The following is a 72089-nucleotide window of genomic DNA, read 5'->3' on the forward strand; positions in this document are numbered from 1 at the left end:
CCATTAAGTGAAGACATCCGATGATCCTCCCGGCAAGGGCCTTAAGTAAATGAAGTAAGAACTCTATAGTCCGCGGTGTGTTTATGAATTTGTGTAATTTTAGAAAGTAATGAAATAAACTTCATTAAATTTGGAACTGAAATTAATGTTGCGATTATTACCACTTAAAAAAAGGATTGATTAAATTTGCTCCCTCAATACTCCATCCCCCTACCACGTACGTATCAATAGGTACTAAAGAATCCTATAAACTTCTCAAACAAAGTCACGAACTTTTACATAGATAGTCTTAATACTTCTCGGTGCTCACTAAAAAAGTTTTCCTCATGTTTTCTGACCAATGAACCACATTAGTAATCAAATAAATAGCGCCAATACTATAACTGTTAAACACTACTAAAAATAGTATTTAAAGTCTATGCTCCACTACATGTTATGGTCAAAAATTTCAAAAGAATTTTCTGTTGTAAGAAAATTATGAGTAAATTATTTATTGATAGTAATTTACCTTTCAGATGTAGTCTATGCTCGTTTATCCTGGAAATATTAGAGTTATGAATTGGATAGTCTTGACATTTCTATTGAGTTTATGTGTTGGATTATTTACTTTTTTCACTCTATACAACATTATTCCGTCTTCATATCGTTGAAAATTAAATTAAGATGTTTATATTTATTTTGAGATGACGAGTTGAATTATTTACATTTTTTTGTCAATCTGTGTTCCGACTTTGCCAATACAACGTATCGCAGGTTTTGTCAGACTGACATCGTCATTAGATGCTGTACAAGATTATTCCGTCTTCATATCGTTGAAAATTAAATTAAGATGTTTATATTTATTTTGAGATGACGAGTTGAATTATTTACATTTTTTGTCAATCTGTGTTCCGACTTTGCCAATACAACGTATCGCAGGTTTTGTCAGACTGACATCGTCATTAGATGCTGTACAAGATTATTCCGTCAATTATTATGTTGTTGTCAAATTAAATAAAATTTTGATTCTGTATTCCAAATAGGAGAAACAATATTAATTTCAAGTGATTACATCAACTAGAATTATAATATACTGCAGTACAACTTTACAGCATGTTTCCAAACGTAAGTCAGTATATCAAGTTATAATTTTAGTACGAAAAATTATATATATATATATATATATATATATATATATATATATATATATATACTCGTATATATGTAGTGGAAAAGATTGTCCCGTCTCTTCACAACCTGCCATTATTCTGATTGTTTACTTTTGAGCAATAAATACAGAATTTATTTTTTTTATACATGTTAAATGCACACCACAACAACTGCGTATTCCATACTCTTAATTACCATTGTTAAATTTACCTAATTAAAGAATAAATTGAAACTTTGAAATAAAAAATTTAATAAAAAACAAATACTCAATACTACTACAGCAAACTGACGAAAAAAACAAACAAAACACATGGTAGCCTACTAAGCAGATCTTAGAGCCTTAGTCTAATCCCGCCTCAGCTCCGGCACCTCGTGTGTCCACGGATGCGCACTTGCCAACAATCCCTGTACGTCCGCATTATCCTCCTAGCATTTCGCTGCGAGCTGAGCCTAGCTATATCGGCTGCATACTGTTTCCAGCCCACAGTACTCCACCGACATGTCCCTGTAGCTGTTATCATGCTTAGAACAACTACGCTGTCAGTGAGAAATGTTCCCTTAATACTTCAAATCCCTCAGTAAGTTTACTATTTTTCTTAGACATATAACTCAACATACTTAAAAGTAAACTAATGAGAGGAACAAATCTTGATAATGCATTATTTCCAAATGTGGCCGTGGAAACATTTAATTCATTAAAGAAGTTGGATGCAATATCTACAAATTCTTGTTCAAAATCAAACAAGCCATCAACAACATTCAACATTTCGCTTAACCTAGTAATAGGAGGAATTTTAGTGCCAATATGTTACAATCTCTAACCTAAGAGTAATTAGTAAGAAACATAAATAAAACATTTATTAAAATAGTAAACAATTAGTTTAAAACCGTTTTAAACCATTGTTAGAAATACTTAACAACAATTAGTTTAAAACCGAGCAAACGTGAGTACCACTTAAAATAAATAAAGCAAATTAAATACAAGATAAGAATAAAATATAAAGATTTAAACTTTCCTATTTTATGATATTAAAATAAAGCTTCGTTATTTAGTCGAATTAGTATTAGCTTCACACCTTTTATTAGACGCCTTGTAGTCCAATAAACAGCAGACCAGGAATGTAACAATGTTGTATGGATTTATTGAAGGCTCCACAAAAACTCACTTAACGGAGTGTACTGGTAGTCGGCCCTTGGGATAAGTATTAGATAATGCCTACAAAACCACTACACGATGCTTCCTCTTGAAAACAAGTATATCTACAGAATTTTTATTGGAAGTTGAATCATTATAACAAAAACCACAAACTACGCTTAAATGAATTAAATGTATTCACGTTTAAAAAATCATGCTTACTAGTCTATCTGGTAAATGTTAATTATATATGTATTATAGAATAGAAATATTTACATTAATCAAGTTTGTGTAAATGGCAATAGCCTAATTTAATTTGTTCAATGAACATTGAATCACAAAAAGTACTTGCTCCGCCGGGTCTCGAACCCGGATATTTCACTTTCCGGCTGAATGTTTATTTTTGTGATTCAATGTTTATAGAAAAAATTAAATTAGGCTATTGCCATTTATAAAAAAAACTTGATTAATGTAAATAAAAGTCGTTTGACAGGTAATTTGGTCTTCCGATCATATGTTAGTTTGGTTATTTAAACGCATATGTAACAGATACGGCCAAATACATAATAATTGAATCGTAAAACGTTAGGGCTCTGTAGTGTAATGGTAGCACATTCACCCTGCAAGTGAGAGATCCGGGTTCGAGTCCCGGTGGAGCAAGTACTTTTTGTGATTCAATGTTTATTGAAAAAATAAAATAGAAATAGGTTTAAATAGTGTCTAAGACGATATCTATCAAATGTGATTTAGTTAACTGTCGGTGCTCTACAAGAGGTTTACGATGTTGTATGAAATAAATCTTGAACATTTATCGGGTTTATTAAATATTCCATATAGAAATACCGTATACTACACCGTTATAACGTTTAAATTTACGAATAATTATTTATGAAATTTAATAGTTTGCATGATTGGTTCTCCATTTATAAGACAAGCTCTGAACAACCAAAAACTAGGACATATGAACAAAAAATTCCTTACCTTCAAGCAATAGATAGAACATAGCCCATCTTTGTCCGAGCACCTCTTCTTCACCATCATTCGGCCACTTCGGCTATCCAAGTCATCTTACTAATCAAAACGTTAGCATTTACACAGTGCTAAGACAGTGGCATATCACTAGTTGACTGCATTTACACAGTGTTAAGCCAGTCACATATCACTAGTTGACTGCATTTACACAGTGCTAAGCCAGTGGCATATCACTAGTTGACTGCATTTACACAGTGCTAAGCCAGTCACATATCACTAGTGGACTGCATTTACACAGTGTTAAGCCAGTGGCATATCACTAGTTGACTGCATTTACACAGTGCTAAGCCAGTGGCATATCACTAGTTGACTGCATTTACACAGTGCTAAGCCAGTCACATATCACTAGTGGACTGCATTTACACAGTGTTAAGCCAGTGGCATATCACTAGTTGACTGCATTTACACAGTGTTAAGCCAGTGGCATCTCACTAGTTGACTGCATTTACACAGTGCTAAGCCAGTGGCATATCACTAGTTGACTGCATTTACACAGTGCTAAGCCAGTCACATATCACTAGTTGACTGCATTTACACAGTGTTAAGCCAGTGGCATATCACTAGTTGACTGCATTTACACAGTGCTAAGCCAGTGGCATATCACTAGTTGACTGCATTTACACAGTGCTAAGCCAGTGGCATATCACTAGTTGACTGCATTTACACAGTGCTAAGCCAGTGGCATATCACTAGTTGACTGCATTTACACAGTGCTAAGCCAGTCGCATATCACTAGTTGACTGCATTTACACAGTGCTAAGCCAGTGGCATATCACTAGTTGACTGCATTTACACAGTGCTATGCCAGTGGCATATCACTAGTTGACTGCATTTACACAGTGCTAAGCCAGTCGCATATCACTAGTGGTCTGAACGACCGATCACAGTCGGTCTTGATGTGTAAATTATCGGTTCAATTCATTGTATTTCTAAAATCCACGTGAGTGAATAGTTTTTTTCTAAATTTCTAGTTATAACTGGGTAAAGTAAAACATATTGTATATGTTAAAACTGTGTTTTAATTGAACACTTTTGAAATTTGAAATATGTGAATTATTTAAATATTAACTTATAAATATTTGTACGTGTTTATATCTTATTACTTACATAATATGGGATTGAGAAATCTTTCAGCATCTAGCTGGAAGTTTTTATACTAATACTGATGTTATCTTAATATATAATAACTAAAATGTCAGAACTCTTAACATTTTATATTATTAATGAAATACTTTTTTTATTATTCTACTCTAAAATACTCTAAGTATGTATACACATTTTCAGTGTTGTGTCTTTATAATCTTATTAAAATAAATGTTATTTTCAATAACACACTTTCAATTAAGCAGAGAGAACTCCATTTTTTGAAATGTTTGATTTTATTGATCAGTCCTGAACCAATTTTAAAAATATTTATCTACCGTTATTGGACACACTGGATAATTAATTATGTTTTTACCATTAAACATTTTTACTTATGGTTTTAGTTGACGTTAAGCTTTTTTCTTTTTCATTTTACATATACTCCCTAGTCTGTGCGGATTACCTTATAACTAAGGCACATTAAAAAGTCTATTTTAATTTACTATTTAATCAGATTTCTTTAATGGTTACCACTTCTTTAATGCCATTGTGTTGTAATGATATCTGAAGGAAGAAAACAATTATATAACCAAACATTTGAGTGAATACAAAAGATTAGATTCCTTTATATCATTCCCGACTCGCAATCATAACTTCTCCTGAAAAATATTGAATGACGGCATTGTTCGTCTTTTGTAAGTAGAACCCGAGAAAGGCTTCCAAAGTTTACATACCGTTAGTTTTACATACTGTTAGCAATCCACTGCCTACTAACATATTATGCGATAAAAGGCAATACCAATAACCTTTTTCAACAAGTATTGGGAATCGGCTTGATGAGAAAACAAGTCAAAGAAAAATTAAAGAAGTAAATTTCCATTGCCTATAAGAGGAATTACATCTACAATCGACAGTTTTATCTAATACAAATTGTTGAGTAGCGCGATTTCTATCCTATGTGTGTGTCGTTCTTAAGCGAGTCACAACATAATCAAAGGCTCCAGCGGTGTCCAACTGCTTCAGAACTCTCGGTAAGTGTTTTTCACAATAATCTTCATCGTAATACTGATCAAAAGCGTGGGTGATCACACTGTCGTCGACTTCACCGAACATAATTGCACTCGTATCCACGTCTGTTGTATTCCTTATTAAAGGATAGGACATGGCCGCAACTAGCAGTGCTTTGGAACTTAAACGTGTTATATTCTCCAACAGCTGTTCAAACGTCAGTCTCTCTGAGCATTCATACTCTTCAAGTTTAGCGTTAATCGTATCACAATACACCCTGTATAAGTCATGCAACCTATTTTCTCGAACATCATAATTAGCACTTGTGTAGATGAAGAAAATCATATCACCGAGAAGACAAGAATATCGCACCCCTTGGAAGTCCAGAAGTTTGATGTCACATACTTTATCGGATTCATCATACTTGAACATCATATTCCCCGTCCAAGCGTCTCCTTGGGAAAGTGTGTTGAATGGTGATGAAGGTTTCAGAGCGTCAACCGCCATGTTCCAGATCGTAGTAGAGGAACTGCGAAGATCATCAGCATATTGTTTGTAGTCATCAAAAAATCTCATTTTTTCAGCCATGTAATTCAGTCCACCGATGAAAAAATTTTTGAGCCCCGCCATATACTTTTGGTTCGTGAAAAACTTGTCCGGACCAAAAGATTCCACCAGTTTGGGTTGCTTTTTGTGGACAGCCACTGAAACTGCATGGAACGTGGCTGAAGCTATCGCGTACAACCTGCAGTGGTCAAAGTCCAGGAGTTCGCGTCTGTCAGCCAGTTTATATCCCTCCTGGCATAAATCCTCCATGACTATAACATCCGGAATTTTCGAAAAATGAGTTTTTGGTGCAAATGTAATACTTGAAGATATTTCAAACGCAGCTGGTAGAAATTCGTTGTAAAACCTTGGTTCTGTTTGAACATAATCGGCCGAAGAATTTTCAAAAGGTCCTTTCACAATCAAAGATGAACAATTAGCATTCTTTTCGTCCTTCTCTTTGTACTCTGTCCTCACTCTGAAGAGTAAACTACAATAGCTGATTCCATTTGGGACTGCTGATGACACATTAAAACTTTGCACTCTTTTTTCTTCACAATCTTTTCCTTTATTTAGACAGTAACTTAAAAATTTTTCATCAAGCCATTTTGGTACATTCGGCGCCATTCCTGGAACAGACAAATATTAAAAACATCTTTTGTAAATTGTTTGGAAATATTTACTTGCATACTTTATTTTTGCTTTATGTTATAATTTTTTATTTCTGATCTAACAGCAACACTTTTTTCTTTGGGTATCAGAAAGAATCCAAACACTAACCAAATATATTTAGCAAAAAACACACTTACAAAACTTGGCTGAATAATTCCCTTAAATTTGTCACTGCAAAGCTACCAATATACTTAATTTAAACATGAAGTAGTGAGTATTGTACATAAGGTTAGTCAATGATATATTCAATATAGTCACCATGAGCTCGTCTATTAACAGTTTTACGAAGAAAACACTATTCTAATATGACAGCTGGAGCAAAAGGAGCTCATTCATTAGTTCAAATTTTGCATACTTGGTTAATAATTATATCTAAAGATGCGTGTCGTGAATCTCAAACCAGTACGGAAAGTGTATAGCCAAAACCCTTTTTATTTAGTATACTATTGAGCAACATTCTACATTAGTAGATTTTCGAGACAAATCAGTTGTCCACTCGTAACATACGGAAGACAATGTAAGAGAATCCATAACAGCTTTCGCTGAAGCTGTAGCTAAATGCATTCTTGAGATATCCGGCGATGACATGCAGACAAGCAGGCAATAGGAATTTTCCAGTTTCATGAATGATACCTAAATGTGGAAGTATTTCATTTAATTCGTTCTAAAGATATTCTATGCACAGTTAGGCTCCATTTACTCTCAACCCTTGGTGGCGTCATCATCGAGTTCCTTGCTCGAATGAAGCGTCGCACCGAATTGCAAGTCTACAGCTCAAGACATTGTGCTAGATCTTACATCGGCGACCACCTCCCTCCTTCCCACAACCTGGCTCATATTTGTATTACTTCAATACACTATTACTTTGTTACGGTTACTATTAATAAACACTCTGTAACAACCACACCTCCAAACTTTGTAACATCTATACATAGGTTTAGTATATACATACATGACCATATCCCTTTGAAAAGTTCTCCCCTAAGTAACTCTTGTGTTATCAATGATTGCACAGCAGGCCGATATAAGAAGTATTTTTCTATCAAGCCCACTCTATGTCGAACTATGACGGAACTATAAAAAGATTTATAGAAAAGTTATTCAAGCTGCAAAATCATATGATACATTAAATTCCATAAAGTCTTCCAACAACATTTCAAAAACTATTTGGGGCATTATTAACAATAAAGTCAAAGATTCGAAAGAAGTCCAAATTAAAATTGGGAATCGAATTGTGGATGATGAGATTGGGGTGGCAAATGAATTTAACAAGTTGTTTGCAAATGTAGCCTGTGAGCAGGGCCCTCGTCCGTCATCACATCAAGTAAAACCCATTCAAAGACAAAAAGTCCAGTAACCTCAATGGTCTTGACACCTGTCGTTGAGGAAGATGTGGATAGAATCATTCAGCAGCTTCCATCGAAAAAGTTCAATGATACTAATTTAATGTCAATGTGGCTCATCAAGCAGTGCTCTAAGCATATTGTGAGGCCTTTGACTGTATTAGTTAATCTGTCATTTCGCACAGGAGTTTTCCCCTCGCTCCTAAAAATCTCAAAAGTAATCCCTATTTTCAAAAAAGACGATCCCACACTCATCAATAGTTATCGGCCTGTCTCGATTTTGCCTGTAAATAAGCAAAATATTCGAAAAGCTTTTTTTATTACGAATGCTTCAGTTTCTTAACCAATACAATCAGCTCTCACATGAACAATTTGGATTCAGAAAGGGCAAATCAACGATAGACGCAATTGTGAGTCTTGTTGAGACAATTGTAGAGGGGCTAGAGAGTCGAAATCACACGTTAAGTGTGTTTCTCGATCTATCTAAAGCATTCGATTGTGTTGACCATTTTACGCTGCTTGACAAATTGGGGTCCCATGGCATCCGAGGCGTGCCTCTATTGTGGCTTAGTTCATTTTTAAGCCACAGATCTCAATTTGTCGAAATTTCAAACCGTGTTTCTAATTCAATGAAAATTATTTATGCAGTCCCTCAAGGATCAATTCTCAGCCCTATTCTGTTCCTGCTCTATGTCAATGACAGAATCATCACTACCACACGGAAGAATCGTGCAGTATGCGGATTATACGAGTCTCTGTTTTAAACAACAGAATCAGTTTTAGAACAAAACACCTTTGTTGCAGTAAACAGTTGTGTGGAACATTTTCACAGCCTCAATCTAAAAACAAATTCTTCAAAATCCAATGTTATAAATTTTTCTTTGCGCTCGACAGACTGCGAATATGGCCATCGTGTTGGACGAGGCCATATTAGAAGAGGTCTGTTCCTCGAAATTCCTTGGAATTTACCTTGATCTAGGTTTGACATGGAATTTTCATATCGATTACGTTTGCTCCAAATTAGCCTCAGACATTTACGTGCTGAGGTCTCTAGCTAAATACTGCCCTATTCAGGTTATGATGACGGCTTATAATGGCTTGATCTATCCACATCTCACCTATGGACTAGTGCTGTGGGGTGCATGTGCAAGTAACCAATTTTTAAGAGCGTTCAAGCTTCAAAAACGAGCGATACGCATCATTGCAAAATTAAAATTAAGAGAGTCGTGCAGGCCAGTTTTCAAAAGATTGAAACTGTTGACTCTGCCAAGTCTCTACATTTTAGTCATATTGGATGCTTAAATGCACCTTGACCAACGGACGGGATGTTCAATCGTACGAGACAAGAGGCAGAGAAAACTACCGAACCAGAAGACACAGGACGGTAGTTCATGAACGTTGCGCTCACAGGCAGGAGTTCATCTCATCAACAGCTTGCCAGATGAAATTAAAAATTCACCTACGCATAAAACATTTAAAACTCGTTTGAAACTTTTTATAGCGTGAACGAGTTTATGGCATATAACTGGGAGACCGCACAATCAGAAGACTTGCTCTCGAATTGAGGTGGGTAAAAAATTGGCGATGAATGGAGCAGAGCGAGTGTCAAAATGTGTGGCAATGTATGTATGAATGAGAGTTCGATGTAGCATGTGTGTCAAAATTATTAGATACTTGACGTTTGTTATACAATTATTGTACTATTTGTCTACGCAATAAATACTTGACTATTGACTACGTTATTAAGAATTAAAATGTAAAAATATTACTTAAGCTTATGGTTGTGCTGTAATTTTACAATGTTTACTCGTCTAAAAAGGGATATAAAGCCAAAAAGGGATTTTTAAGACCAGTGGAGCGTAGCCCGGAGGAATTTTCGAAACAGAAATAAGCATATATAATTAATTAATTGATATTTATTAAGGGACATCATTTACATGAATAGTAACAATCAATTTCAAAGGTTCAGAGCTATAATTTGGTAAATTCTCTCCACATCAGGATGACACTATACTTTCATGCAACCTTCACCTATTTGGCAATCTCCTAAATGGGTGATTTTTTAGTCGAATTTTTCATTTTCACTCGGTAACATTGTAAATGCTTGTGACGCTTAAATGCATTTCAAACGAGTTTTCAGCCCCGGGGATTTTGCGACATTCTGTATCCAATTGTGCAGCTTGTTGATGAAGTGAAGACCTGCCTGTTCAGATGTTCATAAACTGCCGTGTCTACCAGTTCGGTAGTTTCTCTTACATCTGGTCTCGTACGAATAAATGTCTTAGCCAGTTGTCATGTCAGAGTTAGACATACAGAACAAAGTTTCAATTCTCTCTATTATAAGATTTATTCTTTCTCTCTTTTAAGCTTTACTCTGCCCATCCTCATGGGCCACTGGCCTGTGCAATAATCTTATCAAACAGAATGAGGGTAAGAGTTGATACAGTACAAAGACTTATTGATAAAGGGTACTACGGTTACTACCAGGATTTGCACCTGCAGTATTTCTAACTCAGATCAATATTCAGACGTCTTGGACCTCTCATCCATCAATCGGCAGTCCCAATGTTTGTACTATCTGCATACAAATACTGATAATCTTTGTCACCATAAACGTGTTTAATCCAATTAAGCGTTTTTTGCAAAATAAGCTTAACTTTCCCGATGAATAATTCCTGTTTTCTACGAAATCTAAGTTTTATTTTTACTTTCATGTCAATAATTTGAAATTAATATGTTTTTAATCAGATGCACAGGAACCTTTTTTAAATTACTTTGAAAACATGTAGCATTATTTTGGGAAACTTTTGAACTATTCTGGTAGTGACTGTGAATCAGTCGTCAAGATTGTGAAAGGTATAACCATCACTGATGGAGTAACAGAAGCTTCACTTAATCAATTCCTGAAACATGTAACGGATGTGCCTAAGAAATAATTCCGCGCAATATATGCGTCCTTTATATTTTTGTTTTCTCCATCACCAGTATAACCGGTTATGGTGAAGATCGAGCTGTAACAGTGGTTTTAATTGAAACAGGTTGATTTCACCACGATAGCAATAACTGTGCGACATTTCTGATGTGCACCGTAAACCCAATATGGATTGTAAAGTGATGACGAACTTTATTTCACGAACACTAAGCTGGTAAGTGGAGACCTTTTAATTATGTTATTCTCATGAAATAGGCAACAATTGGAGATAAATAGTCATAGAGGCAGTGGTACACTATGTTAGACCAGTGGCATTCATCATCTCATCATGCATAATCACTTCACATGGAACCCGGCCGTTTTTAAGCGTTATTTCTAACTCTTTAGGCTTTATTTCACTGAGTAACATACAACATATCCTACTGTTGTAACAAAGGTTTTATTACCTCGTTTTAAAATGGAAGAAACTATCGAAGAGAATTTTATCACTGCTGGAGTTTAACATTCTATTCCATAGCTATTATCAGTGTTGCTCTGGGATACATTTCTAACCTATGTATGTGTTAGATATAATTTTATCAAATGAAAAAGCCTATCTTTGAAGAAAAACATATAATAAATAATTAGGATTACTTTAAGGTTACTTTTTGAAATCATTAGTATTTCTGGTGATCAAGGAAACCCAGTTCGTAGATTAGTTCGTAGAAATAATCTCTAATTGAATAAATTTAGATAATAATGCCAGAAATAGAACAAGTTTAAGTAACGATTTTATCAAACACGTGACAACCTAATACTTATACTTATATAAGTTTTAATTCCACAGTGACACTGAAACACGAAGAAAGAAAAAAATAAAGTACCTATAACAAACACACCTTATGTTAGGTTTTATGTTAAAATTACAAACATGCTACATAGATAAATCACATTTTTATAGTAAGCTAGACGCAATGTTATATACTGCAAAGGGTGATTATATATCAAGAATGTTTCTGAACTGTTTAATGGTGGTACGTGCTGTGGTCTTTGTCAACATCGCAGATAATACTTGAAGGTGTTGGCCATCAACAAAGCCCTATTACGAAAATTGTTTGTCTAATTTAATAAATATATCTTGTATTCAATTTGCAATACATTATGGTCAGCTGGATATAATAATAGGTCTACTATTAATACTAATTTAAAGTGCAGTCATAGTAGATATAAATTTCACTTAATAAATGTAATTTCTACTCATTCTGTCATTATAATTATGCACATTGTGCTGACTGTCAGTCAGTATAAACAATGTACAGCCTATACTCAAACATTTTCATGAACGAAACATGAAATAACATATCATAGATAGATAGAGTAAGTAGTTGGTTCTCCTCTACCTAAGCAAAGAAACCGAAAATCTTAAGCAAATTCGAGCTTAAAAGAAGCTGGAGGTGGATAAAATTTAGAAGGGGATCTAACTCTTTTTTTATATTTATTAATCTCAACAGTGTTTCCATTGAATTTTCCATTTCATACCGTTATCTTGCTTATACTTACAGTATGCAAGACCCATCATGTAATGTTTCAAGCACATTGACAAATAGGCACAGGCCACAGGTAAATATAAGATATTGATTGCCCTTGGCATTTTCCCTTATCGTTTACGACGACACCGAATTAACTCAAAATATTTATAAGATTACTACACATACATACTAGCGTATCTAATGGGTAACAATGGTCATAAACACGAAGATAAGATTATCATAACATTGCTGCTCACCAAAATAGTTTTTTGTCAATTCAGCAACAGGTTGCTAAATCTTTGTTTCACTTAGTGAGTGGAATTTTACGCAGATTGTGATTATAAATAACGAAAACAGATCAAATTTTTGAAACAAAACACTTATACACATAGTCACTACGTTTTTGAATATTAATTTTATAAGTTATTACAACAAGCTTCAAATTAAATTACTTTGCACACGTCTAACGATTTGACCCAATCAGTTAGCCTTCTTTGAGGTTTTCGTATAGAAATATCTACTGAGGCCACTTTACAAAAAATTATAACGAAAGTCTCAACTACTTCATAGAATTCTTTTCCAGATATTAAAATACTCTTAGATACGAATAAAACAATTTATAAATTATTTCTAAAATTACATCTTGAAGAAAAATAAACTCGGGGAACTATATTTTTTAAGACCATTATAATTTTACTCTTTGTTTGTAATTCCCACCTTGTTTTATATAAATACACAGGAAATCTGCTGTTTAGTTCAGGAAACGAAATCAAAATATCAGGAGAAATGTTTTAAAGTTCATTTGACCTTCATTTGTTATTAATCTTTTATAAAGGGGTGCAATATCTAAAATATCCTCATAGTTCCCCTGGTGCTTATCTCGTTAGATAAATCTAAATCTCCATTTTCAGGAGTTTATTATGTTTTGGTTTTGGATATTTTAATCGCACACTATAACATTTTCCCGTTAAATTTTCTGTAAGATTAATCATCACTTATTGATCCTTATCCTCCATTTAAAACATACCACACTCAACGGTCGGTTGTAATTACACTCAACGACCGACGACCTGAGAAAATTAAAAATCGGACTGGAAAAAACGACATGCACGGGTCTGAGTAGCCTACATGAAACTAGCAAAACCTGTAAGCTCTAAACATTTAACATCCATTTTAACCACAAATCCTCTGCTAGTTTTAGATATCCTAATTTGAACTGAACTGTCATAAGGCATCTGTAATTTAAGTTTTTAAAAGGTTGAAGATTTATTCCTTTGAAAAATTAAAGTCCTACACCCTACACCCTAGCTGCTGCTATTGTTTTATTCTCGAGGCAGATAATAGGTTTTATAACATAAATAGATAAGAAAATTAAATATAAGGGCAAAGTATACAGAGACATTTGTTGAAGTAAAGTTACGTACCGAGCTGAACCAGGCTGGCCAAAAAACATGAACTAAACTGTTGACCTCAACTTGTTATCATCCGAGTTGACTGATTAGTAGCAGACTGTGATAACACTAAGTGCAAATAATACGTTCAGTATTAATAGTAGGTTTTCAGCTAGGATATTATACAAATTGTGTTTTACAACTCATTATTAACATTTAGGACATTGCTCTTTAGGCAAAGCAAACAACATACTCCAAAAATAAATTTGGTCAAAAATAAATATTTTGTTTTTATTAAGCATTGGAGCTATATTGCATATTTAAATTTCATTTGGAAAAGAACACCATGTTACAGCTCTGTCTTTTACAAAGCTAAATTACGTTAATTGACCACGAGCTCACTACATAGAGGATCATACAATATGAAATTGAACAATCATGTTTCCCGCCGATGCAACCAGCTCGGAAGCGATAGATTATCTTTTTAGGTTATCCAATTTAATTTTTACTTATTGCCAACATTAAAACATTACATGAAACGATAATATCCTATATAAGTTCTTCACTAAGAAAGACTACAATAATACAAATGTTTACGATTATTTAGGTATATTATAAACAGCATATGGTGAATCCGTAATTAAGTAGGATATAGTACAAAATATTATCTGACATCAAAAATAAATTACTAGCCTAACATGCTGTTAGAATTAAAAAAGACTTGTTATTGAACTAGTTTATGACATTTGTTTTTATTTTTTACATAAGTTAGCCATTTTGAAAGCACTAAAGATAACATTTAGCGCGTGTTTCATACATTCTGTTATTAATAAATTAGCATGCACACGTTTAACGTATACACATTACTATAACTCTTTACTTATATAATTTATATACGCTAATAAAGATCAAAAATGTTAACCACGACTTTTCGTTAAAATATTCAGAACAATCATAATTTATACTCGAGTTGGTTAAAGACGTTCAATGGCAACTAATTTATTTAACTCACCGAAAAGAGACTGAACAGCGATAAATCGGTTGATTTGAGTCTCTTGCCACGAGGTGGAACTATAGTAACAACTCAGTCCACGTGAAGTTGAAGTGATATTACACAACTACAGGCTTGGTGTCAGGGAGGAGGAGGGGATAATGAGCTAGGTCGTTTGTGAGTCACTAAGAGGATGAAGTGAAACTACCTTGAAATTTAATTTTTGAAGGAAGACTCAAGGTTAGTGTCAGACTTTTTACTCTTTAACGCCGTTACTTTTGTTGCAGAATTATGGGATATGTTTAATTAATTTTAAATAAGCAAACATTATATTTCGCTTTTTACAAATTATATTCTTTTACAATAAACAAAAAATGAAATGCAAAATATGTTGAAACATAAAGGTTTCTGGTTGCGTATTAATCACATTTTAAAAATTGCTCATCTTCCATTATTTTATTACTAAAAGTAATTGTGCATTTATTATGAAATGTGTGTCATGTCTGACCAAGGACAATTCACACCAAGACGTTTGTGTTAGGCGGTATTAATAAAATAAAAACTGTCGGTATTAAGTCAGAACTAGACTTTTGATACAAATCGTTTTTTGTTCTCAGATAACCAGAAATTACGTTCTAACGCTTGCTTCTATAATCCTGACGGTACTAGTAGAACTGCTATTTATACTCCACTAGATTTAGAACTAAGTTCATAGAGGAATAATAGACCCCCTTCTTCAACGTATATTTAGTGGAGATTTCAGTATTAGATTTATAAATCGTGGATATTTCCTTTCAATAAATATATATTTCATGTATATTTATGGAAACTCTAATGAATTTACAGAAAATATCTAATAGATATAAAAGGACGTATACATATGCATTGAATGGGTTTCTGGCGGATATTCTAAATATTCATACAGGATTCAGTGGATATACATTGTACATACACTGGTGGACATTTCAAATACCCATGAATGATCTAATTTATATACAGTGTACATTGGTGGATTTATCAAATGTACATAGAATTTCCACAGAAAATCCACTGGATATACGGGTGGATATACAATGGGTATACAGAATTGGGACATGTGGATGTCCCTTGTATATCCTGTGGATACCACTATATGACGATATGTATCGTGAATATCCATGGTGGACATACAACGGATAGGTTTTTGATTTATGGGAAGGAACTCAAACCATCATTCAATGACGTCATCTGTTGTATATTTCAATAAACGCTGATACGAATATATGGAATGGGCTAGAGTTATTTTTATCTGTTCTTGAAGTGACTAATTTTTTCTTCTATTAATTGATTTTCCTTCATGAGATTAGATCTGGACGGTGTTGTAGGTAGTGAAGGTGTAGGTGTCGTCGGCGGTGAGGATTTTGGTATTCAGTGAGGCTGTAGAGCAGTGTGAAGGAGTGGTGTCGGGACAGACCCCGGCTAGAAGACGGCAGCTGGTGTGATTGAGTTGGGCGGCAGAACAGTCTGGAGGTGCGAGGTCGGGGAAGGCGCAGGTGTCGACGCAGAAGCCGGTTAGAAGGAGGTGTAGTTGCTATAGTTATTGCAGTAGTGGATTTATGCTTGTGGTTGTGTTCTCCTTTAAAATTACTGAGATACTGCTGCCTGTTCTGACCACACTGTTGTAATCTTCTGCCCAACATCGCCAACTACATCTTTTTTGGCGAGAGTTCTATATTCTCTAAAATGTGTGTAATTGAATATTATACAATATTGATTTCCAACATTTTTTTATTAATTCAAAAGTCAAAAGGTATTTTGCTGGTATGTATAATAATAAATAACAGATTTAACCAAATTAATGAGGACTGTAAATTTATTTCATGCCGATTCCATATCAGTCTTTAAATGTATAGGTAGTAAAGTTAGACTACTTTGTCTACTTTATATCTAATTAGCTTCGCACGCTTTTCATAAGCTCTTTCCGTGTTACAGGGTGACCAGCATGACATGTCCTTCTTTTTAATGTTTATCCTCCTGTCCTCCAGGCTTTTGAACATTATGTAAAATGTCCGGCTTTTTGGGGACATCTTAAATTTTCGAAAAATTGTAACATCAAATTACAAAAATCCCAAAAATAAACCATGAAAAGTTATTGCAGTGCACACATAATGCCATGGCATGTTAGATTCAGTTGTCTGTTGAGTGTTGTCTGTAGTGTCACTGTTGTTTCTATCCGCTCAGATGCACTTGCGCTACTATCTCTCAATTTTCTATTTATGTATTATGAATGATGGGTTAGTTCTGATATAATACGTTACATATTTTTCTGTTATAGTGATCATGTATGATATATGTCAGTCAGTACAGCTTGCTAATAATGTAATGAATCAAGGCAATGAATTAATTCCAATTATTTAAAAAAATGGTTTTCGCGATTACGTTTTCGCAAAGTTTACAACATTATTTAATACTGCCCTTGTTTTTCCTTTAACGTCCTCCTTTTTACCCCCAAAAGTCCTCCTTTTAGGAATTTCCGTTTGGTCACCCTGCCTGTGTGTGAGCACTTCTGGTTCAAGTTAATTATATTTCCAACGCCGATGTAGACTTTGCCTTGTTTATAGCCATTGTACATGTACATGCACTTTATTATAAAGTGGTCTAACACTCAAGCTTTAAGTTCAACCAGAAATGTATTTTAAAGACATAATTATATATACATCATAACTTAGCGCCTTCATATAGATTTTGGCTATTTAATACACGTAACTGTCTCGTAATTGCAGTTTATAATGTGCAGACGCTTTAAAAAATGTTATTTTTTGCAGCGCCGCCTGGTGGCGAGTTACATCAATGGGCATAGAATATAAACCTTCAAATACGGCAGCTATGATGGGAAGGGCTGATTCGATGTGAATGTTGAATTTAGCTCCAGTTCACTTTCCTCTTACGTGCAACATCTGGAATCTGGTGGTGTTGCTGACGTGACTCATGAATCTGGAGTCATGTTCGTATGAAGGGATCGAATAATAGTTGTTGGCGAAGAACGAAGACGCTCAAAACGAACCCCCGCATCTTGTCGACAACAAAGACATCCAGACTACAAAAAGTAGTTCAATCTAGGTGAAGAGGTATTCTCCTGAAGCTAAATGGACTCAGGGATTACGAAATTTGAACCAACAAATGGTACAAATTGTATTTTGTCATTTAGTTCATCAAGTAAAGATGTTTGATAACCCTCCCGACAAGGGCCTTAGGTAAATAAAGTAAAACCCTCGTTATGAAATAATTGTAAAAATCCATTAATTAACTTACAGACTATGGATTAAGGAATTTGTAAAGAAACAAAATCAGTTCCATTAAATTTGGATCTAACATTAATGATAAGTGAAGATTAGCACTTCGAAAAAGAATTTATTACATTTTCTTCCTCAACACTCTCAATAAATTTTTGAAACAATTGTCACAAAAGTTTGTATACATATTCACATTACCTTTAGATGCTCAATAAGAAAGTGTTCCTTATGTTCTCTGACTAATGCCCCACAAAATTAATAATGCTATGGTAAAAACTGTTTCAATGTAAGATATTAATGAGTTAAATATTTGGGGATAACAATAACCTTTCAGGTGTAGTCTACGCTCGTTTATTACGGGAATAATACAGTTATTATTAGGATAGGCTCGAAATTTCTATTAAGTTTATGTGTTGAAATATTTACTGTTTTACTGCATTACTGGTTTGGTTACGCTGTATCGCCAGACACAGATACTATACAAGATTATTCGTCTTCATATCGTTGTCAAATTAAATTGAATTGTTGTTTCATTATTCCCTAAATCCACAATAGGACAAACAATAATAGTTTAAAGTAGAACATCAACTAGAACTATAATATAGAATTACTTTACAGTATATTTACAACAATATATCAAGTTATAATTCCAGTATGAAAATGATGTATACAATAGGCTTATTGTTAAAGGTAATTATTAACTTAAACTAGACATTTAAATAAAAGTACAACAACCTAAATATATAAAATACAAGTGGAAAGTGTGGTCGAGTGGCTAAACTCATATACACCTCACATATAAAGTGATCAGGAATACGGTTTTCTCAAGTTATTAGAGCAATTTTGAAATGAGCAAAATTATATATTTATACAAAACCAAGGTGTGTACAACATATTTTCATACCGAACATTTACATACATATTTATCAGTGAACACACTTTTAAAATTGAATATTTTAACATGTTTATACTAACTAAACAAAAATCAAATTTTCTTATGTGAAAATAACCATGATTTGAGCCCTGTAATAAAGTTTTATAAACAACCAGGTGTAACACTGAGTGTTAAAATTGTTATAAGATTGAAAGAAACAAAGAATAAAAACATCTTCTATGAGCTTCAATATTTGCTTTTAGAAATACAACCCGATTACTTTGCTACTTTAATGTTGCATTTCCCTCTTGTCTGTTTTCCTTTAAAAAAAATTCTCAAAACACTAAACACAAACAAATACCATAACGTCTAAACGTTTAAATCATAGAAAAGTGTGTTCCGTTTCTCCACAGCCTGCCATTATTTAGATTGTTTTCTTTTTAGCAATAAATACAGAATTTATTTGTTTGAGTTTTATAAATACGTTAGATACACACCACCCCAACAGCTTTTTCCATACTATAACTTACTTAAATTTTAAATTTTATAATAATATAAACATTTAAATAATAAATTTAATTAAAACATACATACTCCGTACATGTACGACAAATTCATGGAAAAAAGAAACAAAACACGTGGTGGGCCTACTAAGCAGGTCGCGAGTACGTCTCCATGCTTGACAGACACAGTAGTACTCGTATTATATTTAAAAATTATACGTGGTTGTTTTTTATAACAAACTTAAAAGTTAATAGAGAATGTGTATTCTAATTTTATCTAGCCATTAGCAATCTCAAGAGATTTTCATAAGATCTGCATGATATTATAAAATTGTCAGCCAGCACTAAGATACTGAACATGATGGAATTGTACACCATCGAACACAGAACAACAATAGAATGCACATGACTATTTAGCCTGCATTATCGGAGATATCGCCACCACTACCATCTTTGTTTAGGTAACAAGCTGTAAGTTACTTTTTAAACGAAAACAATTCTTGTGAACACTTTTTAATTACACTTATATTTAATATCATTAGGATAGAGTTAAAACCTTAAAACTGTTCATAATAACAGTAACTGATTATTGTATGCTAAGTTGTTAAAACCTACAACACTTATATTAAATACACATTAATACAGTTAAAACTGTTAAATTCAGTAGGGATCATGGCATGAAGTAGTTTGTCCGCTGCTTTTCTTCTGGTCAGGTACGTGTCGTCAGCAAGAATGTTGTAAATAGTAAATTTTGGTTTTGATTAAAAGCCTTTTTTTCTCACATGTCTAGCTTTCCCAAAACTCACAGGAGATGAGAGTGATAGGACCGTCTGAGATGCTTGTGTACTCGTATGTCGAGCGCCTTCGGTCATCGCAGTATCGACAAAATGTACTTCGTATTTTCTGTTTCTTGATTACTTCATATAATAGTCTATAATGAAAAAAGAAGTAATGGGAAAGTGTGATGAAACTACGCATTAATGTGAATCAACTTATTAAAAACAACTTTATTATTCATTGGTTAAATATATGTACCAGCAAATATAATGTTTAGTTAATGATATTTTATTTTTTAACAGCTGCTAACAAACAATAAAACATATACAATACACAATACAATGCAATATTCACAATAAACAGTACAATACACAATAATGATAATACAATAAAAAACAATAAAAATATAATAATAAGTAAGTATAATAATAATAGTAAGTATTGTATATTACTATTATTGTATAATAATAATAATAATATACAATGTTTTGTATTGGTGCTGTTGTTGCTGCTGTATTTTGTTGTTTTTTGTTTGTTAACAGCTTTGGTAATAAACATGTTTTATTTATTGATATAATGTGTGCTGCACTAGAAATTTTACAAAGGTATATTTCTGGATTTTGTAACATGTTTGTGACGACTGTTATTTTACGTAATTTACATTGCCGACAAACAGATACCACTACTATACAGAATATGCATTGTGCCATTGTCGGTATAGTTGAAAATTCTAAAAACATTCACCAGATATCGCAGTACATCAGTGAGTGGACTATTTCTCAGTAATATCCTATACAAAATATGACTACTTGGATTAAACACTAAGTACAGTATAGTGTTAGTATGGCCTGTGACATTGTTGTTACAGGTATATAACATTTATCTACTATCAACAAATTGTATTTTTAATAAAGACATATTTACAAAAGCTCAATATCAATATAAACCACACAGAGCAAAGCAAAGAATACTATTTCAAACGTGGTCATATTCAGTGTTTAAACAGGTGAATTTGTCTGCTGTTAGAATAATTTATTAACCGAAATGAAGAATTTTTATTTCAGACTGTTTTCAAGAGTCATTTTTGCTGAAGGTTTTCTTTGCACTTTGTAAGTATTCAAACACTCCTGCTAACTCTAGTTGTTGAATTAATTTCGGGAGTCGGTTTAGACGAAATTTCTCATTACTGAAAGCCGTTTTATAAATTTGGTAACACTCTTCTTCCCGACCTTTGTCAAAAAAAGCTTCTACATTTTCCGGAGTCTTCTCACCAATGAATATTTGCATGGTAACCGCCATGAATAAGCCCAAAGGGAGAAGTCTTCTTACCACAACTTTTACTTCTTCATGAGACAAGCTTTCAGAACGATTGATATGCTTTAGGTTCTTGTTGAGTTCTTCAACATAGAGCTCATACAGTTCATTGATTCTGCGAGTTCTAACATCATCATTAGCACTTGTCCAAATGAAGTAAACAATATCAGAGACAGGAGATGCATATCTTGTCAGTTGAAAGTCTAACAGTCTCACTTCACACGGTGATCCTTTATCGCTATATCTAAACATCATGTTATTGGTCCAAGCATCTCCGTGGTTCATAGCGTTAAACTCGTCTCTTCTGGGTTTCACCGCTTCTACTACAGCATCAAGTATGGTGGTACTGCAATCCCTGATAAGGTCGGTATACTTGTTGAATATATCCGAAGTTTCAGTATATTCAGTCAAACATCTGAACGCACATGAAAGCATTGATTGCATCCCTTGTGTTATTGGTTGATTATAAACAAATAATTTCTCTTTCCCAACTATATTAATTAGTTTCGGATCTTCTTCCAGAACGGCGAGTGATGCCGCGTGGAGATTGGCCGCAGCAGCCACATACAGGCGGCAGTGTTCAAAATCCAGACCATTAATTTTGTCTCCCATAATAAACCCCTTTTCTTTTAAATCCTCAAGAACAATTACGGATAGTGTCGGTGAATGAAAACTTTTTGCTGCAAATGGAATATTCGTTAGAGAAATTGTTTTGGGTATAAAGCGTTGATAGAATTTTGACTCTGAGAATTCTAAGGAGTCGATTATTTCCTTCATCGCCCCACCCTGTATTTCAGTCTTTAAAACTAGTGACAAGTAACTAAGATCATCACTTCCTTTTTGTTTCTTGTATTCTATTTTAACTCGAATGGGGTAGCTACCATACTGCTCCCCCACTGATATAGCTGGTGAAGCAGTGAACTTGGTAATCTCTACGTCCTCGTAGCAATGCTCTTGTTGTAAACACTCTTTCAGAAACTCAGAAGAGAGCCAATCAGGAACCGGCATCTCCATTGTTCCTAAAACACAAAAATAACAATACATATTTTAAGATAAGAAAGGAAGTTCTTGTTTCATTATTGAATGTAATTTACAATGTTGCCGCACTGTGCAGTCTGAGTCTGTCACTGCCAGCGTACACACCACGCGTGGTCTGTTCCAACCTTATTTTACCGCCCTCTCCGATTGCTTCCTCGCCACAAGGCTCGTGTCACTTTGAATTCATCTGGGTTATAGCATAGGAAATAAACCATATTGTTTTGGTACTGTTTTGGCAATGTTTAAATTAGTAAAATAATACTTTTACTGCAGAATTTAATACTTGTCAAAAATAATAAATCTCCCATTTTGGGGTACTAAGCTTAATTTTAAGCTAAATAGCATCAATACTTCTGTCCTATATTTATTAGTTCTCTGTTTGTCCGTAAAGATTTTTATTAAAAACTATTAATTGAGCACAACTTATGATGCAATGATGACACTTATTTTAGTATGTGACTTTATAGGTGCACTAAAAGAAAAAACAATATTTAGCATTTAAGTTTGTATGATAGCTTGAATTGTTTAACTTTCAATTACTTTGCCACAGTAGATCTACTTTTGCCTGACATTAATATGTTGTAATAATATAACCCTATATCCAGCTAAACTGTATGGAAAAGATTATCACAACATTTATTTTTATTCTTACCTTACTTTATAAAGACAGTTCACTAGTAGTTACTATAAATATTTAAAAATATCGTTCGAAATGTGTATTTCAATATCAGGACTCATGACTTTAACACAAAGATAGAGAATACAACTGACCACGTTAGTTGGTAACGTATACACACTGACCCAAAATTTTAATTAACTTGGAAATTTAAATAGCAGTAACGTAATTAAAAAGGAATACTGACTGTGTATCACAATAACATAGAAGAAGTATAACCATAATACCAAATATTAGCTCTAAGTATTTTAAAATCAAACACTATATAGTTTTGTTACAAATAAACAAACGTTTTACAATAAAATGAAGCTGTAAGTATTTAAAGACATTAAAATGAGTAAAAAAGTAGCAGTCGTGGGACTGCCGATAGAAGTGAAAACGGAACTATTAAGTTGAGAGTAATTAAAACTATATGCAAAAATTATATGACATTTTTTATGTTTTATTTATTAGTTACATATGATGGGTTAAACAAATCATGAACAAAATATAAATACAAAGTGGTTGAAAAAATAATTAATATACAATTATCTTAACAAGCGAGTAAACACCGAGTGAACAACAGTGAGTTGAACACCGTTGTAAATAATACAGTTATTGCTACGGATAAAGTATATAATTGCAATAACAATTAAACCCACAATATTTTTAAAACTAATAAATTAGTTAAATTAACTTGGTTCTTTCGTAAAGGTAATTTTATTGCACAATAAACTAATTTATTGAGTTAATACGGTATCAGTGAGCCAATGCGCCAACTACAGTTCCGGCAGAAACGTTCACTCATCACTTCATACGCTACTACAGGCTAAACTAAACTTCCAATAAAAAAATGATAAATTAAAAAAAAATATTCATCTATTTTCACACAACTTTCTCGCTGACAAATTTTGTCTGACCAAAAAATAAAAAAAATCCTCGCTTACTACTTTTTTCTTGTCATTGTAAACGCTATGTAAAATGTAAACAATAATCAAAATTACTTCGAAATTTTTTTAATATTTAAAAATGTTACCAATAGATTGCCAATATTAAGAGCTTTAATTTGACGCATCTTACAGAATTGTAGGACATTGGCTTCACTTTTAAATCGCGAGAGGAAGCCGTAAAGGTCACTGATTTTCGCAGTCTGTTTTCATACACCGCCGGGACAGTTTTAACACAGCGAGACTGACTTTTTCATGCAGGTTAGTAGTCCGCGGCCAAGTCTACGGTTAAAAAACACAGCGAGACTGACTTTTTCATGCAGGTTAGTATCATTAGCATGTCGGTGACGCGAACCGAGGATTTTACCCTCTACCAAAACGCTCAACGCGCCTAAAGAAGTTTTCACTTCAAAAATATCGCAATAAGAATTGAATCACTAGATTAAAACAGTAATCCGCTATTACCAAGCTCCATAGTTAATTAAGGCATGATATACTGCTAAGTACGTAGGTAACCATAAATACTAAATCTTTACCTACCTTTAATGTTTGTAAGATATGGCAAAATGTAAATATAGTGCACCTTAATTAATTGCAGAAACAAAATATTTTGTAACCACCTTGGTGGAATAAAATATTATTTTTAATTAAATCTATTTTAAATTTATGAACATTCTAAGTAGGCAATATTTGAGATTCAAATCTTAAGCATTTAAGGCTGTTTATATCATATTAACTCAAATAAAAGGTGTTTCAAAAATAATTATTAAAACGCGTACATCATTTACGTAACACATTTAAATAAAATATTAACTACAACAATTAAAGAAACAAGTTTTTTTATTGAGAAGCCGATAACCTTTTAAGCCTTATTTTGCCCGTCCATGAGGGCTACTGGCCTGTGCGAGGATCGTATCAAACAGAATAAGGGGGAGAGTCGATACAATACAAGGTCGATGGTACTGATAAGAAGTGCAACGGTCACACCCAGGGTTCGAACCTGCGCCATTTCTAACTCGTCCAACGTCTTTTACCGCTCGGCATTCGGCAGTCCCAATATAGTTACAATTGCCTATTCACATTTACACTGTGCTACAATAATTATTTCACAAACCAATTCAAATTTAAGCACATTTAAATAGCTAAAATGAGAGAGCATTTAACTAATACAGTTTTAGTTTGTGTAAAAAATACAGCGTGTACCTACGTATTTCTCTAGATATCAGGAACTTAGTCATACTTGTTCATACTCGATCATTTTTTATTAACTTAAAATAATATTCACTTCATTTGAGATTTACAACAAATAATAATATGTACTTTTAAATGAAGATTGATTTGTAGTTAACTAATTAATGTGAATTATTGATGCGTAATTAACAGTTATTAATTGGTATCAACATTTGTATACTATACAATTATACATCCATTAAGTAGGTATATAAATATAAATTTTAATAAAATGATTAAGTTTAGTTTAACTCAAAAAATTCATTAAATGAATAAATTATAACTTATAACTAATTATAATTATGAATTATACACCCAGTTTTTGCCAAAACTAACACATAGTTTTCAAACCATAAGTAATAAATAAAGGTCCTTATTATGTAATCAGCGGTTATATTGTCCAACTATGAAAACAGTAATATGCCAAATGAATGTTTAAACTAAATTTATTCCAAAATGTCGATTCTGCCTTACCTCTTCTCAGAAATAGCGAAATGCTGAAAATTCTCGGGAAGAAGAAGAGGGTTCCGTCTTAAGAGTTGTCGATACACAGGATCTAGCTCGAGTGACCCTTTCACCACATCCACACAAGAGGCACGTATCCAGTTTATTCAATATCCAGTGTAAACAGCCAACCCTTATCAGCCGATACGGATGAAGGGTCAATTGGTGTATCTTAAGAGTTTGTCAGCCAAACCAATGCCAGATAGAATGTCTGCCGCGACCAAGCAGGTGGGTGGGCAATTCCTAGTCTATTAGTCTACCCAGGCCACGTCAGGGGCTCTTCTCATGTACAAAGTCACATTTTTGGTTGATCAGGCAAGAATCTCGATCAACAGCTAACAAGCGTACGTAAACGTTACAAAGTTCTAGAATTCGAATGTCAATAGCCACATAAGGAGCTGTAGCGACTAAGCGAGTCCATGGAGTGTTTGGAGCATTAGTAGTAATACTTAGTACTGTACTAGTAATCGTGACAGTTGAGATTGTGTTAACAATTATTGACTGTGCGTCAGTGTTAAATAAACTCGTGTAAATAGATGGACGATATAGCTAATAGTGGGATTGTGACAGTATCTCGTACCTACACCTACCCATGAACCACGTGTAACAGAACAATTCAGTTAATTGGTGTTCAATCCAGAAAGTCGATCACAAGCTGAGTCACCTTTACTCTTACAACATTACTTTCATTAGTATAATGTGAATGACCGTTTATGTGTTTTTCTATAATTATCTATACAAAACTTCTAAGAAAAGTTTCACACCCGTCTAAGATAAGATCTGGACAGCCACGTGAAGATAATAGACCACACTCGCCTTGCTCATGACACACAAAGGCTACTTTTAGCATTTATCATGGTGCAACGTCCGGCTCTGATTAAAATTAGTTAACTGTTTGTTGTTTACTCTCTTTCCTTGGAATATCATACACAACCTCAATTGAACCAGAAAATGTTACACGATTAACCTTTAAAGCTAAAGCTAACTGTTGACGTAGAGGCCACCTCTGAAGAGGCTTTGTCGGTTTTATGTGCTCCTAGTGACCTGTGCAGACAGACCCCAACTCAATTTCCGTAAATAACTCAGATTTTATTTTCACTTGCCCTACCGTATTTATTCCCGTTAGTTTAGCATAAGGTAATTTTTCCATACATATTTCAATAATCTCTCCCTGTTTACCATGTTTACTTAAAACCCTTCCGACTTTAGAGCAAAGATTTTATTCTAAACTTTCCTAAAATGTCATGAACATGTAAGTCTTCTCAACTAACAACTTAAATGGTTTGTCTCATATTTTGTTAAGAAAATGTTATACTATCTTCCGCAAACTCATTTTAATCGGATAATGTACTCTTTGTACAACTCTCCTTCTCGATGAAACAATAATTCCTGTTTAAATCTCAGTTTTAAAGGAACCCCCCACATTTGCGTCAACACTAATCCAAATTTTAACTATTTTTGGTCTACCAATACGAAGATGAAACAACTCAGTTCTAATTTTTTCTAACTGTGATTTAAATTTGTCCTTAAAGCAAAGGTTCAGTAGAATAAAAATTAAATAAACAAGACACAACAATAGTATTCATAAGCTAACTATATCTAAAATGCAAAGACCACTAAACAGTGCGCTACACTCTAATTCCTCAAAGATAACAATGTTGTTTGTTTGAATGTTTTAACTAATGATATCTCTCCCATTTCTAATACTAGAATATGTCGTGCCGTACTAAACACGACAAGTGAAGGGTACGTTATTTAAGACGCCCAATTTAGGAGCAAGCCTTTTATTATTTCCAAGCAAACAAATATTTAACTCAATGAACAAAAATAACAAGCTTTCTTATACCAAACCACATAATTCACTAAGCGACACGTCTTGTAACCAAGATAACATTTCAAAGTAAAATGAATTATTATTCAGTTGTAAATGTTACTAAGCAGGAGGAGTTAACGTTGAGTTTAGTTACTGTAGAGAAGAAACAGTTGGGTAAGTTCATTATAGTTTGGAAAGTCTATTACTGGCTAGATAATAAACGGCTAACGACCAATTAAAAAGAATGATCACTTACTTTGTCTCCTCGATACTAGGATAATGAGGAAGAATTCTACAACTTGTGGTTTATAGGATTCTCCCTCTCCAGAGGATCTGGTTAATGTTTATTGGTCAGTTAGTAATTAATTGTTGAGTATTGTACCAGAAATGGTATTGTACAGAAATGGTGAACCAGAATTGGAATATTATCAGCTCCCTGAAGGAAATGTATAATGTTCCATTTCTCGTAGGAATTAGTTATTAGAGTTGTACCAAAAACAATTATTAGAGATATGTAAATTCACTGTCAGTTATGAGGGAAATTTATAATTATTTAATTTTATACCCATGCACTACAAACTATATGGTTTACTGTATAGATATCACTGCAACATAAAATTGTTTATTTTTATTATACAACATTGTATTAAATGTACAAATCATAACCTGTAAAATCGAATCTTTTCACCGCCTTCCAAATTGGTTTTCCACTTCCAGTAGTGGCCTCTGGAAGATTATAGCCTCCAGAAATTACAAAATACTGTAGCTCACGGCGATTGGAGTTTGCCGGTTTTTGGAAGATACCTACCCATTAAAACACCAGATCTCTGGAAGCTCCTAGAACCCTAGAACATCTAAGTTGTTCATAGTCTGTTGTGTTAACAACGTATTATATACGAGCAGTCTGTTGACTGAAGATGACTTTTCACAACAAGTATAAAGATCGAAACATTTCAAGAATTTAATTGTGTAAGCAATGTTCGTTGTAACATCCCCCGTCTCAGGAAAGGAACTATTATGTTAACTGTCTTCTCTGAAGTATAAATTAATTGAGAAAAACTCGCCAGGCCCAATTAAACCAAACAATTCCCAACCAATAAACCTAAAAATTCAAGTTTGTATTCTTGAAATTGGAAGTGAGCTGAAGAAATCGTCACCAAGAAAAAACATTTTAGACCTATTGGAAATAAATATTCTAACAGTGTTGTATTGCATTGGAAAATTACGAACAATAACATCAACATGTTTTTGTAGGCCTAATATTACTGATCGAAAATAATGATTGAAGTCTTTCATTAGTTAAAATTAAATTACAATAATCGTTTTCTATTCTTCTTTAATAAGTGTAAATTCTTTATATTATGAAAATATACACTACCCTAATAATTAACAACCTATTAGACCCGATGTTCTTATTATACTCGTATAGAATTACCATTACAAGAACATCTTTAACGTTTTCTGTAACATTCCAAAGAGTTTATGTTATTTATACAGCGGCTTTTATTCTGTTTGTAACATATTGTTAAGTTTTAGTATACAGCACCCATAATTAAACTAAAAAATAGATTGTAGTACACTTTGATTTTTGATTATACATTATTGTATATTTTATAAAGATTTAATATTTTATATGTCTATATATTAAACATTCAATTAGATTATATATATATATATATATATATATATATATATATATATTTTGATTGCAATCGTGAAACTGCCATGGGTGGTATTTACAACAATAACCGACTTAAAATTTTACTGAAGAAGTAAAGGTATGTTACGTAATATGTTAGGAGTGAAAGCTGCTGAAGAAATAAAGTAATCTGGGTGGTTCGGACCGCGGATAAGATGGGAGAAAAAACAAGTTTAGTTTTTAAAGTAATAGGATCGTTGACCCAATGAACCATATAAGCTATTAGTATTTATTGTTAAATGTTGTATCGTTGGCCCATTGAACCTGAGTGTAAATTCACATTTTTAGTTGTAAAAAAGCTGTTTAGGCCCTGGAAAAATATGTACATTATATTTTGTTTATAAAGCAAATCGGTCCAGTTAAAGCACGTATCGTTGGTGGCCCAATATCTTTTATTTAAAACCAAACTGATATTTTGGTCGTTGAACTAACTATCGGCGGAGGAATTGAACCAGACCAGTTTACAACTCTGAGAAACATTATCTCAAAGTTAATATTTCTTTCTAGTTCTTGTGATAATAAAAACTAAAAACATGCTAACTATAACAAAATTACCTTTTACTGTGTAATATATCGCTCGAAACATTGTAATCAAAGTGGCAAAAATCTAAAGGAGAAAAGATTATTAAATCAGGAATGATTCAGTTCCAAGTGTTTAGGGCCTATTTGGAGCCTACAGTAGTTTAAGTAGGCTATAAAAAAGTTACGTAGTCATTAAGAAAATAAATCTTAATGAATTGTGTAACCAGGCTCAAATACAAACTCTTGAAGGAACAAATTTTGAATGTTTTACAGTTTTTATATGATCTTAACATCTGGAAGTAAAATTGTTTAGTAAACTATGATTTGAAGTACTTTCTTTATTACTGAACCTAGGCTTTATCCGCAGCTTTGCTCGTTATTCCTATAAATTGACATAATTACAATTATAGGCATATATTTTTAAAATGGTATAATAAACACTCCTGAAAATAAGTGATCATCACTGAAAGATATTCCAATCTCCTTAACCATTTCAGAATAATTAGAAATGAAGTTTAGCAATTATTTAGAACACTGAAGTCCAAGAGTGAAATGGTTATTATTATTACCAATAAAATACACTATTTTCCCTGCAACATTACATAGGTAATTTACTTATTAGCTCTAGCAATTTCACACTTTGACTATTTTAGGCCAGAGTTATGATATAATCTCAATTTCTACTCATAGAGTTTGGAAGCTAATAGTGGAAATTAAAAATCTAAATTTTAATTGTTAATCCTTTATATACTAGTATTTTTTTCTTTTACATAGCATGTATCTATTTAGATAACCACTGTGAATGATGACTGAATGCGTAATTGGCTGATAACATACCTACTTACAAGCAGAAGCACTTCAAACTGTTACACATCAATTACAATATTTACGTTGACAACAAATATGTAGTAACACCAGATCTAAAATTTGTACAAAAACGTTGTGATTGCTGAAAATTATGAAATCGAATGATTAAATTTAAATATCTTTCACTAGATGCCACGAACAATCAATGAGAAAATTATTGCTCAAGTAATAGCCTACGCAATAAAAGCCCCTTTGGACTAAACGATAAATACATTTGTAAGAATAACCTAGAACAATGACATTAGGTATAATTAACACTTGTCTAAGTTCAGGTAATTTGGAAGAAATGTATTTTCTATAACATTTGCATATTTACAAAGTATCAAGTATTTGAGAATAGCGAATAAAATAAAAATACTAAAATAGAGAATAAAATATTCGAGAATGATACATAAAAATTATCAACATTAGTGTGTCACTCTTTAAATAAATACAAATGCAGTTAACAAACAGTTATTAATATCGTTTCGTAGATTTTTCAGTACTGTTGTTAGCTAAAGGATCTCTTTGTACTTTTTAAGTACTCAAAAACACCTGCTAACTTAAGTTGCTGAACTAGTTTCTGTAGTCGGTTTTGACGAAATTTCTCATTGTTGAAAGCCATTTTATAAATTTGGTAAGACTCTTCTTCTCGTCCTTTTTCAAAAAAAGCTTCTACATTTTCCGGAGCCTTCTCACCAATGAATAATTGCATTATAACTGCCATGAACAAACTCAAAGGGAGAAGTCTTCTTACTACAATTCTTACTTCTTCATGAGACAAACGTTCAGAACGATTAAAATGTTTTAGGTTCTTGTTGATTTCTTCGACGAAAAACGTATACAGTTCATCGATCCTGTGAGTTCTAACATCATCGTTGGCACTTGTCCAAATGAAGTAAACAATATCAGTGACAGGAGACGCATATCTTGTAAACTGAAAGTCTAACAGTCTCACTTCACACGGTAATCCTTCATCGTTATACCTAAACATCATGTTGTTGGCCCAACCATCTCCGTGGTTCATAGCGTTAAACTCGTCTTTTCTGGGTTTCACCGCTTCTACTACCTTATCAAGTATGGTGGTACTGCAATCCATGATAAGGTCGGTATATTTGTTGAATCTATCCGAAGTTTCAGTGTATTCGGCCAAACACCTCAATGCACATGAAACCATTCTTTGTAACCCAGGGGTTACTGCTTCACCACATACAAACATTTTCTCTTTCCCAACTATATTAATTAATTCAGGATCTTCTTCCAGAACGGTGAGTGATGCCGCGTGGAGATTGGCCGCAGCAGCCACATACAGGCGGCAGTGTTCAAAATCCAGACCATTCTTTTTGTCTCCCATAATAAATCCCTTCTCTTTTAAGTCTTCAAGAACAATCACGGACATTTTTGGTGAGTAAAAGCTTTTTGGAGCGAATGGAATATTCGTGAGAGAAATTGTTTTAGATATAAATCGCTGGTAGAATACCGACTCTGAGAATTCAAAGGAGTCGATTATTTCCTTCACTGCCCCACCCTTCAGTTCCGATTTTAAAATTAAGGATAAGGATCTTAAGTCATCACTTCCTTTATGTTTCTTGTATTCTATTTTAACTCGGATGGGGCAGCTACTATACTGCTCCCCCACTGATATAGCTGGTGAAGCAGTGAACTTGGTAATCTCTATGTCCTCGTAGCCCTGCTCTTGTTGTAAACATTGTTTCAGAAACTCAGAAGAGAGCCAATCAGGAACTGGATGCTCCATTGTTCCTAAAACACACAACCAATATATTTTCAGTTTATATTTGTTGAATCTATCCGAAGTTTCAGTATATTCGCCAATCAACGCAAGTGTTAGTATTATGCTTGCATACGTAACCCCCTTATATACGTAACATGCGTGTTATACTTATATAAATATAATTTATATTGTCCGATGTATTCACTTCTTCAATCGTTATATCGTACTTTCATGTCAGATTACTAAAGTAAGACCATTCCAAACTTTACAAACTGCTTTAAAGTAATTTAAATATTACAAGACACCAAATCTGATCATCGATGGAAAGTTCTGCAATTTATTTTCTTTGACTCCGAAATACAGTAAGTACGTAAGCAGAGCATTATTATTAAAGCATTTTATTTTTTAATTTAACACATAGGTAGGTTCTTAATACGGTATCACATTATATGATATTGCATAACAGTTTGTTGGTCTAATTAGAAAAAGAAATCAATAATCTGCATTGTTCTAACATTTTGCGTGTAACATAATAAACTTGTCTAATATTGTACGTTTGTGTTGGTTATTAAAATTAAGTTAATTAATAAAATATCCCAATAAAGTTTCTTTGTAAAAAAGTAATAGTAAATATCAATAGTAGGCTTAATTAGGTTATGACCTGTATAATTATATAAATCTTGATAAATGAGAATGTAGTTCTTTTTAATAACTACTGGATTAAAACCAATTAAAATAGTGTATAATTTGGAGCAGATACCTGTAGTGGTTCCACTAGTTAAAAGTGTAATCATTTAATTATGAAAATATAATAGTAATACATGGTCTCTGTTATTATTATATTTATTGATGTATCAACTTAAGTTTTTAAGTTTTTCATGCCGTACTGCAATTTTATGTTGAATTATATCAGTATACTCTTACTTAGCACATCTTCGGGGGATTTTGTGAGATTTTTATAAACCACTATTTAATATATAGACCTTGTAAAGTTTAAGCAATAATTAATTATCAGTTCTTATCAGTCCGCCGATCAGAGCGGATTGTCAGCGTTATGTCTAGTGCCGGTCCTATCCTGCCCACAAGTCCTAAGTGCTGTGCCAACTGTATCAATAGATACAGGTTAAGTTATCTCTAAATTACTTTATTTGCCAATTTCTTTTATTTAAATTATCATGGCAGAAAATTGCGGAAAGTGCGCTGCTAGCATTATAGCTAGTGATATTGTAATTAAGTGCGTCGATTGCGCATTGCTCTTGCACTCTTTATGTACCAACCTAGGATCCTCTCAGAACTTAACCGAGCAGAAAGTTAAGAATTGGAAGTTTGAATTGTGTAAGGGAGAATCCGCTTTAACGGAAGTAATGATGACGTCTGAGACGGGACGAAAACTATCCTGGACGCTATTCGCTCTATGGACACTAAAATAAATACTAATATAAGTCAGGTGAGGGGATCGATTGACTCGTTGCGGGAGGAGTTTCAAAGGTTAAACGACAGATGTGCGGCGATGGAAGATAACCACAACGACCTTCAGCGTCGCTGTGCCAAGCTGGAGGAGGACAATGGCAAATTACTGGATGAGGTCCAGGATCTGCAGCAGCGTCTCAATGACTCTGAGTATCACTCTCGATGCGCAAACATAGAAATCATCGGGTTGCGTACTACAGAGGGAGAAGATATTTACACAGTACTTGAGAAAGTAGCTTGTGTGCTCGGGGTTGACTATGCTAGAACAGATATATCAGTAACGCACCGACTCCGGCTTTTCTCAAATAAACATGCCCATGTACCAATAATAGTAGGTTTGTCTCCCGGAGGATGAGGATGAGGAAGCGTGGTTGGCGGCGTCAAAGAGCAAGCGAGGCCTCAAGTTTACGCAGATCTCAGCATCGTTTCCAGGAGACATGTCAGTCGCGTAGTGAGGATTTTCGCGCCATGGAGCGACTCAGTCCCTGGCGCCCCTTCCCCAACTTTTTTACCTACATGATCAATCAGTGCCGACAGTTCACCTCACTACCGTAACAAACGTTTCTTGGCCATCATTTCATCAGCAATGTAAGGCGTCTTTGACCTAACATCATTTTTTTATAATAACTTACAGTCTACTATTCTTTATAAAGTTTTGTTCCTTGTAAGAGACCTAGTTTACGTGTATAGCAATATGTATTTAAATCTCAATTTAATTCCATAGGGTTTGGAATGAAAGTACAAATTTCAATATATTTAATAAATATGTATTGAAAACCCTAATTTAAATTTTGAGTACATTATGTAAAACGTGAACATAGTAGTTAAGTAGTTACAAAACCAACTCGCATATTACTATCTTAACTAATCTTCTTTCGTGACTTCATGCTAGCAAACTGTGTTATTGTGTCGTCCAAGTTGATGTGCCTGGCTCTGCTGCGCTCTATAGATATGGTTGCCAAGGCACTCAGACGTTCTTGGGACATGGTGCTGCGAAGATAGTTCTTTATCAGTTTAAGTTTTGAAAATGATCTCTCTGCACTTGCAGTTGTAACAGGTAGTGTCAAAAAAAATCAAACAAGCATTCACAACATCTGGAAAGCTGGAACCAACTTGAGCACGCACTATTAAAGTATCTGCAAGATCCCTTATACTTTTGAGTTTTTCCACGTGACTTAAAAAACAAGTTTTTAGCCTTACAAGCTGTGGACCTAAGTTAAGGGAGACGTCATCTTGGTAGTTTAATATCAAAATTTTGCTTCATTCTAAGATTTCTTCATCACTTGCCAACTAAAAAATAAGGCTTCAGACATTGGAAACTACTAGTAATGTGAGTAACAGCCTCAAAACGCTCTGTCAGCTGTGTTGTGATTATGTCAAGGCTACGGTTGAACACCTCAACCCGGAAACGTTTCTCTTTGTCTTTAATAGGGTCATCAACTTGCACTTCATCAAACATTCTTGTCTTCTTTTTTGTTCTTGAGTCAATGAAATGTGGTACAACTTTCCATTGCAAACAAAGCTTAGTTGCATCTGATTTAACTGTTTGCCACTCATTCTTAAGTTTGTTAATTTTTGTTTTGTGATTTAAGAGCATTTTTGTTGCGTGTTCCAAGTCTTCTTCGGTACTTTGAAGTTTTTTTAGAAATTATGTCCATAGTTTCAAGCAACACACTTTCAATAACTATCAATATTACTGTAGGAAACTGCTCAAAATATTTCAAAAGTTATTTAGCTTGGTTTACTTCTTCTTGGTCTTTACCTTCTAACGTTAGGAAAGTCAGTACTTTCATTATGTCAAAATAACCACATCGAAGAGCGTCGACGGCTTGATTTCTTGAAGTCCACCTTGTTGGGCACACTTTCTTTAAGGTTTTTTGTAACAAAGCCGACTTAGTCAACAGTGCCCATCTTGATATACAGTATTTTTTTAAAATACATAAAGACTTTGAACATTATCAAAAAAGATTCTGATTTCAGGAATGTTTGATACTGAATCGTTGATTACCAAATTAAGGGCATGAGCACAACAGTGAATATACTTAGCTGCAGGATTTTTTTGTTTTATTCTTGCTTGAAGGCCTGAATATATACCACGCATATTAGCGGCTCCATCGTAGCCTTGCTCTCGAACTTAAGATATATCTGAATACTTTTCTATGATATTGAAAACAACATTTGATAAGTATTCTGATTTCTGGCTTTCCACTTCCAAAAAGCCCCCGAACGCCTCTTCTATGACTAGTTGTACTGGCCTGTCACCTTCGTCAGTTTTTATCTTTATATAACGAAACACTGTACTCAGCTGGTCGGTTTTCGCTATATCTTGAGTTGTATCAAAGATAATAGACACATAGGAGCTTTTTTTCATTTCTTCCTTGATTTCTTTTTTTATCTCTTTGGAAATCAGGTTGATCAGCTCATTTTGAATCTGAGGACTAAGGTAGTTAACACTACGTTTTGGTAACTTAATTAAATCTGCAAGGACCTGGTCATATCTTGCTAGCATATGTATTATTTCAAGGAAATTTCCTTTCGATTTAGTTACATCTTCATCGTCATACCAATCTGTGCTCTCTCAGTGGTAAGTCGTTTGTAGCTAACGTAATAATGACGTCCACCACTCGCCTTAAAACTTGTCTCCAGTAATCAGTGGCTTTTTTAATCTCCTCCAGATTCTCACTATCAACTGTTAGGCCTAACTGCCAGCGATAGTATATTTCACACGCAATTGCATGACTTTGCGAATCTTCTTCGTGGTCTTTTATGTTTCGACCTAAATGTGCCCAATCAGACGTACCTTTCGAAAATCCCACATCAGTATAGGCCATATTGAAAAGCCAGCATGGATGACAATAGCAAACATTGAGGATGTTTGAATAGCATAACCAATTACGTTTTATTCTCAATTGGTTTTCTTTATTCTTTTGAAAATACCATTTCTCGTCACATCCCCTATTTTTATTTCTCCCTTCTGATTCTTTTGGAAATGGCCCTTTAGGCTGATGAGGGCCTAATTCTATTATTTGCCGTTTTTGTTCGGCTGTAAGAGTGTTTTCAAAATTACCCTTATCAGAAGAACTTATAACAGCTGTTACATTTTCTTTAAGGTTCAACTCGCAATCGGTACCTTCAGCTTTAACTAGGCCTACCTTAGAAAAAGGTTCCTGAAGAAGAACGTGGTCTTCTGCATCTTCAGGTAAGCCTACAGGTGTTTGCTCCAAGTCCTCATCGCTTGTAGGTACTTGTGAGCTACAAGTGGGTTCTTGAGAAACTGCAACTACTGAAGTGTCCCTCGAAAAGTAGGTAGATAACTTCTTTACTTTCTTAAGTTCAAGATTTTCTGCTTGACTTTTCTCTAACCTTCGTTTCCGATACTCAGAACCACTTAGTTTTTTTGACATTATATACCAAAGGTAATAAATCAACACCACACAAATCACATCACAACAAAATAAATAATATAATCAATAATTAATAATATAAAAAAAAAAAAAAAAAAAAAAAAAAAAAAAAATTGAAATGTTCTGACGATGTTTTGCTGCTCAGTTTTACTTAATCTCAGCTATAATTATTTTTTCCAAAAGTGATTTATCTGATTCAAGGACTTTCGTGAGTAATCAGTTTTTTTATTGATTTAACATAATATCATAGTGAACTTTATCATTCCAATAACAATTTATCATCTAAAACCTCACCTCATGGCTAACCCCAATTTCTAAATAACACCAATCATCGTCTGCTACAAAGAGTTAATCCAGTAAACACTCCACGCCAGTTTCTTCCTTAGTCACAGCCTTCTTAATCTGTGTCCATTGCACTTACTAGTACTATGTACAAGAAACATTATTACTCATATCGAAGAACGCCAGGTATTAACGAATCTGAGCAAGACGCTACAGTACAAGAAGAAAGTATGACGCGTGAAAACGACGTTAACGCAAAAATTGAAAATTCTGAATGTCCCTTATGTGATAATGTGGTCCAAGACACAGAAGACGCAGTGTTGTGCGAGGGTCAATGCTTCACCTGGTATCATGTTTTGTGGTTATGGGCATGATGGATGATCATTACGAAAATTTGTGCAATGGTTTAAATGGATATTTCAGTTTTGGTTGTGCCCACACTGTACCGTCGACACTACTACAATCACCAAATCACAAAAAAAAAACTAGGAAGCTTCCCAAGTCCAAACACCAGCATAATCTTAATAGAACACTAGATGATATTATTGAGTGAACGATCTAAAAAACTTAGATTGTATAAATAACGACGATGAGAACTCATTGAAAATCGCAGCTGAACTAGGCACTGCCCTCTTACACGAAAACTCTGAATTAAAAAGGAAAATGGAAAGTTGTCTGCAACTATTCTAAGTTTGGAAGCTAAACTGGAAAGTGTAGTGGAAGAAAACGAACGTCTCAACAAGGCCCATGAAGAGCTACATCAACTAATAAGTGAAAAGGACCGCCAGTTACAAAAAGAAATCAGCCTACGGAAAAAAGAACAAGAAATGTACGTGGACTATGATAATGAGCAGTCTTTGACCATCTTCAAGTTAGAGGAAAATATAGATGCCTTAAAACTAGAAATTTCCAAGAAAAAGTCTGAATAATGTTGAAAATGACCCAGTAAAATGTTCAGTTCAATCTCAATGTGAAAATAATAAAACAATCAAGCAATGATAAAGTGATGGCCTTTTCTCTCTGTGGATTCAATGCACTCAAACGAACAATAGAAAGGCTTGATTTAAGAGTTAGAGATCTTGAAGAAAAATCCATCTCTGCTACTATGAAGACATGTGTCGCCCCTGTACCAGAAAAATTGGTTGAATTCACACCAAGCCTGGTTTCTTCTCTAGATCAAACCTGTTGGAAAACCTCAATCGACTCCACCAGTTGGTGCGCAACCATTGAAACCCGATGAAAACAATAGAAGAGTTTTTTGAAGCAAATATTCAAAGATATAGAGTCTGTAATCCGGCAAATCGAACTAACCGAAGCTTATCTCCTGGCAACCCGACTGTGGATGCGGATGAAGACGGTCTCACCAACACGGAATCCAAATCCCCATTTTTTGTGCAACACTTCAACAGCGAAAGCCCGGTGGAAAATCCCTCAAAGAAGCAGATTATTCATCAATTCCAAACTAAAGCTCAGCAAAGTCTAACAATATTCATCAGAATGTCGACCGAATCAATAACAAAGTTGACCAACTCAATCATCTTCTTAGTTCATTACAGCCAGCTATTTTGGTTATAACTGAGCATGGGCAGTCAAATGGAAAAAGTTGGCAAACACCTGTCTCCTGAACTAACACTTTAGCAGCTTCTTTTAGTAGAGAACACAACTTGAAAGGCGGTGTTGCAATATTTTATGCAAACGGTCTAGACATTGAGGTAGAGAATTTGAATGTTGATTCATTGAGTGTGCCTCTTGTCTGTGAAATTGCAGCAGTTAAGATTTCCTGGTCTAGTAGAAAAGAACATTTACATATCCTTGGCACCTACCTACCTCCGAGTAATAGTTTGGAGAAAACCTCCGAGGCCTTTGAGGTTCTATCTAGTGCCCTGGAATCATTGTCTGTGAAAAACTCACCGGTAGTGTTAGTCGGAGACATTAACATTGATGGCCTGAAATCTTCAAGGCAAAAAATCGGAGTTCAACGAACTGCTGGCAGAATATGACATGGCAAGAATCTTACTACCACCCACAAGGATAACGGCAACCTCATCCACTTCCATCGATACAGTGTGTTCAAACTTACGACTTATTCCTGATATCAATGTTCAGGTGCTGAAAACAGAGAAATTTCTGACCATACAGGCCAGCTTTCAGAGGTCAATTTCAAAGTCGCCACTGTCAATCCAACTTCTTCGGTTCGGCGCCACCTCAACACTGAGAGCTTGTCCAATTTGAAAGCACACCTGAGTTGTGTAGCATGGGACACAGTATATGAAGCATGCGATCTAGGAAAGCTCATACAACAGCTTTATTGGCATAATTGCAACGGCGCTTGACACCACGTGCCCTCTTAAGAAATCACGTGATAAGAAATGGCAAAACGAAAATTTCATTCTTACGATAAAGAAACAAGACGTTTGAAGACCCAATTTCTTGATGCTCAGGAAGCCTATGTTCTCAGTGGAAGTCAGGCTGACAAACGCCATACGTCCGATTCTAAAAAAGCTTTACGATATGAAGCTGAAAGAACTCAGAAAAGATGCAAATGCTAAGCTCATTCAAGAAGCAGAAAATAAAAGTCAAGCGATTTGGAAATCTAATAAATTTAGAAAGGACCCAGAAAGATTCAGGACACAAAACGCAAAGGCTCAGAATTGATGGTACAGTTGTTACAGAATCCGAAGCGCTTGCAAATCATTTTAATGAGTATTTTTCTACAATGGCTGACAAAACATTGAATGAAAAGCAAACAGGACATCTATACCAAAGTACATGTACAACCCCCCCTGATGTAGAGTTTCCACTGACCGTTTTATCCCCAACTAATGTAAAAAGAGATGAGTGAGATTATTCGACAGCTAAAACCAAAAAGATCTGCTGGGCTTGATGAGATTCTCCTCTCAAATATTGAAAAACTGCAGTGACGAGCTAGTAGCTCCGTTAGTCCATATCACAAACTTATCCTTCAAGCTCGGTGAATTTCCAAGCAAGTTGAAAGTTTCCAGAGTGGTTCCTCTGCATAAAAAGGGTCCTAAAGAAGATGTCGGCAATTTCAGGCCTATATCCCTAATCTCAACTTTCTCAAAAGTTATTGAGAAGATAGTCCTCAGGCGAATGTTTGATCACATGTCTCGAAATCACCTTCAATCCGATCGACAACATGGATTTTTAAGGAGGAGGTCGACTTTAACTGCACTGACGGACATGGTTGAGCATATCATCGATAAAATTGAAGAAAGGGATACAGTCACTGGCATCTTTCTTGACATGACCAAGGCATTCGATTGCCTTGGCCATGATCTGATTCTGGAGAAGCTTAGTTTATTGGGCTTCAAGAACACTGCGCTGAGATGGATTTCCAACTATCTTCAGGGTAGAGAGCAGTTGGTGGAGCTGGACGATGTGCGGAATAATTGCAAGTCGAAAATCAGATCCGGTCTTCTCCCGATGTCACGGGGTGTGCCCCAGGGATCGGTCCTTGGACCGGTTCTTTTCATCCTCTTTACGAACGACCTTCCAGGATTTCTCAACAACCATTGCTACACAGTCATGTACGCAGACGACTCTGTTCTCTTGACATCTGGAAAGCTTCAGCGGAATCTCTTGAGATCGATTCATTGGTGGCGCTTGGTTACGCGGAAGATTACTGCAGCAGCAACGACTTAATTTTTAATGAGTCAAAAACTAAGCAGCTTACCTTTGGAAGCATAAAGGTTGAGATTGCTCCACTTCCAGATCTGCTTGCTGTGAATAACACAAAAACATCTTGGAGTTGTGCTGGATGATCGTCTCTCCTGGCAAGACCATTTAGAAACCATCTTGTCGAAAGCTTAGCAGTTCTCTTTTTTGCATTGAGAAGAGTCAAGTCTACTAGCACTCAAGACGCTGTACTGGTGGCTTATCACGCCCTATTTGAAAGTCATCTGAGATATGGAGTTGCTGTTTGGGGGTCTGCTGCCCACACTCATCTGGAGCGAGTATTGATAATACAGAAGAAAGCTATGAAGATCATGTTTGGTGTGAGATGGCGTGATAGCTGTAGAGAAGTATTCAGAGCACATAATCTGTTAACGGTTATTAGTCTCTACATAGTCGAATCCATTGTTCTGGCCTCTACCAAAGCTTTGAAAAACGCAATGAGCAAGTCCACCAATATGAAACCAGAAATGGGTTAAACTATAACCTTCCTGCTCATCGCCTGACTCTGTATGAACGTAAGCCATCATACGCCGGGGCGAGATTTTTCAACAATCTTCCTCGAGAACTGAAGGATGACAACCCAATGACTCTGAAGAAGAAACTAGTTAGCTGGTTCTCGAAGATGCCGTTTTATAGTGCCAAAGAGTACATGACTGGCAAAATTTTAACCTAAACTGAAGACTTTGTAATTTTAATTGTATTGACACCATTCCGATCTCCAAGACTGTGAATAAAGATTTCTGTATTCTGTATTCTGTATTCTGTATTTGCACTAACGCTAAATCTGCAATCACTACGCAAAGGTAAATTGAAGTAAGTCAATCACTCGGTGGGTCTGTACGGACGCCTTTTGTCTCAGCCAAGGTCAACGACAGACTGACTGACACAAAGACACTCCGCGGCCGTGATGCGCGTGGAAGGGGCTGCTTCCCGCCATTTTATCGTCCGTCCCAAATTCTTCTATCTTTGTCAAAGTATTAAATCTTTCAACACTAATGCTAATAAATTAGTATTACAGAGCTATGAGTATCGAAATTTAGAATAAATAATTGTAATTCAGTTGCTATGTTTTAAAACACTAGTATTAACTAACTAAAACCGTAGTAAATTAATTAAATTTATGTTAATTTGACGGGTTTATTATTACTTAATCATGATTTTAAGATTTAGGCATTTACTCATTACTGTAATTAACCTCAGTTCACTAAAATTTCGTTAAATCATTGATTATATAATTATAGGTATTTACCGGACTAACGGTTAAAACAATAAAATAATAACAAGATTTAATAGAATGTTTTAACTTCAATGTCATCTCACAAAGGATCAGTTTATATGTCTTAATGTCGCTTAATCTTGTCTAGAATAATTAAACTTGTTCAATTAATTTTATGATTAGATTAAAAAAATTTTATTTTCTTTATAGTCATATGGCATGAGTTAGCATTTCATTTAAATATTATTGTTGTACTGGGCAGACAGAATGACGTGAGGCTATAATGACACCGCTCATTGCTGGATGACGTTTTTGATGACAATATTCATTTCAAATGTCTTGAACTGGAACGTTAGGATAGCTGGTTTTTTTTATTATAACGACCGTGATTGTTTAAGGATTTTTCATACAAACATAAGAAGTTTTACAAAAACTTTTGATGAATTAATGATATACTTAAACGAGTTTTGTTACACACTTGATTTGGTAGTTATGTCGGAGTGTTGGCTGAGGGGAGGAGAAGAACACGTACATGTTGAGCGATTTGATATCTTAATTACTAACCCACAACGGAACCAAAACGATGGACTTATTATATTGGTAAACAAATTTTTATCAGTAAAGGCTGCTCAGATCACGTTGGGTGACGTTTATGGTATCGGATTGGACTTTACTTACTAAAATAAAATGTTTAACTTACTTGCTTCATACAGAACCCACGACAGTAATCTTGAATTATTTTTGGATGAACTAGAAAACTACTATGACAATATTGGAAAAAAATAAATAAAACAATGCGTATTTATTGGAGATATTAATATAGACCTATTAAAGACTAATTCAATGACTGGTAGATATTTAAATTGTCTGTATGGTGCTTGGCTCATACAGTGTATTTCTAAACCTACTAGAGTGTCAAACAACCTTCAATCTTGTTTGGATCATATATTTGTGAGGATCAGTGATATAAATAGAGTCAAATCAGCTGTGATCCAGACGAATATAACTGACCACTACAGCACTGGACTGACTATGACTATCTCTGCAGCGGCTCCGCCCCGCCCTGATATTCACGCTGACAACTATACGCTCCACACTTATTATATTGACCACGCACTGCTGACAAACAATTTTGTCACTTTTCGACTGGACCCCCGTCATAACATGTTTTGATGTTAATGACTGTGCTAATATATTTAAGGAGAAAGTTCAAAATTCAATATCAACTGCTAAAAAACCAATAAAACTTAACTCTGCAAGAAACAAAAAACTAAAACCATGGATTGCGTCTGAGCTCGTTCGTTGTATTCGTACTCGGGATGGGTTGAGTAGAAGAATAAAAAAAAACAGCCATTTAATGTTGTTTTACGCAATTAATATCAAAATTATAGAAGGTTTTTGAGTTCTTCGCTCAAAATAGCTAAACGAGACTGTTATAGAACAAAAATCATTCATCAAACGTCAACACCAAGTTATTTTGGGAAATTGGCGATGAATTAGCAGGGAGATCTAAAAGTCGAGAATCATTTCTCAGTAGTAAATATGTGTTTACGGCATCTGCTGTCACCCCGAATTTATTAAAACAAATAACTAACGATTTCAATTTTTTCTTTGCGGTCGTGGTACAGAATCTAGTTATAAATGATGCTGACTATAGACAGAACACTGACTGCATTTCACACTGTGACAGAATTGGACATCATATATCAGGTGGCTGGCCTACGGGGAGGATCTGCTCCGGGCCTCGATAATGTTTCAGCTAATCAGCTAATATTCTAAAACAAAACATCCACTTTTTCTTCAACCCTTACTTCATTTAATCAATTTAAGTATCTTAAATGGCGTTTTCCAAATTTCTTTAAGTAGGCAAAAGTATTCCTTCTATATAAGTTCAACGAGTTCATTGATAAAAACAACTTCCGCCCAATTTCCCTGTTGAGAGCACTTTAAAAAGTATTAGACCGCATAATAAAAGATAAAATAGTCATATCTCCAAGAAAACGAAATCTTGTGTGACTCTCAGTACGGGTTTAGGAATGACAAAAACATCACAGACGTTCTTTTTGACATCAACAGAGAGATAAATTATAGCATTTCGGATGGAACACGTTCAATGTTAATTTTACTGGATTTAAAAAATGCTTTTGATTCCGTAGAAAGGAGATTACTATTGAAGCTTGAACATATTGGGGTTCGCGGCGCTGCTCTCTCATGGTTTCGGAGCTATCTCACCAATAGGTTACAATGTATGATTATTGGTGGAATAAACAGTGATCCACTCCCTGTGTAATACGGTGTGGTCCAGGGCAGCACTCTTAGTCCAATTTTATTTGTAATTTATATGAACAATATATCAAAATTACAACTAAATGGTAAATTATTCTTATTTGCGAATGACACCCTTGTTTTTTGTTTCTTGGCCAGAAGTACAGGCCAAATCATCAAGCGATCTTGTTCTTTTAAAAACTTTGATTGACCAAAATTTCCTTTCTCTTAATATAACAAAAACAAAGTTTATGCCGATTTCCCTAAGAAATTGTACAGATTATAACTTATAAACTTGGTTGTCCATAGTTACGGTAAAAAATATCTTGTTAATACTTGCGAGGAAGTAGAGAAGGTGGATTCATATAAATACCTTGGAGTATTTTTTTTTTATTTTCGGATGACCTGGACCCACCATATAGATATGTTAGTACAAAATATTATAAAATATGTCTTTGCTTTTAGACAAATTATTGAATGGAAAAAGAAATTAAATTAGCTTACTACGATTGCGTTCAATCACTTCTTTCTTTCGGAATCATTGCTTGGGGAGGAACAAGACAATCTATTCTATATCCCCTCTTTGTTTCTCAAAAACGCGTACTAAAAATAGGATTTAACAAAAGTGAACGTTATTCTACTGACACTCTATTTAAAGAATCTGCTATTCTTACTATTCGTCAACTTTAAAAAAAAACTCTCCTCAATTTAAACACAATATTTTCAGAAATTACGCATCATCATGATACTAGATATGCGCATAATGTAAGGACTGTTACTTTACAGTATTCTCCAACAAACCCCTTTTATATCTCCAACATTCTGTATCTAAATATTCGTGTTCATCATAATAGTTGCACTCTTTTTGAATCACTCTCTTTGCCAGTTTTCAAAAATAGGGTGAAACAATTGCTACTCCAACTAGGTATTATACAAGCAGAGTCCATTATATCTGCAGATTACCGAGCGGCCTGACCTGCAACACCTATTTTCAGACACTTTCTAATATTACACCCGACCACTAGACCACTATACTACTACTGCTACTACACTACACTACCATTAAAACTAGATGCTACATTATTACACGCACTTATACTATTATACATAGTACCATGTTGACTTGATCTCCCCTGGGCCAAGGTCAATGATTTGATGTCGTTGCATTATTATAAATAAACTAACACTAAATCGTGTTTTATTATTTTTTTACTAAACGTAACAAATCCAGTTCTCATAATTAAATCGTTTTTCTTTCTTTTTAATGCTATTAAAGGTAATCAAGTTCTTCATTTTAAGTTATCGTGGCGAACGATCAACTGAAGCCTACGCACAGTCTGAATGCCCATGCAGGCTTTATTCCTTATCAATTATATAATTTTTATGTTGGCTAGATAAATAGTAAAATTATTGTTTTTGTAATAATTCTATTTAGTGCATTATAATTGTTATTTCTAAATGTATTTAATGTACAGTTGCTGGAGTAAACATTCATTCATTGATTTAGTAAATTTTTAAAGTATTCGATAATAACCCAATCGATATCAAAAGTTAAAGATTTATTTTCTAATGGATAATATATAACATTCAGGAGCTGGCTGGCTATAAAAGCATGATTAAGTGCAATTTAACAGATAATAATAGATACCATGTATTTCTACAACATTCACCACGTTCCATGTTTAAGTTTGTTCTGCGAATCGGGTAATAATATTAAGGAAGAAATTAGTTTATAATTATTAAATTCACCATAATGTCAAATTCAGTGGCGAACTTTACTATCTGATCTCCCAGACACCTCTTAGAATCTTCAAGTAGTTGGAAGATTTTGTGGCCCTGAGGCTCTTACCCCGATGGCCCGAACGTATTCAGTATCAAAAATAAACGCCACCGTCATCACAGGGAGCAGATGATGTACGACCTTAGCTATCAGCATCCCAGATTCGACAAGTTCTTTACATTAATGAGACATTCAAACCAGTTCCTTGATTCATAACTAATAATATTTCATTCATATTGGAACTTAGCCTTACGAAATCACAGTGTCAAGTTTTGCAAAGAATTGTTTTCACTCTACGGCTTTGTGCTTCTGGCTCTAATCGTGGTTAGCTTCAGTCATTTGTACAAATATATGAGCTATACGATATTTGTAGCAAATGTGAGTAACATAGTTCCGTAAGGAGTTCGGCTCAGACTCTTTACATGATTCGTTATTACTCCCTGGATGTCAGTTCCCTTTGTTCTTATTTCATTAAAATTGTGTATTGGAATAACCTGCTTAAATCATGAATATAAGTTTTGTCAAGATCTTTTATAAAGTCTCCTATAGTATTTACAGCATTTGTCTTTGTTCTTTTATAATACCACTGCTGACTTTGTTGTGAAATGTATTATATTACTAAGAGTTACCTGCGGCTTCGAACGCAATTTTCAAAATATAAGTCCTCATACTATTTTATTTTTATTTTTTATGGTGTATTATGATGGAGTGATATTCAATATTTCAAACTTATTTCGTTACGGAAGTATGTACTTGTCATGTACGGATGGTCTAAGATATTTATATTTCCGTCTAACTCCTGTCGTTTACATTCACTTACAGTACTACCGTTGAGTCTGCCTTATTCCTCCAATCAAACAATTATTAACTTATGTAGCTCTCTGAGATATACTTCTGTCAAAAAGTGTGTACTTTCTACTCTTGTAATTGTTTTCGGTCAAAGATATTTTCAGTGCTGTAGTTGAGTTTGCCTTGTTGTCCTGACGGAGAAAGTATACATAAAGTATTCGGAGGACTGGGAACCATATTACGAGCTAGAAAAAATCCGATCATTTCTGTCATAAGGTGGAAATTCTTATTAAGTTCAAGTAACATTTAAAAATAATCGATTATAATGTTTTGCGTTATAGAAATCTAGTTGTTTTTCGGACTGTAGTATGAGAAAGAATGCATCGTTGAAAAATGATCGTTTCTCCTTACGCCACTGTTTACCATACTATAATGTCAAGGAATCACACCAGTTTCGAGTAACTTATGTGACAAAAAATCCAGAGCTATACTCATGTTGGATTTATAACCGCGCTTAAACAATATTTAAAATGGTCAAAGTTCGTCACAATCTGAATCAAAAGTTAGACCCTGTCTTTTCAATCAAGCATCAGTTAATATGATGCATTTAATAAAACATACCTACTTTGATCATATAAAGTAATTAAATAAATGAATTAATACTTAGTACTTATATTTCTACTGATAAATAATACAAATTATTCAAAGTTCAAGGTCATATTCACAGATAACCATGGTTGACCTTGCATTACAAAATACTCTATCTCAATAACGATTTTGCGAATGAAACCATTTTTATAATAGGTGATGACATCATTGGAGCAATAGAAACCGACGTAAGCACGAAAAACTGTTTTTTATTTGTATGTGACTTTGAACAACTAACTACACAGACACCAGATTATAAGAGACTTGTCAGCCAACATTTAGAACGTCGAAGTGAAGGTATATACAAATATTCAGCTTATTAACTCTTGATCCGCTTAGTGTACTAGTAATGAAAGTTCATCAAAGGTTCAACTCAGATTTATTACTAAAATCTATTTAAAACCTTCTGCTTACCTTTATCTTGCAGTTGAAGCACGGTGTATGTTAACAGCGAACTGTTACTTGGAAAATAGTTCATTTGCTGAATCAACGTAACAAAAACATCACTTATCGCAGTGATAACAGCGATATTGTATGCAGCATTTAAACTGCACTGTTACGTCAACTGCATCGCTAGCAGTTGAGGGATTCAATTGAAATAATGTTCACACATGATGTGATATCTCGGCAAAGTTTAGAAACCAAATTTTAATTAACGACACTGCTCTCCAATTTTCATTGTCGGCTATTCGCGACTACGCTCGCGAGAGCTTTTGTATCAGTTTGGACCTTTACTTTCGTACAAAAAACGTGCGCAATTTCTTTCCATTGTAAAAGTAACTTTAACAATCCGCCCACCATGATTATTTTTAATGGTAGATCCACTTCCAGAGCTCTAAAACTTAGTATGTAAAACAACAATGTTGCGTGACTACAAATCTACGGTTAGATTAAGAAGTCTCAAGTTCCAAGCAAATTGTGAAGTAGGCCTACCTGGTTCTTGGGAATAAGGTGAGATATTCCCTCAGGAGTGACCAGTGGTTTGGAGTAAAATAGAGTATTATTCCCTGGTTCTGGGACTATGTATACAGTTTCTGATACTTGGGAATGAGTTTCTGATATTCTACCAGATGTGTTAATGGGAAATAAAATAGAGCTTTATTATCTGATACTTGGACTAAGTATCCAGTTCTAAGCACCTGGCTATGGGATGGAGAGGTTCAAATTTTATTTAAATTTTCTCCAAAACAATTTATAAAACTAACGCTAAATTAAATACGGTCCTTTTTAAATTAATGGAAAGTCTATATCATACACAAGTAACTCAAGGGTGTGTTTCCCGTAAATACACCATTTCTTTACCAACTCTTATTCTAGTATTTTAATGTACAAATAAAAATATTACAAAATAATTTATACAAGTTAAAATAGAGTCAAGTTAAAATGTGGTTTGTAAAGTTAGACATTAGTAATTTTTTTTAATCTCATTCAAAACATGTTCTGGAGGCTAGACATGGACTTTGTGTTTAATACAATTCAACAGTAACCCCTAATTTTTCATTTAAAAATTTGTCAATGTTATTCAAAGTTGTACTATATATCCAGGATAAGAATTTAAATACGATAGATCATTTACATTTGTAAGATAAGTTTGGGTAAGACTATGATGCTAGGAACAAATTGGAATGATTTTATTTTATTTTCTTTATTTGTGTTTAGAAGTTAAGTGGAAGAGATGACTTTTTATTCCTAACTTCGTCCTTATAAATAGACATTTAAATTCATTTTAATCTTATTGGTATCAATATTAGAAGGAAATATAAGCGAATTTGTATAAAAAGGTAGGTTCACCAATCTGGCATATTACATGGGAACCAGTAACGTATTGGTTGACTCCTCATTGCATTACAGGTAACATGTTTGCTATATCTTGCCTCCACCCTAAAACGGCTTGGCGGATAGGTTTCATGTCGTTACCAAACGGTCATTGAATTGTATCTTAGCCCTCTTCAACAAAGGTATTTTTAACCAATCGTCCCCGATTCATATACACATAATTATTTAAAAAAAATAATAAAACTTAATAATTACAATCAACTCCAATGGAGTAGTTGCTTAGACTATTACCATGAACACACATATTACATTCCCTAGCATCTGTGAGGTGTGTTATCGTTATTGGATACAGTTATGTTATTGTTTCCTGTTTCAAGTTTCAAGGGGCTCCTCCGGAAACGATTTTTAGAACCTGTTGTTGACAAGGAAACTTCTCATAGCACCTTGCCTTGACTTATAGTGATTCGACTTCTACCCAATTTCCTTCTAGCCTTATATTACTGCCTATTCCTTGCAGGCTGTAGATGTGCGTTGAGAACTTTACATGTCGTTGAGGATCATAGTGATAGAACGGATGTATCACCAGCCTATTTCCCTTACATTAATGTCCCAAAAAATAATAAATCCGTACTATGGAAAATGCATTACCTTAAATTGGTGAACTCATCCTCGGACTCAGTCCCTGGCAGAGATCACCGAGACGGCTCTCCTTCCCGGTCCGCTGTAATACTTCGCTTCCCCTATACTGCTCGTGTGCAACGGTAAGTAATTGTTCTTGAAAATAAATTTATTTCCGGTTTTTTAATATAATAGCCGATCTTCTAGCAGGCTGTAAGAAGTAATATGGAAGGAGTGATTATACGGATTTTTGTTCCTTTTTATGACCAGAATGAGCTTTTTTGTAGCCTAAGTGTCTCTGATGTGTAAAATATGAAAGAAGCTTGTTTTAAAGGTCATCGTTGCCGACTTTTTATAGAGCTCTTCAGACAGACGTGATCTCTAAATTCTAGGAGTCAGTCTCTATCAGTGCTCAGACGATGCACTAAGCGGAAGAGGAATGGGAATTGACTCAATATTCGCATGGAATCAACATTTCCCGCCACAGCTACGTTATGTGTAGAAAACTAGGGTTTTTATCACAACGCTTCCATAAAAACAATCATTTTAGCCCATAGGAACACGGAATAGTGGAGAAAAATCGCACATAATTCAAGATACTATAATCAAATTAGGGACCTCTAATATTACAAAACGTTTCTTTGATAGGAGTGAATCCAAAAATATCATTGCTCTTCGACAGTACCTAAAAAACCGAATTTTAAATGCAGTCCATACAGACGATACACCACTGGTGATCTTAGCTCCCATTCACACACATTATCAAAAAGGAGACTACGATTTCATTTAAAAGATGTCTACAGACATACATATATTCTATAAAGATTGCGTATCCTGTGCAATAATGAATCCAAATACACACTAAAAAAATGTTTTTCTACAATATCAGATACCACGAACAAAACCTCGCTTTACAATAGTTTTGTAAATATTATGACCAATAATAAGCTTTTACAGAAATAAATGTTTTAGTTATAACAGACGGTACAAAATGAATAGGTTTCGCTTATCTCTGCAAACAACATACTTAAAACCTGAAACAACTGTAGTAAGACAATTAATAAAGTTTTGCACAACAAATGGCTAACTTTTCTGTCATTGCAGAAAGTCCTTTTTTTATTGAAGAATTTACAGTTGCTTTTGCTGCAGTATTAAAAAGTTACATCTGACAAAACACTGATTATTTAGATCGTAAATCTGTGATTCTTAGAAGGTATTTGTTGCATTTATTATCTAGTAAGGGGTTCTATGTGGTCAATGAATTTTTGTTTAAATACACGTAGGGGGTTGTAATTTTATATTCAAGTGGCCTACACTGGTGTTAGGAGCCTGTTTGGATCTATGAAGTGTTGAAGAAGTTTGTACCGTAACGGAAATCACCTGCCTAAGATTCCCCGACCAAACGTGAGATTCGACCTTAACCAGAGTTTTCTTGGTTCCCAGATGCGCGGTTAAGGGGCCTGATGATAATATTTGAGGAATAGGTAAATTAATTTAGATGCATCTAAAATGTTTGGTATTGATTGTTGGGGTGTCTTATATAACAAAAGAAAATTGGATATTTTGCAAATAACTACTTTTCATGAATTTTGTAATTGTTTTTTGTATTTACCAATTCCCTGTTTGATACATCTTAATATGTTTAATAATTTATAGAATTTCAAATAAAACATTAACAAGTTCTTTTCATTAAGGAAAGGTTTTGTGAATTGAGACAATTTCGGCGTTTTTAAGTGTCTCTCATACTTTCTGTGCTCAATTATTTTAACGTCAACGAAAACAATAGTAAATGTCTAAGTATCTTCTAGTCCTAAGTAAGATTTTATTTCAAGTAGGTAAGATTGCTAGTCAACCATAGGTTACGAATTGAGTAATTTTTCTAAGTTTATATCTGTCTATGTAAATATCAGTACGCTAACGGATTATGTACATTACGCATTACGCATATATAATTAAAATAAACATTAAATATATAAATTGCACAGACTTGTATTATATCGTACTCCGGCAGAACTAAACCTACCACCAAGATGCTCAATGCATAAAAATTATTCATAGTTCTTACTGGGAAACATACTTTATTTCTTAATCAGTGTAATTGTGAATTCGTGACTATAGATTACAGAAAATATTACTCTATAAATTAAAACTCTTGTCATAGATATAATTTATGAAACCATACCTTGTATTACCTCAGAGACAAACAACTAAAATTTACAGTATTATCAACGATACTAGAGAGAAAATTAAAACATTCATATTTTTTCTAGGTAACCTATTTAAAAACTTCTGGCTTGTTGGCTTGTAAAACATTTCAAAGCTCCTTGTAAAAACAATATTTTGGCAAAATGTTGACCAAATATGTTGCAGTTAAACTTAGCCATGGAACACGGCGCCATTGCCGGCAAAGAGTGGCCATCAACTCAAGTGGCCGACATCATTGATACAATTAAAGTTTTCCTGTTCATACCACGCCGAAACATTCCAAAAATTAATTGATTCTTGAAATTTTTCGTCTTAAAAAAAATACACATCTCGCTGTTTCGCCTCCTTTAAACTCACTTGTACAGACGGAAATGTATTGCTAGATTGGGTATAACATTACTGGTGACTCCACATGAGAAGGCATGTATGTATTTTAGGATCATAATTATGTTGACAATGTTCGACGCGGTGTGAAACAGAACATTTAGTTATATAGTGATCCGTCTGTTTATCTTTTGGTTTGTAAACAATAATAGAAAATCATTAACATAATGTTTATAGTAACAAGAAGAGTTCGTCACGACAAGTGTTGCCTAACAGACTTCGTTGAGGCTGTACGTAAATTGCAAGTTTATAGCTCATTTGACTACGTGTGTTACTAAGTTACATTTTAAAATCTTTAATTAATTAACGCCTTATATAACAATGATTCGTCACTCAAATTTTGGTAATAAAAATGCATATGTGAAACGATAATTTTTAATCAATATATAAATGTTTGTCTGTATGTCCTTTTTAGAATAGTTATTAAACTTTTGTATGTATATGTATTTCTCCACAGAGAAGGTTCATATGCTATGCCCATTAATGTAACTTGCCACCAAGCGGCACTGCAAAATATATGTTTCAAAACGCCTCTATATTATAAACTGCAATTACGAGAGAATTACATAGCCTGTATTATTTAAAGTTCATATTATAGTTCATATTATCTTGAGTTATCCCATTATATAAATATGTATTTACGTTGTTATAATTATATACTCCTGTTTTCAGAAAGGCGTCTTTTAAAATGAGTTAATTCAATACAGTATGTTGAGATAGGGCTTGATAGAATACCATCTGAAAGTCAAGTTAGCCTTATGTATGCAAGATTGAAATTTATTCACCACAAACTCAGAATGTATGCTTTCCAAATTCGTAGCAATTTCTTATATTTTTCCCATTCGTTCCTACTTATAATGTATAAAAGGTGCTGGGAGTTTGTATAACAACAAGGACGACCAACATTGACGCCCGAAAAAACGGCCATTTTAAAGACCGTCCAGACCTTCCCACCAGGATGGCTGGCCACAAGCTTTTGTAAGGACGCCCCACTAATTTATGACTCCCTCAGCTTAAACCTGCTTTCGTGTAGAGTCCTCTAACAATTTTCTAAGGTATTGCAGATGCTGCAATCCTTGGCAGGCATGCTAACCAACCTAGGATACATATATATATATATATATATATATATATATATATATATATATATATATCCTATGTGCATATATATATGCAGAGGGGACCTTCAAAATGTACCGGCCTCTCGGTTACGTGGGATATTACATAACCAATCATCACTTCCTTTCTTTTATATAATAAGCCACTCTGTTACTTCGTGGACGTACAGAACTTGGACCGTAGGTTCTCTGGATGTAGGGTTAGTGCTGAAATATAATAAAATTGGATAGACAGGTTAATAATATTGCTTGGGAATGCAAACAATCAAATTTATAATTAGGTAAATATTTGCGTCCTAAACTTTGCAGGTACCCACAGCTTGGAAGGCGAGGTTCGTCTCTTGGAACTGCAACAGCCTTCCAGAGAAGCGATATGAGTATGACGTTCTCAACCTGCAGAAAAGCTTCACTACCTTCTATACGGTCGGAAGAATGGCTATTCTCGTCCAACGGCGGGTGCCTCAGGCCCACGCACCGGCTGAATCACGAAGGTTCCGCTGAGTTAGATCAACTCTTTCACACCAGTTGGCCAGTAGTTGTAGCCGGGAACTTCAACGCCAAGGACACAGGGTCTGAGTTACCAACAACTTTGCAGGGCCACAGATTCTACTCTTCCCTGACCAATGTCCAATCATATCTTTGACTGCGCCAGTAGACGGCACTTACATACCCACGCACTGACTACATCACCCAGAGCAGTGCTCTCCACGACCTCTCGTATGATTACCGCCCCCGATTATCCGCAACTTTGGCCTCCTACTACCCTCCAGAAGGAGGTAAACCGTGGAGTAGACCAGGTACTATAACTACTTGGCCGACAGACGGCAGTCTCTTCAAGCAGCAACCACTATCCGAGAATTAGTCACTGACATCGCCGGACTGTACTTCTGCCTGCAGGAAGCGATGACTCCTTCTTCCAGAAGCGTCTGACCACCGCCGCAGCCTTCCGCGCTACCGTATGGAGGACACCGGCTGAGACGATAACTCAGACCGAGTTGAGATTCCAGGCAGCCTTCAACCGTCAGTCCCAGAGAGCCTTTGCCTTGCTACAGGAACACGGAGATGAGGTTCATTGTGCTTTAAACACGTTGCGTGTAACACGATTATTGGTCCAATTTTTTTTTGAGTCGGCGTTATACACAGAGATACTGAGTTTTTAAGCTAATAGAAGGAATGTAAAAAACTAATTTTTAACCTGTTAACCCTTTCAATGTTAGCAACTACAATTTTATTCATATAAATAAGGCCTTATTGGTAACTTGATTCAAATATGACAACAATAACACCCAATAGGTTAAATTTTACATATAATCCATACGATACCTATCACGTATTACTATAATACTTAGAATTTTAGAGCTATTCACGTAGCGTAGGGTCAAGGCTGTAACTCTAATCGGGTATCTGGCTCTTGCTCTCCATGAGGTCTTGAAACAGTAATTTTATTATGCTTGTGACTGAGCATTCAGCATCGATATCTATTAAACGGATTGGTGTTGACCCATTTACGAATTCTGTAGGCAAAAGGCTACAACTCTTTAGCCGAGAGGTGACGGGTTCAATTTCCGAGCAGAATAATGAAAAATTGATATCTTCCTGACTATCTCTTATCTTAGCGGTAGGGCCCACGGGATATGACATCCATTTTAAAAACCTCATTTGAGGTTGCACGGCATACACACGTACATGAAATATGTATTATGACATATGACGACGAGTGCATAATTGACTGATAACATACCATCTGGGAGCAAAAGCCCGTCAATCCTTTACACGTCAATTAGAACAATATGTGCGTTGCTTATACATTTGTATTAGCACCAGATCTAGCATTTTGATAGCAACAACGTTGGGATGGCTGAAAATATACCACAAAACATCGGTGAGAGAATTGTATTCTTAATAATATTTTCATATTTACAAAAAGCAACAAGTATTCGAGGATAGAGAATAGTATTCGATACTACATAAAGTTTATTTACATTAATATGTGACTGTTTAAATAAGTAACACTTCAGTTACCATACAATTATTAACTACGTTGGTAGTTTTCATTCCATCGAGTTTTCAATACTCTTTTTATTTGCTGAAGTATCTCTATGCATTTTCCAAGTATTCAAATACTCCTGCTAATTCTAGTTGCTGAATTAATTTTGGGAGTCGGATTTTACGAAATCTCTCATTACTGAAAGCTGACTTATAAATTTGGTAAGACTCTTCTTCTTGCCCTTTTATGAAAAGCGCTTCTATATTTTCCGGAGCATTCTCACCAATGAATATTTGTATAATGACCCCCATAACGAAACTCAAAGGAATAAGTCTTTTAACCACAACTTTTACTTCTTCGTGAGACAAGCTTTCAGAACGATTGATATGCTTTAGGTTCTTGTTGAGTTCTTCAACATAGAGCTCATACAGTTCATTGATTCTGCGAGTTCTAACATCATCGTTGGCACTTGTCCAAATGAAGTAAACAATATCAGTGACAGGAGACGCATATCTTGTCAATTGAAAGTCTAACAGTCTCACTTCACACGGTGATCCTTTATCGTTATACCTAAACATCATGTTGTTGGCCCAACCATCTCCGTGGTTCATAGCGTTAAACTCGTCTCTTCTGGGTTTCACCACTTCTGCTACCTTATTAAGCATGGTGGTACTGCAATCTCTGATAAGGTCGGTATATTTGTTGAATATATCCGAAGTTTTAGTATATTCGGCCAAACATCTCAATGCACATGACACCATTGTTCGTAAGACAGGGGTTACTGCTTGACCACATACAAACATCTTTTCTTTCCCAACTATATTAATTAATTCCGGTTCTTCTTCCAGAACGGCGAGTGATGCCGCGTGGAGACTGGCCGCAGCAGCCACATACAGGCGGCAGTGTTCAAAATCCAGACCATTCTGTTTGTCTCCCATAATAAATCCCTTCTCCTTTAAGTCTTCAAGAACAATCACGGACAATTTCGGTGAGTAAAAACTTTTTGCTGTAAATGGAGTATTGGTGATAGAAATGGCTTTGGGCAGAAAGCGTTGGTAGAATATTGATTCTGAGTATTCAAGGGTGTCGAATACTTCTTTCACTACCCCACCCTTCAATTCAGATTTTAAAACTAATGATAAGGAACACAACTCATCACTTCCTTTCTGTTTCCTGTATTCTAGTTTAACTCGGAAGGGGCAGCTACCATACTGCTCCCCCACTGGTAAAGCTGTTAAAGCAGTGAACTTGGTAATCTCTATATCCTCGTAACCGTGCTCTTGTTGTAAACACTCTTTAAGAAATTCAGAAGAGAGCCAATCAGGAACCGGCTGCTCCATTGTTCCTAAAACACACAAATAATATATGTTCAGTTTATTTTTTGTGATTCTGTCAGAAGTTTCAGTATATTCAGCGAAACATCTCAACGCACATGAAAGTAATGTTTGTAACTCTAGGGGTACTGGTTGACCATACATATTATAATTTCCAACTGTATGTACTTCGTATTTTGAATATCAGATTACTAGAGCTAGATCCCTTTACAAAACTGTTTTAAAGTAATTGCATATATTAAAGACATCGGATTTATGAAAAGTTCTACAATGTTCTCCATAACTACGAATTAACTGAAATTTATTTTCTTTTTCATTACTTTATTAACATAGTATAATATTGCAAATAGCCTAATTAAGTCTATTACTAATGTGCTATGACTTTTTTACAATGAATTTTTATTGGAATAAGTCCTTAGCTTAATTTTAATAATCCTCTCAAACGTACAATATTGGATAAATACATTACGTCCAACAAAAAACACTAGAAGCTGTGGTGATTTTGGATCTTTTGGAATATCATTGGTGACATTTGTTGTGAAATGTTGTATATTATACTATATTATTAATTGCTAAAGAAACGCTTTGATTAGGTATAACTATATTTTTAGCAGTATTATGGTTTAAGCACGAGATCAATCCACGAGGTCTGAAACTTTGTATGTGTATTTTATGCGTCTTTGTACTTGAAAATTAAAGACTTGTTTACAGCAAAATATTCCTTTATATTTGTGATAAAATGTCACACTATAAATAATTTACCAGTAAAAACATCAAACGTTAAGAAAATAAGATGTATAGAATTATTATCCGTTTAAAAGAAAACCGTCGAGTAAACTTTATGTATGCATATTGCACATTATCTTAATCTTATGACGGCGTAGCGTAGTTTGTCAAATGCGTGTTGTAAAATTTCATTTGCATTGCTTTTCCCTAACTTTATAACAGAAAAAGTTATGTTTAAACATATTATTTAAGTTAAAACAAACATTACTTCCATTTTAATAACTTACGCAATATATCTCTTGAAAAATTACTATGAATCTTATATTTTTGTGTACCGAATTATCAGTTATAACATATATTTTGCTATCAGAATGGGTATTAATGGAATTAGATGTCTGATTCTAAAATGACTTTCCCAACGCACCTAAAAATAAATCACTGACATGGAAACATTTATTGTCCTAAATCTTCTTAATTCCCCATACGTTGACATTTTGCACAGAGTTTCAGAATCTAAATAAGTTAAATTTAGTATTCATATAAACAGAATATTTACAAAGGGTGTATCAAGCTTATGTGGGTCATAGTATTCATCTCTTCAAACAAAATATGTCATAGGTCAAGAAATGTTTCGTTTAGCTGCTAGCCGTTAAGCTAAAGAAACCAATTTTGGCACATAGGCTTGAATCACCCACAGAAGTGTGTAACACCATTTTGTGAACACACTGTATATACCGACCGTATATACAGGGTGTCTCTGACGTATCTACCAATATTTTCAGGTGTTAATTATTTCTTGACCAAAGATAAACCAAACTGTCTAACCTAATTTACTTTGTTAGATAATAACATTCTCTTTTATATCTAATACTTAAAATGTAATAGCAATGTACGGCTAAAAGTTTATTAACGTGACACTAGGCGTTTGTTTCTTTATAAACTGAAAAATATTGTTAATATTTTAGAACATATAGAGCTTCAAAGGGAGTCTTCTGCGTCAAATTCTGACCATCTTATGTTTTGGGCCATTTTTTGAGACATATGTGTACTTACCTAATTGCTGAAACCTAAAACAGCGATAAAAATATTTGTACTCACTGTAAATGTGAAGAAATTGAAAATAATAAACAATACATTATAGAAGCTCTTTTCTTATTTGAATTATTTCTAAATTTAAAAACAATAATTTTTTGAAGTGAAAACTTCTTTAGGCGCGTTGAGCGTTTTGGTAGAGGGTAAAATCCTCGGTTCGCGTCACCGACATGCTAATGATACTAACCTGCATGAAAAAGTCAGTCTCGCTGTTTTTTTTTTAACCGTAGACTTGGCCGCGGACTACTAACCTGCATGAAAAAGTCAGTCTCGCTGTGTTAAAACTGTCCCGGCGGAGTATGAAAACAGACTGCGAAAATCAGTGACCTTTACGGCTTCCTCTCGCGATTTAAAAGTGAAGCCAATGTCGTACAATTCTGTAAGATGCGTCAAATTAAAGCTCTTAATATTGGCAATCTATTGGTTACATTTTTAAATATTAAACAAATTTCGAAATAATTTTGATTATTGTTTACATTTTACATAGCGTTTACAATGACAAGAAAAAAGTAGTAAGCGAGGATTTTTTTTATTTTTTGGTCAGACAAAATTTGTCAGCGAGAAAGTTGTGTGAAAATAGATGAATATTTTTTTTGTAATTTATCATTTTTTTATTGGAAGTTTAGTTTAGCCTGTAGTAGCGTATGAAGTGATGAGTGAACGTTTCTGCCGGAGCTGTAGTTGGCGCATTGGCTCACTGATACAGTGTTAACTCAATAAATTAGTTTATTGTGCAAAAAAATTCCTTTACGAAAGAACCAAGTTAATTTAACTAATTTATTAGTTTTAAAAATATTGTGGGTTTAATTATTATTGCAATTATATACTTTATCCGTAGCAATAACTGTATTATTTACAACGGTGTTCAACTCATTGTTGTTCACTCGGTGTTTACTCACTTGTATTCTATGTTTAACTAACTATTAATATTGAGCAATTACAACATATTTTTATACAGATAAATTAATAATGAAAACAACGAATATATTTTTAAACATTTTTAATATTTGTACGAATATTTGTATTTAAAATTTAGCATTATTCATTTTAATTATGTTTTTAATATTTAACCTCTTCATCATGAAATGAGTATTATTACGGTATAAGATTTATCTTACTAGCGTGGTAAAATAGATTTCTAGTTATTTGATAATATTTTTTCGTGGATTTTAAAATTGGAAAATTAAAAACGCGTCACATTTACAATTACAGATGTACTGCTACTATAACGTATTGTTAATTACTCTCAACTTAATAGTTCCGTTTTCACTTCTATCGGCAGTCCCACGACTGCTACTGTTTTTTTTTTTTTTATTTCTGTGAGGCTTTTCGTATTCAAGGAACACATCATCAGACAAACAAAACTATATAAAAGTATGTCTATGTATACAGGGTGTACATAAAGTCCTGCACAGGTATAATATTTTCTGAACGATAACAGATAAATCAACAAGATTTGGTACATCAGCACTACACCTAAAAATCTACTTTTTGAAGGAACTATCAGTTTTCTGTAATATCATGGGGACGTCCCGCAAGGAGTCAGAAAGACATCTTAAACAGGAGCATAGGTCAATATGTATATATTTTTGAGTGCGGTTTGCGGCATTAAACTCTGCTAGATAAGCCCTTTAAAATGATGTGATGGAACTGCTGTACGGCCAGGCTAGCTCGGCTGCACCTACCCGCTGCGAAGGTTTATTGTTGCGCCTTCAATTTCTACGCTGCAACTACTTTTCATACGTGTATTTTGGGCTTGCAGTTATTTATGTTTAGGCGTTTGACATTGTGTCACCTAAAGTGGTTATCTTAGTGAGTCTGTGTAGACGCAATAAAATGGTGATAACACGTGGAATGTCAAATTGCACTGTCAATTTGATTGAGAATACATTTGCTAGCACGGATGGCTTTGACGTGGAAACGGAGACAGTAATTACAAATCTCTGCCTGGATTTAAAGAAGTTAGAGGCTAATCATCCCGACATTATATTAACAGATGTACAGTTAAACATAACTAAATTACTCCAGCGTTTGGATGAGGTGATGACTTCTAATAATAATTCTGAAACAGTAATTAAAGACCTTCAGAGTAACATTTTAACTCTTGAATCCCGGCTTGAACGGGAAAAACAGCAAAGACAATGTGACCTGAATGCTTCATTTAGTGAATTGGACGCCGTCCGTGAAGAGAAAGACATTGAAATGAAAGAAAAGTCTATCATGACATCTAGTCTAGTTAACGTTAAGTCAAAGTTGGAAAGTTTAAGTAATGAATGTTTGTCTTTGCGATCCGCTATTCATGATAAAGATAAGATTATAGCTAGTATTAGGTTAGAACTAGAAGCTAGTAATAAACAAAGGATAGAGTTGACCGACTTGGTAACTAATCTAAAATCCTCAGTTAAGAAAGCAGAGGAAAAGTCCTGCCTTAAAAGTAGATGGGTCGATGACACCTTGCTTGATTCTTATTTTCAGGCTTTTCACAGCAATTCTGAAGATAAATCTTCCAAAGTAATTTTTATGGGTCTCTCTTTAACTCAACTGATAAAGCATGCTACTTTCGACGATGTAAAAAAACTCTTAGGAGACTTAAGGTTCTCTGAGAAACATTATGCTTTTTTATGTATTAGTGACAATCCAGTTACATTCAAGCAAGATAATGGGTCACACTGGAGCTTAATGTTTGTTGACATAGCTAGTAAGTTGGTTTACCACTTTGACTCGCTCCAAGGCACAAATTTATCATCTGCAAAAACTGTTGCAACCAAGCTGGGATTTAATATGAGTAATTTCAACGAGCTGAGTTGTACTCAACAGAGTAACAATTATGAGTGTGGACTAAGTGTTCTGGTCAATGCTAAGTTTGTTAACGAGGGATTTTGTAAAAGGTTCATACCAGTAAAAGGCTTTTCCTTCTGTGACTGGTATCGAGGGGCCTTATAGTCTCTTAGTTACCAACTATCATGATTCGTTACTTGTACAGCCTACTGCAACTACAGAGCTCTCTGCTGATGGCTCTAATTGTTCAAAAACCAATGTAAATATTAGTGATATTGATAATTACTTGTTAAATAGGCATAACAATGTTGAATGTAAAGATATATCAGTGAATCATTCTGAAACTTGGAAAGGTCAAATGTAAGAGCAAGCGTAGTATTAAGAACAGAGAATGTAAGTTTTCTCTACAGAACAACAAAACAGTACAATGTACCAATCGATTTCATGTGCTGGAGTTTGAGGGTAATGATGTAAATGAAACAATCAGGTGTAATTCATCAGGAAAATGGAAAGTTAAGTCCTTAAAACACAAAATGAAAAAACCTAAACCATCTGCTAACATATCTAACCAATGTTATTCAAATGCAGTCAACGAAGCTTTTTCTCACTGCAGTGCCTTGCACTCAGATGTAAGAGGAAATGTGTCCAATAGGGTAGATAGTTCAAATTGTTTAAATAAAACAGAAAACAAAGCACAAACGAGGCCAATGTCAAGTGTTTTATTGATCGGAGATTCTCTTTTGCGTTTCTCGGGGAAAAGGTTTGCAGAGGAGGCAGCTATCGTGGATGTAAATCCGGGGTCGAGAATTTGTCATATAAAGGGTAAGCTTGAAAAATATGTCTGCACAACCTGAAATAATATATCTCTTGGTAGGCACTAACAACCTTGGTCGTGGCTACAATGGTGGCCCTGGGTATGACGGTGGCTGGGGTAAGCGTGAGGCACTCCATTCGATGGCTGACTTGTTGAGTACGGCTAAACGGACCTTCCCAAACTCTGTTATAATAGTGAATAGCGTTCTCACGAGGAAGGATATCAGTCAGAGAGCCCTCTTCCATTAAAATGATCAACTGATGTTGATGTGTAATAATTTTAATGTCGAATTTTTTGATGTCACTGAAGTGATAAGGCCCTATCCTCTTGCACGTGATGGAACACATCTGAATAGTAGGGGTAATGAGTGTTTCGGTAACCTCATTTTTCTCTCACTGAGAACTATTCATGAAGCAACGTCTAATGTGTCAAGTGTGTGTCCCAACTTTCAGGTATCAGCGGAGACTAATGATGTGTGCCCCAGTATTCAGTCGCCATCCGAGTCAAATCTGTGCCTTGGTCTTCAGTCATCTGCTGATGTGAGCGTAGCACTTTCCAGTCCTCGGTCATCACATGAGCAATATAAAGTGCTTCCCAGTGCTTCTCATTTGGCTCAACTAAACGATTCAATTCTGTGCTCTTCGAATATTGACCAGTTGGGAAACGACACAGACGTGCTGTCGGCAGTTGTAAGGTAGCACATCCCCCCGGAGACTCTGCAGTGGCAGATCCTGGACATCTAGATGGCCCGCCTGATACTGTAAAGATTCTGCATCAAAATGTTCGCGGTCTTAGTAACAAGATTGATAATTTTCAACTTTTTATTGACGCCGAAATGTAGACATAATTTGTTTATCTGAACACCACCTGAGAGATTTTGAGTTTGAGATTTTGTCACTGCATGGTTACACTGGTGTTACAGCTTTCTGTAGGACAATTTACTAAAAGGGAGGTGTTTGCATCTTTAGTAAATCTTCAATAAAACACAATGTTTTAGATGTCTCCCGATATTGTCAGGAGGGTAGGTGTGAGCTTGCGGCAGCGATCTTTCAGTTCAGACAGTTTCCTCTTCTTGTTGTTGCCGCTTATAAGCCGAAACCTTTTTCAGCGTCAGTGCAAGAACATGAGATGTTTTATAAATGTTTATCCGATTGCCTTCACAATATCACAAATCCAGCAGTTAAAACTGTTGTTGTGGGTGATTTCAATGTTAATCTCTCTGTTCCTGACATAAAAGTAGATAAGCTTTTATCCATGATGGCATCTCACGATTTAAGCAATAGAGTAACTTCATTTACGAGGGAATTTAAAAACTCCCGGACCCTAATCGATCATGTATATACTGATCTTTCTGAAAACATTTTCAGTTGCTCTGTCGTGATAAATGCCTTGTCCGATCACCATGCACAAATCTCACATGTCAGGTGTTTATCTGGTCCTGGTTGCCCTAAGTCTATGCTTAAGCGACCATTTGTAGAGGAAAATCTTTTTAGACATCTTTTAACCCAGGAGCAAATTGAGCTACGTGATTTGGTTGTGCGTTGGTATTATAAAACTAAAGACCTGAGTTCTTCTGATGAGAGAAGAAAACACTACCTTTCTTTGAAGAGGCAATTTAGGGCTAGTGTGAGGGAAGCTAAGTCATCTAAAGTTAAACATTTACTGCAGACTTCCTCAAATAAAGTTAAGACTGTGTGGGACATAGTGAACGAGCATAGAGGTAAGGCAAGAGTTTCAGCAGATATTCCTCGAACCATCAAAGATAGTAATGGAGTCATTGTTAGGGATCCGAAAGACGTTTCCAACTTGTTCAAAGATTTCTTCATTAATGTGTCGAATGCAAGTTCATCTTCCACATTGTTGTCTCTTCTTCAACAACAATCAAGTGCAAGGGTGTCTTCATTTTTCTTTTCACCTGTTTCTGAAGTGGAAGTATCTGACATCATCAGATCTATAAAAGCAAAGGCTTCTTCTGGCTTCGACAATATATCATCGAAGCTTCTTAAATCATGTACGGAGTATTTTGTTAGGCCACTTGCCCATTTGATAAATTTTTCGTTTGAAAATGGCATGTTTCCTGACATTTTAAAGTTGTCTATAGTGAAGCCATTGCATAAAAGAGGACTGGTTTAGGAACTTGATAATTTCAGGCCTATTTCGATCTGATCGACATTTTTTAAGGTGTTTGAGAAGGCAGTTTTGATAAGGTTAACGGCTTTCCTGGAGAGTAATAACGTCTTGTTTGACAAACAATTTGGTTTTTTCAAGGGAGTTTCAACTGTGAAGGCAATGTTTGCTCTCTTGGATAAAGTTGTTAATGCTCTTGATGAGGGAAAGTTTTCTGCTGGTATCTTTTTTTATTTGAGAAAAGCATTTGACATGGTTTCGCATGAACTTCTTTTGCAAAAGCTTGACAGAGTGGGTGTGCGTGGTTTGGCAAATCAATGGCTGTCATCTTTCTTGAGTCAGCGTAGACAAGTTGTGGAAATTCCATACGTTGACGTAAATACTAGGAAAAGATGCTTTTCCGACGAGCAGATTGTCAAGACGGGTGTGCCACAGGGCTCCATACTAGGACCCTTCCTCTTTATTTTGTATGTGAATGACCTCAGCAGTTGTGTTTCGAGGGGCTTGTTGTGTTTGTTTGCTGACGACACATCACTTGTAATTGATGAGTCTTGCCGTTTCAATATGGAGATGAATACGTTTGTTCAATGTAATTCAATTATAGTCCAGTGGTTTCAGAGTAATGGTTTGGCCGTGAATGCTGATAAAACTACATTGCTAGACTTTTCGATTTCATCAAGACGCAATGACTCTTTGAGTGTTTGGGTTGGCGATGCAGAGGTTTGTTCTGAGCGGATGGTCAAGTTTTTAGGCCTAATTGTTGATAGGAATCTTACCTTCTCCTTTCACGTAAATCATGTCGCACGTAAAGTCTGTGCTGGTATATTTGTTCTTCGTAGACTTTCATCTTTCACGGGAACCGATGTGCTTCTGACGTCACATTCATTGGTTATAAATCAAACATTAAAATGGCATATGATTTACTATTTTATTAATTACATACAAACAAGTTTTAAAGTACTTTTGTATTCTATTACAGTTTTGTTTTCCGTTTTATTGTTTACATATGCTTTTACAATGATCGATTGATATATTGATATTTGTTATCAAAAATCTAATTAGACCAAATAGACCAATTATCTAAAGTCCACTTTAAGAAAACAGATAAAATTATATTTCCCCGCCTATAAATATCTACATCATTAAAACAATTTAAATAATACATAAACCACTACTCCACTATAGTAGTCTTATTTTAAGGCCTTGGATCTCTTAGAAGTAAGTTGCGGTATTTTACAGATTGATATAGAGCTGGGGTGTATCCCAACTGCCAACACTGACATCAGAACTGCTTGTGTACAGTTTTTTCTGTTTCCAAAGTCATTTTCATAGGCGGTTGCAATAACTTCATGGTTTGTTGCAACGGATAGGAAATATTTTGTGCTTGAAAATCTTAACAACAATTTTTCTAGCCTCATGTTTCACCCAGATAAAGCATGTTTCTGATTAGTTACTTTCTTGATAATTGATGAGGATTTCTGACAGAAGATTAGGAATATTTAGAAATGGTTATTTTGAATAGTGTCTAGCAGTTAAAAGCAACTTCGAGAGATGATCTTGATGATTCAGCTATGGTGTATGAAGTGTTTCACTCATAGTTTGTATTTCTCCGAGTAAACTACCACTGACAGTAGACCTACTTAGGTATGGACGGGAATGTGTTAACGTCTGCATGGTTACGAACTTCCGGGCACTCGGCAACGAAAAGTGATTAGATATAGAAAGTAGAATTATTTCAAATTACTTTTGGTGACTATTTTCAATGACGTATGTGGTTTTCAAAATTGTCTTGAGTTCAAGGCAGATCCACTTCCTAGACGCAGAGATAATCGTTCCTGAGGTAAGCTCCTCGAAAACACGCAGAGCCATACAGTTTACTTGCAAAAAAGGTAGTGAAAATTTTAGAAACATTATTTCTATATGTTTTTAATAATTAACTTAAGTATAATTACTTATAATTACTTGATAAGGAATACAAAAAACCTGTAAGCTCTAGTTATTCAAATAATTTTGGAAGTAGACAATTTCACAGATTCGCAACAGCAATAACTACTGACTACCTCCTTCACTACTCCCTCACTTCTGATGTGATGATGAGAGACAAGGCGAAAAGCTAATCACTTTCCTTGCTAGTTGATTTCAACCCGAAGAGGACAGCTCGCGTACTGCTCTCCTGGAGGGATGACAGGTGAAACTTTCAAAGTTATCAATACTATGTTTTTGTTTTCTTCGTGCTTCGAACACTCTGTTAAGAACTCGATGTAGAGCTAATCTGGTATTTTCTACATTGCACCGGAAAGTTCCTCCAGATGTACTTTAGTAAAGTAATGATGTATTTGTTTTTTAGTCAAAATTAACGAAATTAAGGTACTTCCTTACCTCAACAACATAAAATATATCTATAGACCTGATACATTTTTAAAATTTCATAAATAATTTCTATAAGAATTGATCATTCTTATGATCATAATTAGCCTTTCAAACCCATAAGTAGTCTTTCAACATCCTAGAAGACAGTTTCAATGTAAATTTGAGAGTTTTCAGTGACTGGAGACTCATATAAGCCATTTACAGCTTGAATTTTGGAACTTCCAGAGGCATCTAAATATTGAAGGCTTTCAGAGGCTTGGGGCTAATAGAGACAAGAAGCTCTGAGACATAGCCTATATTACTATACTTGTGATTCCAGATGTCTGGATGTAAAGACTACGAGATTCCAGAACCTGAATACGAGCGGCCTGTTGACTGAAGATGGCTCTCCACAAAGGCCTTGAAGTATAAAGACCGAAACATATCAAGAATTTAATTCTGTAAGTAATGTTAGTTGTAAAAACGCCCGTGTCAGAATAAGAACTAATATTTTGACTGTCTTCTCTGAAGTATAAATTATTTGAGGAAAACTCACCGGGCCCAATGATCATTTTAATTGTTTGGCTGTGAATAATGTCTTATTGTGCTGAAAGATTCACTAGATTCCTTTTGCTGCAAATGAAAACTAATTAATAATTACAGCAATGTTTTGTGGTGGGACATAATTCAAGTTTGTATTCTTGAACTTGGAAGGGAGCTGAAGAAAACGCCACCAAGAAAAAAATTGGAGTCATAATGGAAATAAACATTCCAACAGTGGTGTATTGCATGGGGAAATTAAATTATTATGTTTACGATTAATATCAGACATGTAGGCCTACCATTACCGATCCAAAACAATGATTGCAGTCTTACAATAAAATTATCTTACACAATTACAATAATAGTTTCCCATTCGTCAGTAATAAGTGTATATGCTTTATATAATGCTAAAATACACTACTATAATAATTAATAACCTAATAGATAAATCCTACTTTCTTATTATACTCGTATAGAATTCCCATTCGGCTTTTATTCAAAGTTTGCAAACTATTTTTAAGTTTTAGTACGTAGCACCCATTTAGTTTTTATAATTACACTAGAAACATAGAAAACTGTGTCGCTTTTGATTTTTGACCAATATTTCCTGATTATTTTATATGTCTGTATACACATAATCAGTGATTGAAACTAGTATTGTTATTTAGCTAATCACTGAACTCAAAGTTAAATTGAAAGGTAAATTCACCTTCATATAAATGTTTTCTAAACTTTATTCACAAAACTGCCATGGGTGGTATCTACAATAATTACCGACTTTAAATAGTACTGAAGAAGTAAAGGTATGTAACGTAATATGTTATGGATGGAAGCTGCTGAAGAAATAACGCCAGCTAGGTGGTTAATATGATGTGAGAGAAAACAAGCTTGCTTTTTAAAGATGGCCCAACGAACCATAAAAGCTATTAAGATTTATAGATAAACTTTTTGTATCGCCAGTGAACTTGAGTTTAAATTCAAATTTTACATAGTAAATGAGCTGTTTGGTCCAAGAAACAATTTAGGTTATTTTTTGTTTTTGAAGTAAATCGTTTCAATTACACCCACGTATCGTTGGCCAAACGATCGTTTATTTAAAACTAAACTGGTATTTGGGTCTTTGAGCCAAATATCGGTGGCGGAATGAAACTAGACCCGTTTACAAGTCTGAGAAACATTATCTCAAAGTTAATATTTCTTTCTAGTTTTTGTACTAAAAACATGCTAACTATAACAAATTGCCTCAGACTCTTTAGTAAATCACTCAAAACATCATAACCAAAATGGTAATGAACTAAAGCAAAATAAATCAGAAATATCCGTTCCAAGTTTTTAGGGCTTGTTTGGAGCTTACAGCTCTTTAAGTAGGCTATAAATAGTTAGTACGCTGACACTTAAGAAAAAATGTTTAAACAATTGTGTAACTAGGGTCAAACATAAACACTTAAAGATACAAATTTGAATGTTTTACAGTATTTATGTTAATATAAACTCTAGGAGTAAGATTTTTTTAGTTAAGTATAGTTTAAGGAAATTACTTTCTTTATTACTGATTCATTACCCACACCTTTGCATGCTATTCCTATTAAATAACATAATAATTCATAGGTATATACTCTTTCAATGTTATATTATAAACACTCCTGAAAATAAGTAATGATCACTACAATTCCAATCTTCTCAACCATTTCAGAATGGTTGGAATTTAAGTTTAGAGAGCAATTATTTAGGACCCTGAAGTAATTGATGATTGCTCAGCAGTAGTCAATGTAGGGAAAGCCCCTTTTTCATTTTTCCCTTGATTTTGGATTAAATTATTAAATAGTATAAATAACACTATACACAGGAAATTTGGATAAGTTATATTTTTAATAATATTTGCATATTTACAAAATCATAAAGTATTCGAGAATAGAGAATACTACATATAGCCTAAACATTATGAACATTAAAATGATGTCGCTCTTTAAATAAATTCAATTGCAGTTACCAAAATATTATTAAACACGTTGATATATTTTCATTTCACAGAGTTTTCAATACTCTTGTTTGCTGGAGGATCTCTTTGCACTTTCTAAGTATTCAAATATTCCTGCTAACTCTAGTTGCTGAACTAATTTCGGGAGTCGGTTTTGCCGATATTCCTCATTACTGAAAGCCAACTTATAAATTTGGTAACACTCTTCTTCTCGTCCTTTGGTAAAAAACGCTTTTATATTTTCCGGAATCTTCTCACCAATGAATATTTGCAAACTAACCACTACAAATAAACCCAAAGGGCGAAGTCTTTTTACTACAACTCTTACTTCTTCGTGAGACAAGCGTTCAGAACGATTTAAATGTTTTAGATTCTTGTTGATTTCATCGACGAAGAACGTATACAGTTCATCGATCCTGTGACTTCTAACATCATCGTTAGCACTTGCCCAAATGAAGTAAACAATATCAGTGACAGGAGACGCATATCTTGTATATTGAAAGTCTAACAGTCTCACTTCACACGGTAATCCTTCATCGTTATACCTAAACATCATGTTGTTGTTCCACCCATCTCCGTGGTTCATCGTGTTAAACTCGTCTTTTCTGACTTTTACCGCTTCTACTACAGTCTCGAGTATGTTGTTACTGCAACCCATGATGAGGTCGGTATATTTGTTAAATCTATCCGAAGTTTCGGTATATTCGGCCAAACATCTTAACGCACATGAAACCATTCTTTGTAACCCAGGGGTTACTGCTTGACCACATACAAACATTTTCTCTTTCCCAACTATATTAATTAATTTCGGATCTTCTTCCAGGACAGCGAGTGATGCCGCGTGGAGACTGGCCGCAGCAGCCACAAACAGGCGGCAGTGTTCAAAATCCAGACCATTCCTTTTGTCTCCCATAATAAATCCCTTCTCCCTTAAGTCTTCAAGAACAATCACGGACAATTGTGGTGAATAATAACTTTTTGCAGCAAATGGAATATTGGTGAGAGAAAATGTTTTGGGTATAAAGCTTTTGTAGAATGTTGACTCTGAGGATTCAAACGAGTCGATTACTTCCTTCACTGCCCCGCGCTTTCGTTCAGATTTTAAAACTAAGGATAGGGATCTTAACTCATCACTTCCGTTATGTTTCCTGTATTCTATTTTAACTCGAATGGGGCAGCTACTATACTGCTCCCTCACTGATATAGCTGGTGAAGCAGTGAACTTGGTAATCTCTATGTCCTCGTATCCGTGCTCCTGTTGTAAACATTGTTTCAGAAACTCAGAAGAGAGCCAATCAGGAACTGGATGCTCCATTGTTCCTAAAACACACAACTAATATATGTTCAGTTTATATTTGTTGAATCAATCTCAAGGTTAAGTATATTCAGTAAACATCTCGATCAGGAGTTACTGGTTGAGCACTTTTCACTCAGTGGAATCTCACTATATTCAATTCGTTATTCATATCGTATTTTGCATATTAGATTACAAGCTAAGATCAATCCTAACTTTACAAGTTCTACAATTTTCTTCATAACTTCGTATAAAGTAAGTACGTGAGCAAACCAATTTTGTATTAAAGCATATTAATTTTTAACACATAAGTATTCTTTTTAAGTCTAGTTTTAAATATTGTATCACCATTGTATGATATTGCATACTAGTTTGTTGATTTCATTAGAAAAATGTTTTCATAACCTGCTTTCCTTCTAGTACTGTATGTGTGACATAATGGTTTTTTCCAATATAATATTACGTTTGAGAGGGCTAGTAAAATTAAGCTAAGCAACTATTCCAAAACATTTTCATTGTAAAAAGGAATAGTAGGCGTTAATAGTAGAGTTAATTAGGTTATAATTATTTAAATCTTGATAAATCAGATTATAATTCTTTTTTAATCAACTTAAATTAATTAATTGAAATAATTTACAATTTATTGTAGTTGCCTGTAGTAGTTCCACTAGTTAAGTGTAAACATTAAAATATGAAAATAAAGTTATAAAAATAGCATACCAATACATGGTCTCTATTATTATCATTATTATATTACTTATGTATCTACTTACTGTTTTGTCGTGCCGTATTGATTTTTCACTGTACAGTTCAAGCAATAAGTATTAGAATATATGGCAACACAATCAATTTCAGAAATTAAATATTTTTTCTGATAGATAATGTATAACGTTCAGAAGT

The 72089-nt window shown here is 34.5% G+C and overlaps 3 protein-coding genes across 7 annotated transcripts in view; all 3 read right to left on the reverse strand.

Annotated features, from left to right (window-relative positions):
* Positions 1-5254: 5254 nt before the first annotated feature.
* On the reverse strand, positions 5255-14903 carry LOC124370024. The gene is made up of 2 exons (XM_046828310.1): positions 14812-14903; positions 5255-6582 (listed from the first exon to the last, which is right to left on the reverse strand). The coding sequence occupies exon 2, from the start codon at positions 6578-6580 to the stop codon at positions 5354-5356; it is 1227 nt and encodes a 408-aa protein (XP_046684266.1). The 5' UTR covers positions 6581-6582; positions 14812-14903; the 3' UTR covers positions 5255-5353.
* A 6197-nt stretch (positions 14904-21100) lies between these two features.
* LOC124370025 lies at positions 21101-48584 on the reverse strand. 3 transcript variants are annotated; one of them, XM_046828311.1, is made up of 2 exons: positions 48481-48584; positions 21101-22549 (listed from the first exon to the last, which is right to left on the reverse strand). In XM_046828311.1, the coding sequence occupies exons 1-2, from the start codon at positions 48542-48544 to the stop codon at positions 21288-21290; spliced, it is 1326 nt and encodes a 441-aa protein (XP_046684267.1). In that variant the 5' UTR covers positions 48545-48584; the 3' UTR covers positions 21101-21287. The 3 variants fall into 3 exon arrangements, with proteins under 3 accessions (XP_046684267.1, XP_046684284.1, XP_046684275.1); XM_046828328.1 differs by lacking the exon at positions 48481-48584 and adding an exon at positions 25875-29270; XM_046828319.1 differs by lacking the exon at positions 21101-22549 and adding an exon at positions 31073-32545 and having other exon boundaries at positions 48481-48562.
* A 7462-nt stretch (positions 48585-56046) lies between these two features.
* LOC124370032 overlaps positions 56047-72089 on the reverse strand; it is a 20030-nt gene continuing 3987 nt past the window's right edge. Inside the window, exon 2 of one of the 3 annotated variants that reach the window (XM_046828351.1) lies at positions 56047-57499. In XM_046828351.1, coding sequence (XP_046684307.1) covers positions 56265-57499 — 1235 coding nt within the window. In that variant the 3' untranslated portion in view covers positions 56047-56264. Of the gene's footprint in view, positions 57500-69758; positions 71229-72089 lie in introns of those variants that run through there. The other 2 variants (XM_046828342.1, XM_046828358.1) reach the window with 2 other exon arrangements.

This window comes from Homalodisca vitripennis, chromosome 1 (assembly GCF_021130785.1).
Source record: "Homalodisca vitripennis isolate AUS2020 chromosome 1, UT_GWSS_2.1, whole genome shotgun sequence".
Lineage (NCBI taxonomy): Eukaryota > Metazoa > Arthropoda > Insecta > Hemiptera > Cicadellidae > Homalodisca > Homalodisca vitripennis.

Coding starts and splice junctions, on each gene's coding strand:
- LOC124370024 (XM_046828310.1), bottom strand. CDS start 6,580: ATGGCGCCGAATGTACCAAAATGGCTTGATGAAAAATTTTTAAGTTAC.
- LOC124370025 (XM_046828311.1), bottom strand. CDS start 48,544: ATGAACTATTTTCCAAGTAACAGTTCGCTGTTAACATACACCGTGCTT. Junction 22,550..48,480: donor GCTTCAACTGCAAGATAAAG/GTAAGCAGAAGG, acceptor TTTGTGTTTTAG/GAACAATGGAGATGCCGGTT.